The 72,089-nt window shown below is 41.1% G+C and overlaps 2 protein-coding genes across 9 annotated transcripts; one reads left to right on the top strand and one right to left on the bottom strand.

The window, feature by feature from the left end:
• Positions 1 to 731: 731 nt before the first annotated feature.
• Positions 732 to 16,447, bottom strand: LOC122564079 (TATA box-binding protein-associated factor RNA polymerase I subunit D). 4 transcript variants are annotated; one of them, XM_043718582.2, is made up of 6 exons: positions 16,305 to 16,447; positions 13,494 to 14,042; positions 10,507 to 10,900; positions 7,730 to 7,902; positions 4,832 to 4,889; positions 732 to 1,480 (listed from the first exon to the last, which is right to left on the bottom strand). In XM_043718582.2, exons 2-6 carry the CDS (start codon positions 13,790 to 13,792, stop codon positions 1,307 to 1,309), a joined length of 1,098 nt encoding a protein of 365 aa, XP_043574517.2. In that variant the 5' UTR covers positions 13,793 to 14,042; positions 16,305 to 16,447; the 3' UTR covers positions 732 to 1,306. The 4 variants fall into 4 exon arrangements, with proteins under 4 accessions (XP_043574517.2, XP_043574515.2, XP_043574516.2 ...); XM_043718580.2 differs by having other exon boundaries at positions 16,213 to 16,447; XM_043718581.2 differs by lacking the exon at positions 16,305 to 16,447 and adding an exon at positions 16,015 to 16,162.
• Positions 16,448 to 16,552: 105 nt separating this feature from the next.
• bkgd (beta-keto-L-gulonate decarboxylase) lies at positions 16,553 to 43,400 on the top strand. 5 transcript variants are annotated; one of them, XM_087977409.1, is made up of 9 exons: positions 16,599 to 16,802; positions 20,034 to 20,132; positions 21,356 to 21,429; positions 29,950 to 30,051; positions 34,121 to 34,297; positions 37,151 to 37,300; positions 39,093 to 39,206; positions 40,737 to 40,788; positions 40,900 to 40,974. In XM_087977409.1, the coding sequence occupies exons 1-8, from the start codon at positions 16,742 to 16,744 to the stop codon at positions 40,740 to 40,742; spliced, it is 783 nt and encodes a 260-aa protein (XP_087833535.1). In that variant the 5' UTR covers positions 16,599 to 16,741; the 3' UTR covers positions 40,743 to 40,788; positions 40,900 to 40,974. The 5 variants fall into 5 exon arrangements, with proteins under 5 accessions (XP_043574527.2, XP_087833535.1, XP_043574523.2 ...); XM_043718588.2 differs by lacking the exon at positions 40,737 to 40,788 and having other exon boundaries at positions 40,900 to 43,400; XM_043718592.2 differs by lacking the exons at positions 34,121 to 34,297; positions 40,737 to 40,788 and having other exon boundaries at positions 16,553 to 16,802; positions 40,900 to 43,400.
• The last annotated feature ends 28,689 nt before the right edge of the window (positions 43,401 to 72,089 follow it).

Raw genomic sequence — 72,089 nt, forward strand, 5'->3', positions numbered from 1 at the left:
AATGGCCTTACTTCCACTCCTATGTCTTATAGTCTTATGTTAAGAAGATGTTTCCATTGGGAGGAGAGACTAGGACCCAAGGACTCAGCCTTCGAGTAAAGGGAAGACACTTTACAATGGAGATAAAGAGAAACTTCTTCAACCAGAGAGTAGCGAATCTCTGGAATTCACTGCCACAGAAGGCTGTGGAGGCCAGGTCATTGATTTTAAGATGGACACAGGTTTTTGATTGTAAAGAGAATGAAGGGTTACGGGGAGAAAGCGGGAGAATGGAATTGAGACATGTATCAGCCATAATTGAATGGCAGAGTAGACTCAATGGGCTGAATGGCCTAATTTCTGCTCCTGTGTCTTATGTGCATCTACAACAAAAGCCTGCTATTCATCAATGTCTCCCACAATGCTCACACGAAACAACTCCCACAAATCTAATCTTATCTCTAATTTCCAGTGCCAGTTTTAAATTCAATTCAATGTTTGCCAAAATAAATCTCTTATTGAAATGGTTAGTGGTGAAATAATAAAATAATTAAATGCATATTCAATAGATTTGGATTATAAATATTTGATGTTTGCTTGTCAGGTTATTTTTAAAACAATATTTTATGTACTACTACTTCTTAACCAGCCTCCAATTAGCACAGCACATTGAGTTTTTGTTGTGTAAGTATATTTATCACTTTGCAAAAGGTTTGCCCACAGTATTACATTTATATATTTCAGTTGCCCAATTGTCTTTTAACCAGTATATTCTTGACAATGGAATATCCTCAAAATGAATACAAAATGACTTATTTCCAGACATTTTATCCAACTGTAAATTATTGATCTCAGTTATGAACATATACAGACTGCAATGAAAAACCTATCTCGAGCAGGAATATTAACCAACTGCCATTATGACATACAATTGTTAAATTCTCCAGACCAGTAGCTAACCTCTGCATTCCTAAAAATTGGTTAGTGATCATTTATCAATTAAATAGTCATTCCCATTAGCAATTATTCATCTTTCTTTTAGATATCGACAATAATTTTTTATCATTGTTAACATGTTCCATGGGTCACTTTGCATAAAGGAAACACTTCTTGCAGAGATGCTGTTGCCAAGGACTGGATGCGCTGATTCACATTCTCCATTCTCTCCCATACTTTTGAGTGTTCACTGGTCTTGGGATTCTTCAGAAAATAAAGATGTCTGTGTTTTCGCATTTTCCAGTTCATCAGATGATATATTAGTTCTTTGTAGATTTCAACAATGGAATATCTATTGTTGTTGTTACTGCCAATTGTTCTGCCACAATTTTCAGATAGAGGAAGATTTTGTGTTATTTTGTTGGCCTGTTACTGATTTATTTTTCTCAACGGCTTTACTTTTGCCATTAGGTAAACATTTGTCTTTATTTTTGCCCTTGGAGTTATTTTTCCTTCGGCTCTTCTTATATTTTCCAATCTTTTCCATTATAAAACAGCTGTTATCCTACAAATAAAATAAACATTGTGAACAAAGAATGCATTAGCTTAAATACAGTCTATGAACAACATTAGCCTTGATGTATTAGAATGGAAATAGAGAGACTGAGGGAAAGTAAGATATAGACAACAATTTCATACCAGTGGATCAGGAATCTAAATAGGCTATGAACCTTTCACTAGATTTCAGAATATTACAATAATCAAGTCTTAAGGTGCCAAAATTGCCAAAATGTTATGTGCATGATGCAGGTATATTTAAATGTTTAATAACTGAAAAAGGCATTTTATTTCAAGCTTTTCATCTTGCAATCATTAGAACTATTCACAAGAGTACTAATTCAGGGGGAATTATATTTATACTGCATGAGAAGAGAGTGCGGATAGGTTGGCAAATGGATTCAGTTTGGTTGTTGCTTTGCCATGGAGAATACACCAATTAATGATGATTCTCAGGTAACAGCCAGGCTTTGTTTAAGTTTTAAACCAAGCAGATCGGCTCTGATTGGTGAGAGTATTAGGCAATAACTGGAGCATTCTCCATAGCAAAATCTCTACTAGAGTCAATATACCAATAAATCAACACTTCCCTCTTATGCAGATAAACATTGGTTTTCCCCTTCAATTGTTAATCCTGTGAGATTTCCTGAGGAGGACAAGATGAAAAGGCTTGACAACATGTGTATTTCTCTTCAGAAATACTCACGTTCTGCAGTAACAAAGCAACCATTCAAATATTTCTGAACCATCTAACATTAAATATTACCAAACTCTGAATATTCCGTGAAATAAAATCAAGGTTTTGCCTGTTCAAATCATGATTCATGGGTAAATTTTACACCTATGATGTGTTGCCAGTGGAAAAAAATGTAATAACATTGAGTTAACATTTTCAATGTGGCAAAATACATCTTTGGTTAAATTTTAGTTAAAAACTGAATTATACATCCATTGATTGGTATGTTTTATGGATGGGATAACAAACCTGAACATTGTTATTGTTTAAGTTTTGAGCATTATGTTTTAACATACAGTTTAAGACAAATGATTTAGAAGGTTTTGTGGGTGACAGTCTCTTTCGCTCTCTTAGGAAAGCATTGAAAATAATTTTAAGCTGGGGGCGACACTGTGGCTCAGTGGTTAGCACTGTTGCCTCACAGGACCAGGGACTCGGGTTCGATTCCAGCTTCGGATGGAGCTGTATGGAGTTTGTACATTCTCCGTGGGTTTCCTCCGGGTGCTCTGGTTTCCTCCCACAATCCAAAGATGTGCAGCTTAGGTGAATTGGCCATGTTAAATTGCCCATAAAGTTCAGGGATGTGTAGGCTAGGTGTATTTGTCAGGGGTAAATGTAGCATATAGGGTAGGGGAATGGGTCTGGGTGGGTTACTCTTCAGAGGGTCAGTGCGGATGTGTTGGGCCAAATGGCCTGTTTCCACACTGTAGGGATTCTGCTCTGTTCTATTCTACTGAAAAGGAACTATTTGACTAAGAATCAGCCACTTCTTTATTCACTGATGGTATATGGGCATAGCTGACTGGGCCAGCATTTATTGCCCATTCCTAACTACTCTTTAAAAGGTAGTGAGGATCTGCATACTCCTGTACAGTGTGGGTATTTTCAGCAAAATAAATTAATATGATTGTGAGTCAACAAGAATAGGAAAAGAAAACATAAGATATTAGGCAGAATTCTGCCCCACCCGTCTGTGTGGTGCTAGCAATGGCAAGAAAATACACAGAAAAATCAGAATCTCAACATCAACATCAACATTTTTTCTGACTTGCCCTTCAAGCCTTTAAATGGTAACTTCAGAACCTCATGCTCAGCAGTGACTCTGTTACTTCCACAGATTTGAATCTCATTAAAGCACCCACTTGCCTTATTTTAAGCAACTTCCCAAATTCTCCCCTTACTCCCTGACAAACTGAGCAGTACAACTTCTTGACATAAATTATAGTGGGTATTTTACAGCTACAGTTGCATTTCATCAAATGCTTGTCCCAGCGATCATTCAGCAGCTTCTTCACAACCACGTCGCTACATACTTCATGGCCATCATTCTCCTCAGGGGGGTCGGTTTGTGAAGCTGTGTCATGCCAACAGCATGAGTTCAATCTCCACACCATCTGAGGTTACCATTAAAGACTCTCTCTCTCAATCTCTCCCCTCGTGTCTGAGGTTTGGTAGCCCTCAGGTTAAATCACCACCAGTCGTCTCTCTCTAATGAGAGAGCATCCCTAAGGTCTGGTAAGACAATGGTGACTTGACTTGACTCTCTTCAACTCTTTATCCATGCACATCGGCAGCAGCCTGTTTACATAACTGAGCCTGCTCTCAGACTAACACCAGTGATATGCATAAGGAGAAACACATATATCTACTCAGGATACATCTTGTACCTCATGGCTTACTTTCATAGCACTCCCTTTGTGCTAACTTGTAAGCTACCAGGCTCTGTCTACAATTGCTTAATAGTTACTGACTTACAGGCTACCACAGTCTGTTTCATCATATTGCTTCCTGAGCCCATAGAGTCTTCAGTGCTCAGCTACAGGTTGCACACCTTCTGTGGTCTGCATTGCTTTTCAGTGCGGAGGGAAAGGCAGGCAGTTTGTCGTGATAAGGAGCACTGAACAGTCAAGGGGAAGGATGTATGGCCATGTAGCACTGTGCCCTGTCAACGTCACACCTGCAGCACAGGCAGAAAGCAAACTGCATGTGCTTCGAGTAAATGACCAAGTCTTAAAGTCAAAGAGGAGGAGTCCATGGTAAGATGAAGGGGGACTCTGGTCAGTGCCATTAGTCAGTCAAGGAGCACATCACAGTCACATTCAGAGTGTTGCCCTCAATCTGTCAGGCACTTGGCTCACTCGAAGTCTGGGGAACCGTCCTTGTAGACTGGGAACTGGGCTACAGTCAGTACTGCAGATCAAGCGCAACCAGTCCTGGGATACCAGGTAGGTTAGTTGGGGTGCTGTGGAGACATCAGTTCACAAGGACGGGCTGAACTTTCCTGTAGTGAGATGAAAAGAGGGATTGAGTGCAATGGAAGTGGATGGAAGAGCAGTTAAAAGTCTTACAAATACATTCACTGGAGGGTATATTTGATACTTCCATCTTATTTTAAACAATGAATAAATTTTCTTTAATAAATTTAAGTACTTCTTTTTAAGGTAGGCATTGAAACTAAGTTATAGGTAAATATACTTTGTAATTCAATGTAATTAATTTATAAACCTTGGTTTGAGTATACCATTAGTTATTACTTTACTTGATTCATAAATATAAAATACCATTCACTATTAAAACTTAATACTGCAGAGACTACATATCCAATATAAATAATTTAGTTACCACAACTTTTACACCGAATGTGTTTTCGTTATTGAAGTCTTCAATGCAGGTTTCATCACTATAACATTAAAAACATTATTGTCACAGTGGTTTATATTAAAGTACATGTTAAATAAAAGAATAACTTAAAACGCTGCTTTAAGTATTACCACGTTATTGATAGGTGCGAACAATGGAATGTTGCATAAAAAGGTGGTTTAAAAGTAAATCTCCAAGTCAGGCTGAGGCACTGTCACAGTCCTCTCCAAGTAATCAGATTTGATGACCATGAAAGGAATCTAATTCTTATTTTAATTACTGAACAAAAATGAATTAAATGGTTTTAAAGATGTCCAAAATATTGTCCTGTGATAGGGAGCGAACAGTACAAACTGAAAGCAGCTTCAGATTTATCATGTAGTTTGGTTCCCTGGAAATACTCCAATGGACCCGAGCAAATACTGATATATGCAACCATCTGTCTTAGTTTTTGAAAATAAACAGTGTCAGCTACACAAAATACAAATGTTGTCATTGCACAGCATTTTTAAAAAGTATGTATATATAAATAATGAAGATCAAACTTGTTAAGTCAAAGCTAAGGTCAGATAAAAGATGTAGAGAGCTAGTGAATTTCAGCATAGAATCACCCTGAGCAGGTAAACTGGAATCTTCACATAAAACGTGGAAATTCAATGGGTGAGATTCACATCATAAGCAGGAGTAGCCATTCAGTCACTTTAAACCGATCTGCCATTCAATAAGATCATGAAATTGGTACGGGGGGATACCAGCAGAATGACTTTATTCTTAAACTAGAAGAGCATGTTTTCATTGTCTATTATGTAGGAAAATAAATCACATCATTCATCCTCATGGATGCAAACCATTACAATTAATTCGACTTATCATTAATTGGTATTGTCAGCCAACAGTGTCAGGATTTATCAGAAACTACAGCTCCTGGATAAAGTAATTTAAAATTGATACAATATCAAAAATGCAGATTAGAGAATAGGGATTAAAGAATGAGGGGAAACAGGAGTTGAGAATAAATTATGTACTACGCGGAAGTGGGTACTGCAAATGCTGGAGATTAGAGTCAACATTAGAGTAGAGTAATGCTGGAAAAGCACAGCAGGTCAGGCAGTATCCGAGTAGCAGGAAAATCGATGATTTGGGCAAAAGCCCTTTATTAGGAATCATCCGGACGAAGGGCTTTTGCCTGAAATGTCAATTTACCCGTTCCTCGGATACTGCCTGACCTGCTGTGCTTTTCCAGCATTACTCTAATCTTGACAGATTAAATACATCTACTTGTTACATTACTCACTGAATGTTACATTAATAGTGAATCCATTCCTAAACTGAAAAATAAATAAATGTTTTAGGCCCCCCCCCATCCCACAAAAGGAATCGCTCTTATAAACATGGCGCTTAATAAACTATTATTTGCATGCTTTTCAATTGTTCTGATATTGACATAAGTAATAAATACATTAACAATCTTAGATGAAATTCTTTTGTCCATTATTTGACAAATTATAAACACATTTTTATTTTGTTAATGTGCATTTATATACTTTATTCAGCCAAGTTGGTGGTTATCAACCTAAAACTATTCACGACCAGTATTACTGTTCTAATTGACAGGGTTTCTTTTAGTAGAGGGATTAGCCTTTACTTCTCCCACCCCTTATAGCTTTGCTGGTGTCTGAGTCGGTGGATGGATACACAAGTTGCTCCAATCTTTTATTTAGTTGCAGGTGGGGAAGTAGATCAGATCCACTTTCTCTATCATTCTCCAATGATTTACTTATTATTTGCTGTTAATGGAGTCTTACATTGAAGGGGAGACTGAATTTACACCCACCACTGCTTTGGTGTTCTAATAAGTTGTGGTAATAATTCAGGAGTCTTCTCAGGCAATGTACTCCACTTCTGCCCACTGACCACTGGCTTGCACTCTCCATTGTGAGGGAACTTAGTTTCAGGCACCTCTCAATAAAGTAACCAGTTTACAGTTAAATCTCTCACTGTTCAACATAATTAAAAATCACACAACACCAGGTTAGAGTCCAACAGGTTTATTTGGAAGCACTCGGTGTTCAACAAGTAAGTTCGAACATGTAGAGCCCTTAGTATCTCACCCATGAGACCATTTCTCATTTCTATAATTAGATGGCCAGTGTCAGTGAGCTATTCAACTGAGGAGGCATCATAGATGGGCCCGATCTAGTCCTCATCTGATAGCTGTATGTGTATTTCCAAACAAAAATCACTAAATAGTGGTCAGGAGTGGAAACTGTGGGTCATTTTAATTTTTCTGGTCCAGGAATGTTGAGAAAAATTCTATTGTTTCAATCACCTCCGGGGCTAAGACCAGTTAGTCTGGCCGATATTAAGGAACCTCCTGCCCTGAATGATTCAATCTACACCGAGCAGCGACCAAACTAGACCCTTGAAATAATTACGACAGGCCAAAAGTACAACTGCTGATCCTTTAGATTAGATTACTTACAGTGTGGAAACAGGCCCTTCGGCCCAACAAGTCCACACCGCCCCACCGAAGCGCAACCCACCCATACCCCTACATTTACCCCTTACCTAACACTACGGGCAATTTAGCATGGCTAATTCACCTGACGTGCACATCTTTTGGACTGTGGGAGGAAACCGGAGCACCTGGAGGAAAACCACGCAGACACGGGGAGAACGTGCAAACTCCACACAGTCAGTCACCTGAGGCGGGAATTGAACCCGGGTCTCTGGCGCTGTGAGGCAGCAATGCTAACCACTGTGCCACCATGCCGATCCTCTAGAAGAACTGCAGATCACAGGCTAGTATTAATACAGTACATATGTACACATAGGTAAGGAAGCTAGGGGAACCTTTGCACTTCAGAAGTATAGGTTTACCTGCTTTCTTGTATCGGTGAAATTGGTCTTTTCTCATCCAAGTACTTGCATTGCCTTAGTGGGCCACGGTCTCTGTCTGGACAGTCCACGTTTATTTTTTCTAAGGATTTTACGAGGTGCTTGTGACATTTTAACTCCTTCATATAAGTAAATAATCCACACAAAGCTGCCTGCTGTAAATCAAGAAAATTTAAATGTTAGTTAAGGACTCTGTTTACTTGCTTTTAAATTGGTCTGTGATATTGGTATTTGTGATAAAAATGTTAACAACAATATGTGAAAGTCTTTTCCGTTAGCTAGCAAAATATAACCACTTATTTTTAGCTTGGTCATGCCCTTTTATAAATAGTCAAAATCATTTCATGCTAATGAATGAAGTTGCAGAGAGCTTGCAAGTACATAGGCTGCAGTAGGTAGAATACAGTATATATCAGAGCATATGTTGCGAAGATGGTAGAAATAGGTGGCACAAACCTATGAAGAAATTTTGAGACAACTTTAAGATTAATGAACTTTAAAATTTGCACACCGTAAGATGGAAATGACCAATTTAGGTAAATTGCATTTTGGTAAAACAAACAAGAGCAGGACTTATACAATTAAAAGTAGGGCCTTGGGTAGTGTTGCAGTGTTGTGGGGAGGGGAAGAAAGAAATAAGGGGCTGCATAGTGGCTGAGTGGTTAGCACTGCTGCCTCACAATGCCAGGGACCTGGGGTTGATTCCACCATCAGCCGACTGTCTGCGTCAAGTTTGCACATTCTCCTCATGCCTGTGTGGTTGGGTTTCCTCTGGGTGCTCTGGCTTCTTGCCACAGTCCAAAGATGTGCAAGTTTGATGGACTGGCTATACTAAATTGCCCATAGTGATCAGGGATGTGCAGACTAGGTAAATTAATGGGTTATTCGAAATGCAGGATTACAGGGAGAGGGTAAGGTCGGTGGGGAGGGAAAGAGGGGTGTGCGGTGGGTGGTTCTGGTTGGGATGCTCTTTCAATGGGCCGAATGGTCTACCTCCACACTGCAGGGATTCTATTATTCTTCATAAGGTGAATGACAGGTGTCTTTTCTCTAGGGTGGGGGATTTCAAGACAAGGAGGCACATTTTTAAGGTAAGAGGAGAAAGATTGGAAAAAAGATATGAAGGCCAACTTTTCTTTTCTTCCCCCCACAGAGTGTGGCTCGTGTGAGGAATGAACTACCAGAGGAAGTGGTGAATGCTGGTACAGTTACTATTTTTAAAATACATTTGGATAAGTATATGAATAAGACAGATTTGGAAAGACACAGACCAAGCGTACGCAGGCAGGACTAGTTTAATTTGGGATTATGGTCAGCATGGACTGGTTAGACTGAAGGGCTGTATGGCTTCTATGACTCTAAGTGATAGAGTAGTAGTGGTAGCGTAGTCACGATTACAATGTGTGAAGTGTGGCATCTAATTTGCACACCACAAACAGAAATATGAGAATGGCCAGATAAACTGTTTCAGTGTTGGTGAATGAAAGATAAATACTGACGAAGGTACAGGGATGACTCCCTTGCTCTTCAATGAAATAGTGCCAGAAGATGTTTTACATTTATTGATGAGGACAGATGGTGTTTCCATTTAATATTTCACCCAAAAGATGACAGCCATGCTTGCTGTGCTCAAGGCTAGAGTGGGACTTGAACCAGAACCTTGTGACTGGGAGGCATGAATGCTGCCAAATGAGCCACAACTGCCATTGCAAACACGTTAATAAGAACAGAAATGACAGGAACAGAAAAATCAGGGCAGTGGGAAAAAAAACTTAATTTTCTCAGTAACTCTGGTAGGATTGATTGAATCTGGTGTGATTACCAAGCCCATGAAAAAGCAATCTCGGCCACTGAAGGATAATAAAGATTACTTCCTGGGGCCAGAACAAGAAGGTGAGGATTTGAAGTAAGCAGATCACAGAACGGATGTAAATTTGACTGATATTAAATAAATCTATGCATGTAATGAAAATGTGTTGTGGAAATGTGTGAAAAGCACTAAACAATACAAATAAGATACAGCCCCCTCACCTCCATCACCTCAAGGTAAGAAGAAAATAGCCCATTAGTAATGCATTCAGTAAAAACAAAATCAAATACTTTAAGAAACTTGGCTAGTCCCTAAAGATAGAACTTTTCAGGCCTTCTATTTTAACCCTTCCCGTGCAGCATCCCTGCATCACAAATAACTAAACGAATGGACAAAATATCATTCTCAAACTTGAAGCGACAGAATAACTGGAAACCCATTCTTTCCTCTGTTAATGGATTTATTATTACAGGTAAACTACTACTGATGCATGATGATGGCACAAGTCAGGCTGGAGTGGAATACCATAACAGCAGATCTCCAGCAGGAGTAATTGCAAGCCACAACAGTTTTATTTACAATTACCTAGTTTAATAAATTTTGTGTCCCTGTAGGTTGCAAAGTAGAATTTTCATTGTAGCTATGGCAACTGCTAATTTTGTCATTCTTTATCTAGGCAATCACCAGAATAACTCACATTTCCTGAAAACCCTTTTAAAACAAGGATTTTGGCCAAGCAAAGAAATAAAAGACTGGCCAATAGCCAGTTTCCATTGGGATCATACAACAAAAGTAATCACGAAATGCTTTAGAAGAAAAATAACAAAAATAAAAGATGTGCAAATAGTTTGAATTGAATAATGATTTGAAAAATATCATGGAGAATATATTTCATAGAATGTTTGACTATAACCATTATCATATAAGGCACAATGGACCTCATATTTACCTCATATGCAAAAATCATCTTAAATGGTAAATGCTTTCTTCCATATTCCTTCTGCACAAATGGAAACTGTAATCCTCGTTCCTTCAACCTCCTCATCTTCTCAGCTTTGGTTAAGGATGATCGAGGCCTTCCTACTGGATGCCCAGTCCTCTGATAAACAGATTTCTTTTTGTATTTCTTGCGTCGTCGCCATCTTTTTCCTTCACCAACCGTCACATAATTTGGACGATATGCAATGTCATCTGAGTCAGTTGAGCTGTCGGTATTTTCTGCAGTTTGATCTTGGATGGCTGATCTGGTTGGACATTTTCCGGTGGCCCGTGTTCTCGCCTTTCTGAGCGGTACAACGGGACGCTGTGTTATAAATAAACTGCTCTCTGAATCTGAGCTATCCCTAGAATTAAAAATAAACAATCTGTCAATATTGAACAAAGATTTTAGGTTACAGTGGTGCTGGAAAAGCTCAACAGGTCAGGCAGCATCCGAGGAGCAGGAAAATCGACGTTTTGGGCAAAAGACTGATGAAGGGCTTTTGCCCGAAACGTCGATTTTCCTGCTCCTCGGATGCTGCCTGATCTGCTGAGCTTTTCCTGCACCACTCTCATCTAAACTCTGGTTTCCAGCATCTGCAGTCCTTACTTTTACTTACTGAACAAAGATTATCATGACACCATGCAAATATACATCTCATAACAGCCAATTACAAGGAGGATTTAAGAGTAATCGACTTTAAGAAATCTGACCATTGTCACTTTAAACATTCCACTGGTTTAGCATCAGGTATCCCATTGTGTTAAGGATCGGAGGTTTGTCCCATAAGCAGACCATGCATCCTCTGAACTGAAGTTAACTACTGACACTAAATATTTGGTATTTCACAACCAAAAGGTTGTGCGATAGACTTCTTGTTGCATCTCCCAGCAACTAACATCTTGCAAGTCTTACCTCATATTTCCTGGCTTTATGGAGGGCTGACTGAAAAATGCTCTGGTAGGAAAAGGCAAACCCATAAACTACTTTACATATGCATATTAATACTCCACCATTTTCATAGTTGTGTTTCATTAATCACCTTAGCGCGTTATATTAAAACTACGATAAAGTGTAACTTTTCCACTTTTGTTGGCAAAACGTTCTGACAAGCTAGCAGTTCCCAAGTTAGCTACTTGTGTAGTCCTGTTGCAAGGCATATGTGCCCACCTCAAATCCCTATATCAAGAAAGAAAAATGAACGAAAACATGGTTTTATGTTCTGTCCCTTGACTACGAATGCATGGAATAGTTATATCAAGCCGCTTATTATCTTCCTCATGCAATTTAATTTAAACTTTAGTTAAATGAAGGAAAATTATTCTGACATAAGGACAGGAGGTAGGAATAATGTTAATAATTTTCAATGACTTAAAACAAAAACAACAAGTTTAACAGCTGGACAGTTGGTTGCTCTCTTTTTGAACAGCACATTTAACACCTCTAATGATCCAAATCAAAACAAATTTTGGTCAATGTCGACAGAATTAAATGTTAAAAAGTGCTGTATGAGGTAGCCCTTTGGAATCCAACTCTAAGATATGGAAATCTAAATTAAAACGACTTTGTTAAAAAGGTAAAAATCCAGAAAAACATTAGTTATTCAAGACTGTGACACAAACTTGGGCTCAGAAGGTCACTTATAAACACTTCATGCTGGAATGATTTGAGCACTCAGATTCTGTACAATTCTGAGAAATAATGCAATATTTTAACTTGGATTTTAACCGAATTCACTCTGGATTCTGTTCTCTTCCCGATTAGACACATTCATTTCTTTAACCTCATGAAAGGGTCAGGGTGAATAGCTGATTCTGTCTTAGTTCTAACCGAAGTAGTTAGCTCAGACCAATTGTGTTAAATGTTGGGGTTTTTAAATAAATAATTGAAACAGTAGAATAAAGGGAAACATACTTAGCAGTTCTTCAGAAAAAAGGTATGTTGTATTGATTCAAAGACGAGTGACATTGAGTTCATTCTTGGCAGCTAAGGAAACTAATTATCAGGGAAAACATACACTATTCCCACAAAGCCTATTCTTCCCTCAACTCCAGTCATTGCTCAGTGATTCTTGAGGGAAACAGGTCAAGCTCAGTAATGAAGCTTGTCTAAAATGAATAATGGCTAGCTGAGGGAGATAGTGGAAAACTGCCAGTACATATAATACCATCAAAAGGTGTGGAGGACAAAATTACAGGAAAACATAGCTTTCCTTTAAATTTCAATAACCCTAGAGTGTCAATCATACCTAGGAAAGTGGGCTCCGATAATCCAACCAAATATCTTTATCTGGTACACTGGCACTGTATTTTTCATACCACACACAAATGGAGATATCCTGATCACTCTTGCAAATGATTATGGATGCTGGGTCAGTTGAAATTTGAGACCGAGAACACAGGATTTTGGTAGGAACAGCAAACTTCTATTTGGGAAAGTTTCAAAGTGCTTGAACACCAATTACGCAATTTTGAAATGAGGTATAGGAAAAGTAAAGGTAGGTGAATGGAGTTGACATGCAGATCTGCTATGAGCAAATTAAAATGCCACAATGGCCTGCTTCTAATCTCTCGTGTATAGATTTTTTAAGCTTTAAGGCAGTCCTAATACCCAGAATTGAGAGTGTGGTGCTGGAAAAGTACAGCAGGTCAGGCAGCATCTGAGGAGCAGGAGAACCGACGTTTCAGGCATGAGCCCTTCACCTGCAGTCCTCACTTTCTCCTAGTCCTAATATTCACCATCATAAATTCAGGTTTGGTTTTAACTCTGCATTGTGCATTCTGATCTTTTAGTTTCACTAACATTAGGGATTCACTGAAAAATACATGTGCTCCTCTAACAATGGATCCTGGAAAAATGTTCACAACAAGTAAGAAAACCAAAAAAAACTTAAATTGTTCACTTGTTAAAAATGCATAACTAAGGAGTTTGATTGTTTCTGAATACTTAAAACATACCGCTCTGATAACTCTACCACAGTTCTTTCAATGTCACCAGGAGGAGTAAATGGAGCAGTGTATTCAGGTTGATAATTCAACACATTCTGTTGAGATTCATCTTGAATTGTATCCGGAACATAATCTCCTTCTGAGCTATTTATAGAGATGGGCAAGTCCATTTGCTCAGCAACTATTTTCATTGTCTTCTCGCTAATATCCGGTAACAACTGCTCAATCCCATCATCTTCATCTGAAAATAGCAAAACACTATTTTCACTGTCATCCTTTGAGCCTGTCATATTTGTTTCACCTTCCATTTCTTTTCTCCAATTTTCTTCAGCCTTGCTGTGCAAATCCGATCAAGAAAGTCAGATCATTTTCATTTTTAGAAATGCAATTTGTATAAAAGCTATCTCAATAACAGTGAGAGATAAGGGCAAATGTCCATGTTATACTGCACACCGGCAGTTGATAAGGTGGATATTTTTGTAGATTCCATTTCTCACTGGCATTTCATGGGACGATTGAGTGGTTTTGCAAATTCACTCCCTTCCTGTTGAGCTTGGCCTGGCACAATAAAAAAAAAGAAATTCCAATTACTCCCAGTACAAAACTGTATTTGTTGTGCAAATGCATCATATTTACAAGGTTACACTTAACCAAATGGGTCAGGAGGCCTGGGCTCGAGATCCTCCTGCTCCAAAGGTGGGTCATAACATGTCTGAACAGAACAATTAAAAATATCTGCACTCAACCAGCTATGCTTTACCAATAACCCATGCATTCCAATCCATTTTTGCATCCCAATACATCACTTACTTTTACAGCTTTCTTTGGTAGTTTCATCCAGCAAGTTAAACATCCTATGTCATATGTAGGACTCTGGTTTATTGATGTGCACTCTTACTAAATTAGAAATTAGTTGTCACAATGTTATGCATCTTTTTGATAATAATGCCAGGATGCAATATAGTAACAAGGCAAAGGAGTTGAAGTCTGTAATCTACTTGTTAAAATGACATATTTGAGGAAACTAGTTAATTATCTCAGAGTACAATGGGACTTTGATCAGAATGGACCAATTGGCTGATGAATGATAGATGGAGTTTAATTTCAATAAATGTGAGGTGTTGCATTTTGGGAAGGCAAATCAGCACAGGAGGTTTTGTGGAGTGTTTCTGAACAAAGGGTGCAGGTACATTATTCTTTGAAAGTGGAATCGCAGGTAGACAGGGCAGTGAAGGCGGCATTTGGCATGTTTGCCTTCATTGGTCAGAATACTGAGTACAGGAGTTGGGATGTTATGTTGCAACTGTGCAGGCCATTGATAATCGACGTTTCGGGCATAAGCCCTTCTTCAGGAAGCCCTTCCTGAAGAAGGGCTTATGCCCGAAACGTCGATTCACCTGTTCCCTGGATGCTGCCTGACCTGCTGCGCTTTTCCAGCAACACATTTCCAGCTCTGATCTCCAGCATCTGCAGACCTCACTTTCTCCCCAGGCCATTGATAAGGCCACTTTTAGAAAACTGTGTACAATTCTGGTCCCCCTTCTGCAGGAAAGATGCTAAACTTGAGAGATTGCAGAGAAGATTTACGAGGATGTTGCTGGGACTGAGTTAGACGGGGAGGTCGATTAGGCTAGCACCTTTCCGCCTGGAGCTTCAGAAGCAGAAGGGTGACCTTTTGGAGGTTTACAAAATCATGAGGGGCATGGATAGTGTGAATAGCCAAAGTCTTTCTCCTAGGGTGATGAAGTCCAAAACTAGAGGGCATAGGTTTAAAGCGAAAGGGGAAATATTTAAAAAGGACCAGAGGGGTTTTGTGCAGAAGGTGGTATAGGTATAGAACAAGCTGTGAGAGGAAGCAGTGGAATTACAACATTTAAAAGCATTTGGATGGGTACATGAATAGGAAGGTTTACAGAGACATGGGCTAAATGCTGGCAAATGGGACTAGGTGAGATTGGGATGTCTGGTCGGCTCGGACGAGTTTGACCGAGGTGTCTGTTTCTGGGCTGTATGACTGCAATAATAATCCATCAAATGCTATCACCACAAAGTAACTGCAATAACCATGTGATTTAAGTTATTCGGCCCTCTAATAATCTAAATGCAAAGTTGTCAACATCAAACAACAGAAGTGCGATTTAATGATCTCAAAAGGAGGAAGCACTTTGTTAAAAAGTAAACACAGCTTATGAGTTAGTTAAACTAAGTTAACATTTTCTCAAAATCAAAATTATTGTCACAGGAAATAATGAGGGCCATCTAGCGGACTTATTCCAACACTAGGGCTTTTAATTAATTTTCAAGACCTCCGGCTTCATGTTTAGGACAATCAAACTGCGATCTTTTTGCCTGAAATTAAAAGTCACACCCCCCTCCCCGCAATGCAGGAAGACATTTTAATATTTCCTAACTCCTCTCTGTTCATTATTAACTACTCTGTACACAGGAGGTAGAAGATCAAGTTAAATCCATTTTAATTCCACGGGGAATTATCAATTTGAAACATTTTAGAAAACGTTTTTCTTTTTACCAAAAAAGGATATTAAGACACGTGGAAGTGTTGAAGTAAAAGTGGAGGGTTGTTGGCTATCAGGAGCTGCGACTGACTGTATCTGCTCAGAGCAGCGGGTAGGATTGGCTCCAGAAGCCGGGTCAGACAGGCGCTGATCCCGGGGGCTCTCCCACTGCCTTTACCCCCCCCCCCCCCTCACCCTAAAACCCCACTCACCCCGTTCACCAGCAGCTCCCAGCGAAGGCACGGCCGAAATCTTACCCGGAGGTTCAACCGGATGACGTTCACCACATGCATACAGCACTCACCAGTGTATCATCAAGTGAAGCCAAAACGAGCAGAACATTAAAAATTAAGATTGAACATGCTTTTCATTTTAAAACCAAAGATAAATCACCTCCCCCATTCATTTGTCCCTTTTGTTTTGGGACTGTTGTAACCACTGTTTAAGCAGGAACATTTCCCTAACTCTGTCTGCTCTTGTAACCAAGTAGAACACGTTACAAATTGTAACAAATTGATACAAATATGTTCAGTGCGATCTCCTCTCCAAAGAGTCTATCCCTCCTGCTGAGGGACTACCACCTTCTGGCGATGGGCTCGGAGTGAAGTTTTTTTTTATTGCAGACTGTACAGGATTGGCTCCCAATTTTAACCAGATCCTGGAAAATAAGTAACCACAGTCTGAATAAAACTCACTCCACCATTCGCTGGGAAGCTTCATAGTCGGACAGGATTGAGTGCAATGGCTGCAAGGATTGAGAAGTCTGCTTTTCACGTCCCAACTTTGCAGGAGCTTGGCCAAGGTAAAGCACTAGGATGTTTCACAGCGATTATCCGCACTGTTTGCAATTGGGGTGGGAATCCCATTTACAATGTAGATGGAATATCATCCCGAATGGTGATCGTGGTTCTGAGCGCGTTGCACGGAGCGGTCCAGGGACCATTAAAGCACAAACATCATGCTGTCCTGCTGTTGAGAATAAAATATTTATTCATCGGTTCCCTCTGAGGGGATTGAGGGAATTGGTTTGTTCAACTTCAAATGCAAACGGACTGATCTTGGAGGCGAGATTTAAGCTTGAACATGTGACATTTTTGCAAAACAAGTTTCTAACTCGTGTGAACTGCACTGCCACCGTTTACCGCTGGGACAAGTTAAATGTGATTCCTTATGATAAACTCTTCCTGTAAATAACTGGCTGTGCCAAAACCCGAAGCTATGGAGATCTACAGCATAAAAAAAGGCTTTTCTGACCATCGAGTTTACTCTAGTCTAAACACACCCAACCTACCCCCCTATGTCTCTTTGTTCGGTGACACACCCCAGGGCCCTACCATTAACTGTATACTTCTAATAACTGAAACTGTCCAGTCCAGGCAGTGTCTTGGTAAATCTCCTCCGCATTCAAGTTATCCAATTTAAAGCAAAATGCTGCAATTCTGAAATAAAAAATACAAAGTGTTGAAGAAAGTCAGCAACTCTTTAATGATTTTGGGCTCTTAGTGTTAACTCTGTCAGCATTCAAGATACTGCTAGATCTGTTGAGTTTTTCCAGCACTACTTGTTTCTACTGCTGAAGATACTCAACTGACAAATGTGTTGGAACAGCATCAAGTGTAAGAATGCTAATTTTGATTAAATCCAAAAGTAGTCAGTCTACTGATTAATGAGTGGCTCAACAAATGTATCAAATAATAATTGAGGCCAGGAATGTTTGTGTTTGAACCACTGGTGTATGTTGCGATGGGCCATACACAAGGTAGTCATCATGTTGGCTGGACAGCAGTCAATTCTGTAGTGATGCCCCATGCAGTTAGCCAGCCTGAAAATAAAGAGGATTCTGGATCAGTGGTGCTGGAAGAGCACAGCAATTCAGGCAGCATCCGAGGACAGGCAAAATCGACGTTTCGGGCAAAAGCCCTTCATCAGGAATAAAGGCAGAGAGCCTGAAGCATGGAGAGATAAGCTAGAGGAGGGTGGGGGTGGGAGAGAGTGGCATAGAGTACAATAGGTCAGTGGGGAAGGAGATGAAGGTGATAGGTCAGGGAGGAGAGGGTGGAGTGGATAGGTGGAAAAGGAGCTGGGCAGGTCGGACAAGTCCGGACAGGTCAGGGGATCGAGTTTCTGGAGGTTAGAAGCTAGGATGAGGTGGGGGAAGGGGAAATGAGGAAACTGTTAAAATCCACATTGATGCCCTGGGGTTGAAGTGTTCCGAGGCGGAAGATGAGGCGTTCTTCCTCCAGGCGTCTGTTGGTGAGGGAGCGGCGGTGGAGGAGGCCCAGCACCTCCATATCCTCGGCAGAGTGGGAGGGGGAGTTGAAATGTTGAGCCACTGGGCGATGTGGTTGATTGGTGCGGGTGTCTCGGAGATGTTCCCTAAAGCGCTCTGCTAGGAGGCGTCCAGTCTCCCCAATGTAGAGGAGACCGCATCGGGAGCAACGGATACAATAGATGATATTAGTGGATGTGCAGGTAAAACTTTGATGGATGTGGAAAGCTCCTTTGGGGCCTTGGATGGAGGTGAGGGAGGAGGTGTGGGCACAGGTTTTACAGTTCCTGCGGTGGCAGGGGAAAGTGCCAGGATGGGAGGGTGGGTCGTAGGGGGGCGTGGACCTGACCAGGTAGTCACGGAGGGAACGGTCTTTGCGGAAGGCGGAGAGGGGTGGGGAGGGAAATATATCCCTGGTGGTGGGGTCTGTTTGGAGGTGGCGGAAATGTCGGCGGATGATTTGGTTTATGCGAAGGTTGGTAGGGTGGAAGGTGAGCACCAGGGGCGTTCTGTCCTTGTTGCGGTTGGAGGGGTTGGGTCTGAGGGCGGAGGTGCGGGATGTGGATGAGATGCGTTGGAGGGCATCTTTAACCACGTGGGAAGGGAAATTGCGGTCTCTAAAGAAGGAGGCCATCTGGTGTGTTCTATGGTGGAACCGCTCCTCCTGGGAGCAGATACGGCGGAGGCGGAGGAATTGGGAATACGGGATGGCATTTCTGACAATCAACCACATCGCCCAGTGGCTCAACATTTCAACTCCCCCTCCCACTCTGCCGAGGATATGGAGGTGCTGGGCCTCCTCCACCGCCGCTCCCTCACCAACAGACGCCTGGAGGAAGAACGCCTCATCTTCCGCCTCGGAACACTTCAACCCCAGGGCATCAATGTGGATTTTAACAGTTTCCTCATTTCCCCTTCCCCCACCTCATCCTAGCTTCTAACCTCCAGAAACTCGATCCCCTGACCTGTCCGGACTTGTCCGACCTGCCCAGCTCCTTTTCCACCTATCCACTCCACCCTCTCCTCCCTGACCTATCACCTTCATCTCCTTCCCCACTGACCTATTGTACTCTATGCCACTCCCACCCACTCCCCCCCACTCTCTCCCACCCCCACCCTCCTCTAGCTTATCTCTCCATGCTTCAGGCTCTCTGCCTTTATTCCTGATGAAGGGCTTTTGCCCGAAACGTCGATTTTGCCTGTCCTCGGATGCTGCCTGAATTGCTGTGCTCTTCCAGCACCACTGATCCAGAATCTGGTTTCCAGCATCTGCAGTCATTGTTTTTACCTTGAAAATAAAGAGGAGCAGATTTAGTACTGAGTTGAGAGGAACTTCTTTACCCAAAGGGTTATGGTGGGTAAGTGGGTAATTGGAGCTAACTTCACAAAGAGATCAACCATGATCTTATTGAATGGTGGAGCAGCTCCAGGGCCCATATGGCCTACACTTGCTCCTTATGTTCTTATTCTACACTTTGTCTTAAGACAGACACTTGCTACTCAAGTAAGATACTATGGTCACCTGCCACTTTGGAAACTCCAATCCCCACGGACTCATATTTCCAGCAAGAGGAAAGAATGGGGCTATTTGTCAAGTGAACAAAAAAATTGTGAGGTGATTATTGTATTTGACAAACGTAATGGGTGCTTGACAGGATCAGGCTGACGTTGCTGAGTGCAAAATGACAACATTATTTTCTGCTATACTGCAAATGAATTGGAAAAACAATTTGAGGTAAAATAAGTCTGTTGTTTCCCTTTCAGTGTTGCAGGAAGGACTGAAGAAAAACTTTGCAAATGTTCAAGTGTCAGTGGTGGACTGCCCAGACCTCACACAGGAACCATTCACTTTTGCTGCTGCAGGTTAAGTATAGCTCCAGTTACCAAAGCTTTTTAAAATCGATTATACTTCATACAATCCTTAAGTTTAAATGTAGGATGTACATAGCAAAGTATCAATGAGCCCTTCCCCTTGGTGGGAATGGCCTATTTCTGTTACTTATGCTCTTCTGATGAGATTAAAAAGATACAATTGTGTGTGTTACTTGGATGCTAAATCTAACCTGAAAGAACTCTGTGAAGAATTAAAAATCAAAATACAGAAAAATGGATGCAATAAAACAAACTATTAGGTACAAAATTCTCTATTTTAACAGTTGTCAATCTGTCTATAATGAATGGATGATGAGATTTTGTTGAAATAACAAACAGAAGAGTTCCACCAGAATGAGTTAGCATTTTTTCTAAATTGTGCATGTCTGGTCACCATGACAATCACATATTTATCTTTATTTACAACAGGATACAAAACTGTCAGAGTTACTGCCTATAGAAATGTATTTGTGAAAACAGTGAACACTTAAGTATTTTTCCTAAATCTGTCCTAATTTCCTTCCACATTTAACTTTTGTTCCCAGAACCTGGTTTGTAAAATAGTACAATCTGTGGCTAGTTCCAGATACACTGTTAAAATTAAGGTATGTCTTTGCCAGTCTGCCTTGAAGCCCAGTTGATTAGTCCTGGAATGGACTAGTCTTGCTTGAATTTGATCTAACAAACACTGTCTTTACAGAGGAAGGGATGAGCAGACATTGTCAGCCACGTTTGCAATTTGACTTTTATTCTGCTAGCTGAGAGTGGTTGTTTTAACATGCAATTACTTTATGTCTTTTCTTTAGCTGAAATGGTATTGCATTCTTATGTTTCTCAAATTAATACACTGCTGACTCAGTTAAAAAAGGAACTTTGAATCAATACACTTTGATCTGTTGACTAGTTTGAAAACTGGCTGGCTGTTCCAGTACATGTTAATCATTGCATGTTATGCACGTTACACACATTTTAAACACTATTGCAACTGAAGTGTGGTGCCAGGAAGAATTGGTGTTAATGGCGGAGCAGGAAGTGAAGCTTATTCCAGTGTCACAGACATGGAGAATTGTGAGGGGCAAAACTCACAGAGAAAATCACTTTGTACTTACAATAGTATGTTCCTTCACCAGTTCAGTTCATTTCGGGCTTCCAAACGAAGTATGATAAATTGTGTTTCTCAATGCATTAAATTGTGTGTCTTTTTTTTTTAACAGGGATATGTGGGAAACCTCGAATAGCAGATGTGGGAGGAGTTGATTATCTTCTACCACTTCCGCAAACCGAGAAGGTGAGAAGGCCCCTTTTGATAAGTCTTGTTGGGGTTTGACGTAGAGTCATAGAGTCACTGGTAACTATCATGACCGGTGTGGCCTCTTAGTGGCCATGAACTAAGGATATCTGGAAACTTATGTATAGCTCCTTTAAGTTTGACTGATTTAATTTAGAAATAATCAACACAGACCCAACTGTTGCTAAAAGCTCTTTAAGCAGAAAATTAAAAAACACACAACACCAGGTTATAGTCCAACAGGTTTAATTGGAAGCATTGGCTTTCGGAGCACTGCTCCTTCATCATGTTGAAGGAGCATGATGAAGGAGCAGTGCTCAAAAGCAACTGCTTCCAATTAAACCTGTTGGACTATAACCTGGTATTGTGTGATTTTTAACTTTGTCCACACCAGTCCAACACCAGCATCTCCAAATCATAAGTAGAAAATGATAGTTATTACATAATGTGCAGTTACAAAGATTTAAAGTAAGTGAGGGTCAAATCTACGTATGAGGATGAAACTGAGACAAGTTTCTACTATTATTGCATTCCAAATTATATTTAATGGCAGTGACCAGAGTCTCGCTCAGTGGCTGGAATATTGGTCAGAGCCCCCTGTTGTCTTTTTTTAAAAGACTCTTTTGATTGTGTCGTTCAGGCATTTAACTGGGCCGTGGCAGGATCTTGGCCAGTCAGAGATTAGCAGCTTTGCATTGGTTAGCAGCATCACTGGGGAAGGTGATGGCTGCTGGCAGTAATGCGGCATGGTGGCTCAGTGGTTAGCACTGCTGCCTCACGGCATCAGGAACCTGAGTTCAATTCTAGTCTCGGGTGACTGTCTGTGTGGAGCTTGTCTGTTCTCCCTGTGGGTTTCCTCTGGGTGCTCCAATTTCCTCCCACAATCCAAAGATGTACAGGTTAGGTGGATTAACCATGCTAAATTGCCCATAGTGTCCAGGGATGTATTGGTTAGGAGGATTAGCCATTAGAAATGCAGGGCTATAGGGATGGGGGTGGGTGAGATGTTCTTCAGAGATTTTGGACTCAGTGGACTGAACGGCTTGCTCCCACACGGTAGAGATTCTGTTCTACTTTAATGCACCCATCTAAGGACCCAGTCTCAATTGAGTGATATCTGGGGAGGAAGCAGCTCAGCAGCAAGGAATATGGGCAGGTGGGTGGTGGTGGAGAGGAATGGTGTGAGTTGTGGGATTGAGTTCAAATAATAACCAAAATCAGTGAGTGCTGAAAATCACCTCCTTTATTCAGCAACCACAAGTGGCACAAGTTTGAGGCGGTTGTAGAATCCCGAAATACAGTTCTTACATGAGCCCCTCTACACACCATTCCTACTTATGATTAGATTCCCTACAGTGTGGAAACAGGCCCTTCGGCCCAACCAATCCACACCGACCCTCCAAAGAGTTACCCAGACCCATTTCCCTCTGACTAATGCACCTAATACTACGGGCAGTTTAGCATGGCCAATTCACCTGACCTGCACATCTTTGGATTGTGGGAGGAAACCAGACATATATTAAAATTCCATTACTATGGCGTTACATTTTCTTTTGATCTATAGTATACTAAGATTTGAGGGGCCTCTGTACTGGGAGACTGGAGATGGTTAAAATGTATGCTAAGTGCTGGCTGCTACTTCTGATAGAATTAAGGGTGTCTGTCCGGTCTGCTTGCATAATTAAGAGGTGTTAGTCCTTTTGTCTTTTAAGTTAGTAAATATTAGTAAAAAATATTAGGCCTATATGCTCTAAGTAAGTTAGAAATTGTACCTGCACTTAATAAAAGAATAAAGGATATTAAACTGATTACTGCGGCTGGGTTGTGAGATTTGTTTACGATCTGCTGGTGTAAGTTTCATTTCTTTTGCGTAATTTCACTTAAGCGCTGTTTTGACAATTAGTTTCTTAAAGGGATAACGGCCCAGTTAAAAGGTATTTAACAAGTACACACTAATTGGAGAAACTGGTGTTCTGTAACGCAAAGGACAGCAAGAGGCAAGGCCCAGAAAACAGCCAGACACCGCGCAAATGATTACTGGCTGCAATTATGCGAAAGCATTCATTTGTCACAGGCAACATCTGTGGAGAGTACAAGGGGGATCAAAAAAAAACCACCGATCCGACCCAGAGCAAGATAGCACCACTAAAAACGATAACAAGCGAGACCATCAAAGACAAAGGCAAGCAGGTGGAGAGATGGAGCATTATTCTGAACTCTACTCCAGAGGAAATAGTATCTTGGACAGTGTGCCAGACACTGCCTGTCATGGGGGAACTGGATGCATTGCTGACTGCCGAAGGGGAGCGAGCAGTACTGCAAGACATGAGAGACTGCAACATTGTCATCTTATACAGAACTGCCTCGATTATCCGAACAAGATGGGTGGGGAGTATTTTGTTTGGATAACTGATTTGTTTGTAGACAAAGGAAGGCATATTGAGCTTACATAAAAAAAATTTACAGAGTTTTTATTTCATTCAATCGACAAAATGTGTACAAACACTGGATATTGCTCAAAAATTCATGATATTTTACAAATAAAATCAGTTTTTGTGTAAATAAAATTCATTGAGGTGGAGTTTGGTTATTATTTTTCGAAGAAAATATCCAGTCGCTGTTGCTTGAGGTGCTTGTGTTTTGTTGTTTTTGCCAATGATAACATTTGACGAAGATGCATCAACTTAGCAGCATCGACTTCATCTTGTGCTTCCTACCACTCCATGAAAAGGTGCAAACTGTCGATAGTTTCATTAATGGGGACTGGAGGAGGTGTTGCTATCTGATTTTCCTTATCATCCATAGCATCCGTACTTTCCCGTTGTTCCTCCGTGATTATGTTGATCATCTGATCATTGCTGAGTGACTCTGTTCCAATTTCGTTGTCACAGTTTACCCAAGCATTGACCTCAGCCTCTATGAAATCTCCCAATCCCAGCTGTCTGCGGTTCTCGGTGATTTCAGTGGTTACCCTTTGATCTAGATGGGTGTCCTCTTCATGTCACAGCTACCAACACGGAAGCCATTTTACCAACACTGCATGATTGTCGATGGCTTGATGCGACCCAAGATTCACTGATGATGAACAAAGCATCCTTGACTGTGATGACTTGATAATTTGCAGCAATCCTTTGTCTGCATTATCTTCATCGACGACAGCACACAACATGTTACGGCGATGATATTTCTTCATTATTGTGATGATCCCATTATCGAGCGTTGTAACTTTGAAGTGGTGTTTGGTAGTTAAAAACAAACACTTGACTGCTCTGTCTGGTGTTTGTAATTGACAGCCTTTTGTTACTGTGTGACCCTGCATTGTCAGCAAGCAGAAGGACATGTTGCTCGAGTCCAACACTTGCTAAATGTAATCTGACGGTAGGTACAAATTCTTCCTGAAACCAGGATAGAAAAAATGGATATGTCATCCATACCTTGTTTTGTGACTTGTACTTCACGGGAAACGAGTTCTTGTCACAGTTCTTGAAGCAACATGGATTAGAATAATGCCAATGCAGACAAGCGGTAATTTGAGTGCTGGTGGCATTGACACAAAGGAAAATTGTAGTGCAACCCTTCTGCAATTTATGTCCCAATACTTTGCTTTTCCTCGGTGGACTCAAGTGTTTTGTCTGGCAATGCATGCCAAAGCAATCCACTTTCATCAGCATTGTCAAGTTGTGCAAGTTCACAATTTTCTTCACGGATGATGGATTGCAGTTTCTATCTGAATTCTTACGCAGTACTCTCCAAGAATGCTGTGACGATCTTTGACGCGCTGTAACCAGCCCGACGATATGCTGTGATCGGATTCCTGTTCTGCTTCACTGGCTTGAATTCATTCATGGAAACTGGCAGCTTTTTCTTGTACTATCAGGTCAGATATGGGAATCCTCTTTTCACACTGCTATGAAAACTGAGGGTGGTGGTGGAGGGTTGTTTTTCAGACTGGAGGTCTGTGACCAGTGGAATGCCACAAGGATCGGTGCTGGATCCACTACTTTTCATCATTGACATAAATGATTTAGATGTGAGCTTAAGAGGGATAGTTAAAAAGTTTGCAGATGACATCAAAATTTGAGGCGTAGGGGACAGCGAAGAAGGTTACCTCAGATTACAACGGGATCTTGACCAGATGGGCCAATGGGTTGAGAAGTGGAAGATGGAGTTTAATTTAGATAAATGTGAGGTGCTGCATTTTGGTAAAGCAAATCTTAGCAGGACTTATACACTTAATGGTAAGGTCCTCGGGGTGTTACTGAACAAAGAAACCCTGGAGTGCAGGTTCATAGCTCCTTGAAAGTAGAGTTGCAGGCAGATAAGATAGTGAAGAAGGCGTTTGGTATGCTTTCCTTTATTGGTCAGAGTATTGGGAGGTCATGTTGTGGCTGTACAGGACATTGGTTAGGCCACTTTTGGAATGTTGCGTGCAATTTTTGTCTCCTTCCTATTGGAAAGATGCTGTGAAACTTGAAAGGATTCAGAGAAGATTTACAAGGATGTTGCCAAGGTTGGAGGATTTGAGCTATAGAGAGAGAGAGGTTGAATAGGCTGGAGCTGTTTTCCCTAGAGCGTCGGAGGCTGAGGGGTGACCTTACAGAGGTTTATAAAATTATGAGGGGCATGGATAGGATGGATAGACAAAGTCTTTTCCCTGGGATGGGGGAGTCAAGAACTAGAGGGCATAGGTTTAGGGTGAGAGGGGAAAGATATAAAAGAGACCTAAGGGGCAATGTTTTCACACACAGGGTGGTACGTGTGTGGCATGGGCTGCCAGAGGATGTGGTGGAGGCTGGTACAATTGCAACATTTAAAAGGCATTTGGATGGGTATACGAATAGGAAAGGCTTGGAGGGATATGGGCCGGGTGCTGGCAAGTGGGACTAAATTGGGTTGGGGTATCTGGTCGGCATGGACAAGTTGGACCGAATGGCCTGTTTCCGTGCTGTACATGTCTATGACTTTATGACTGAGATCAGACTAGAGAATTGTAAACAAAAGACGTGATCATCGCACTAGTGTCGGTAACACCTCTTTGATGTAACCTTGATATCTTTTTCGGATAATCCGGAATTCGGATAATTGATGTTCAGGTAATCAAGGTTGTTCTGTATAAGAACAGAGGGGACAGATACAACTATAACAACTACAGGGAAATCTTTTTCTGAGCATCATTGGGAAGGTCTTCACCCGCGTCCTCCTGAACAGACGGCAGAAAATCATCAAAATGGTATGTCCCGAGACTCGGTGTGGTTTCAGGTCAGAACACTCCACAATTGACATGATCTTCTCCTTTTGACAGCTATAAGAGAAATACAGATAGCAAAGACAACCACTGTACATCACCTTCATTGACCTCACGAAGGCCTTCGACCTTGTGAGCAGAGACGCTCTGTTCAAAATCCTTGCCAGGATTGGTTGTCCCCGAGGCTCCTCAGGATAGTTCAGTCATTCCACACAGACATGAAGGGTGTTTTCAGTTTGACGGATCTTCTTCAGAGGCATTCAAAATTTGCAGTGGTGTAAATAAGGGCTGTGAGATTGCCCCCACACTGTTTGGCATCTTCTTCGCGGTAATGCTGAAGCACACCTTTGGAACATCAACTGATGGTATCTACCTCCACACCAGATCAGACGGGAGGCTGTTCAGTCTGTCTCGGCTGAGGGCGAAAACCAAGGTTCATGAAGTACTCATCAGGGACATGTTGTTTTCAGACAATGCGGCATTGGCAACACACTTAGAAGAGCAACTGCAACGCCTCATCGACAGTTTTTCAAGAGCCTGCCAGGACTTCAGGCATCCCGGACATCAAGTGGACTGACCGGGTCACCAATAATGAGGTGCTGGCCCATGCCCAGATACCCAGCCTCTTCACCCTGCTTCAACATTGCCGTCTGCACTGGCTGGGCCATGTACACTGCATTCTGGATTAGTGGTGCTGGAAGAGCACAGCAGTTCAGGCAGCATCCAAGGAGCTTCGAAATCGACGTTTCGGGCAAAAGCCCTTCATCAGGAATAAAAGCATGTACACTGCATGTCAGACGGGAGAATCCCGAAAGATCTGATGTACGGGGAACTGGCAAGAGACCACAAGGGCGGCCCCATCTTCATTTCATAGATGTCTTCAAGAGAGACATGAAGCCACTGAACGTGAACGTGGAGAGGTGGGAGGACATTGCAAGCGGTCGCCCTGGCTGGAGGCTGGAATTACACAGAGGCGTGGAAAGAGAAGAACAGAAGCTGAAGTTTGCTGCTGAAGGAAAGTGCACCCACCAATAAAACAGCACCAAGACAACACCGGAGGACAGCACCTTCAAGTGCAGCCGCTGCAGCTGAGACTGCCATTCCCGTGTGGGCCTGTACAGCTACAACACACATTGCTCAACCAATAAAGATTGAAGCAAGACTCTCCAAGTGCAGATCCATGATCTTGCGAGAAGGTCCAAGGGAGTGTTGCTGAACAAAGAGACCTTGGAGTGCAGGTTCGTAGCTCCTTGAAAGTAGAGTTGCAGGTAGATAGGATAGTGAAGAAGGTGTTTGGTATGCTTTCCTTTATCGGTCAGAGTATTGAGTAAAGGATTTGGGAGGTCATGTTGTGGCTGTACAGGACATTGGTTAGGCCACTGTTTTAATATTGCGTGCAATTCTGGTCTCCTTCCTATCGGAAAGATGTTGTGAAACTTGAACAGGTTCAGAAAAGATTTATGAAGATGTTGCCAGGCTTGGAGGATTTGAGCTGTAGGGAGAGGCTGAACAGGCTGGGGCTGTTTTCCCTGGAGCCTCGGAGGCTGAGGGTGACCTTTATAGAGGTTTATAAAATTATGAGGGGCATGAATAGGATAAATAGACAAAGTCTTTTCCCTGGGGTGGGGGAGTCCAGAACTAGAGGGCATAGGTTTAGGGTGAGAGGGGAAAGATATAAAACAAACCTAAGGGGCAACTTTTTCACGCAGAGGGTGGTACGTGTATGGAATGAGCTGCCAGAGGAAGTGGTGGAGGCTGGTACAATTACAACATTTAAAAGGCATCTGGTTGGGTATATGAATAGGAAGGGTTTGTTGGGATATGGGCCGGATGCTGGCAGGTGGGACTAGATTGAGTTGAGATATCTGGTCGGCATGGACAAGTTGGACCGAAGGTTCCGTGCTGTACATCTCTATGACTCTATGACTATGACTACCAGATGCCACCTAATCTATTCAGGCCTATGGACTTGTTTTGTGGAGACCTGAAACGTGCAGGTCAGGTGAATTGGCTATGGTAAATTGCCCGTAGAGTTAGGTGCAGGGGTAAATGTAGGGGAATGGGTCTGGGTGGGCGCGCTTCGGTGGGTTGGTGTGGACTTGTTGGGCCGAAGGGCCTGTTTCCACACTGTAAGTAATCTAATCTAATCTAATCTAATCTAATCTGATGGGGTTGGTATTGTTCTGTACACAACACTTACTCAGAGGTAGCAAGGGCTGATAAGGTGTGAAAATGCAGTAACGAGATTGAACGAGTTGTTTTGATTAGAAAGGATTGTTTTGAATTTGGTGTATCTTATGACAGTAAAATATTCGACAGAACCGTGGTTTTATGAATGAATGAATGAAACCGTGTTACAGTAGGGAGTTATGAATGAATGAAACGGGAACACAGTGTTCGCTTGTGAGTGGGTTAGTAAAGGAATCATGAATGAATAAACATGAAGCATTTGTGAGTGGGGTTCATGAAGGAACCTAAAATACAATACCTCACATGGCTTCCACTGGAGCCCACCCTATCTGCCCCTCCCTGATACTTGACCCCTTTATCAGGGAGATACCCAGTCCACTTTTCCACATGCCCGCCCTCTGTTAACTCCATTTTCTCTGCACAGATGCTGCCAGATCTGCTGCATTTCTCCAGCACTTTCTGCTTTTGTTTCAGTCCCCAACATCTGCAGTTTGTTTTATTTTTGCCTTCATATAACACTTTTTAACACAGCAATATGCATCAAACGGCAACAGTGGTAAATTTTAAATTGGCCTCCATGTACTCAATGTTAACTAGATAGTTCAGTCCAGTTACACTCTGTGCTGGCTTTTGAAATTTGTCAGTTTTCGGAAAGAAAAATCAGAATACATTAATTTGATTCATGTCGTTGTCCAGTGAATAGGGGATACAGGAAAACCAAATGAATTGATTGTAAATCACTTTGGGCTAATAGCCTTGTCACTGCAGATATTAATTAACTTTTTACGCATTAGATTCAATAATTCTTTCATTTCTCCCCCCCCGCCCCCCCCCCATATTTCCATATATCAATTTAACTAGTTCAAACTAAGAGGAGATCAATAAAAACAATTCCAATTTCAAATAAAGCCAGTTTTTATATTGCTGAATTTGAGATAATATTCTTGAGATGATCTTAAAGAAACATGAAGCATTGTTTCATATGGAATAATGTTCCTGATATTATGTTCCTTCTGTCAGCAAATATACATCAAGAGGTTTGTTTTAACACAAAGGGACATGTATATTTTTATTTCCCGTTACAGATCTATAATCTCAATGTCATTGCTAACCAAGTGGAATTGCCTGGTGGTTTCATCCTTGGAGCTGGAGCAGCATCATTTAAAGCTATGGGTGTGAATGCAGAGGTACAAATTATAAATGTCTCTTATCAGAAGGGTAACCATTTATTGTGATCTTATAAGTTAGGTGACAATTGCAAATACTTCAATATAATTTAGTTCCATATTATGTTTGAAAATGACACACCGAAGTTCAAAACAAAAATCAAAAACTTAAAGAAAGGCAGTTAGATAGGTGCAAGGGTAGAAGCTAAAATAAACTGTGGGAAACATTCAACATTTTGAACAAAAATATGTTCCATGAGAAAAAGCTAAATAGGAACAAAGAAATAAAACTAAAGGAAACCAGTGCGATGTCATGCAAAACATGAATCTGCTTACAGAAGGCCGACATGATAATGCATGGAAGATTGGCTAATGGACACAAAGCAGAGAGTGGGGATAAATTGGACGTTTTCAAATTGGCAGGCTATAACTAATGGAGGGTTGCAAAAATCAGTCTCAATTATTTGGGTGAGGAGACTGAGAGTAGGTGGGAATGTAAGCTTTGAAAAGGACCTGAAGACACTGCAACAAGATATAGACAGGTTAAGTGAGTGGCAAGTAAGGTGTTGAGTAGAATTTACTGCAAGGAAGTGTGAGGTCATTCACTGTAGTAAAAAGAATAAAAACTTATTTTTTAAGACTCTAAGGTAAAAAAGCTGTATTAGGCCATTCGACCCATCAGGTCTGCTCTGCCATTCGATCATGGCTGATATGTTTCTCAACCCCATTCTCCTGCCTTCTCCTGTGACCTCTTAAGAACTACTCAAGAACCTATCTACCTCTGTCTCAAATACCTTCAATGACTTGGCTTCCACAGTGAGACTGAGGCAGTGACTTTCACACTTTAATTACCCTCAGACTGAAGAAGTCTCTCCTCATCTCAGTTCTAAAGGGTAGTTCCTTCACACTTGACGATGTGTCCTCAGGTGATAGTCTTTCTACTAGTGGAAACATCATCTCCATGTCCAACCTATCCAGGTCTCTCAGTATTCTGTGAGTTTCAGTGAGATTTGCCTGTCATTCTAAACCCCATCGAATATAGACCCAGAGTCCTCGACCTTTCCTTATACGACAAGTCCTTCATCCCCAGGATCATTCTTGTGAACCTGCTCTGGATCCTCTCCAAAATAAGCATGGCCTTCCTTAAATATGGGGCCCAAAATTATCACAGTATTCCATATGAGGTCTCACAAGAGCTATATACAGCTTCAGCGGGACATCTCTGCTCTTGTATACTCACCCTCTTGAAATGTTAAATGTTAATTGCCAGCCGAACCAGTATGTTAACTTTAAGAGAATCATGAACCAGGACCTCTAAGTTCCTTTGTGCTTCAGATGTCTGAAGCCATACCCTGTTTAGAAAATAGTCTACACCTCAATCTTTCACATGTATTCCATCTACCACTTTGCCCACTCTCGTAGCCTGTCCAAGTCCTTCTGCAGCTCCTTGCCTTCTCAACACTATCTGTCCCTTCACTTATCTTTGTGCCTTCTGCAAATGTAGCATAGTAATGATGCCCTTAGTTCTTCCATCCACTTTGTTTGTGTATTACATGAATAGTTGTCCTGACACTGAACCCTGCAGAACTCCACTAGTCGCTGGTTGACATCCTAACAAAGACCTCTTTATCCTCACTCTCTGTTTTCTGCCAGTCGGCCAATCCCCTATCCATGCCGGTACCTTGCTCCTAACACCCATGAGCTCTTATTTAGCAGCCTCCTGTGTCGTTCCTTTTCAAAGGTATTCTTGATATCCAAATCGATGACTTCCTCTGGCTCTCCTTTGTCTAACTTGCTCACTACCACATCAAAGAATTAAGTAGCATAAATCTTTTAAATGTTGACATTTGAAGAGATTTACATACTGATACAGGGAATATGAAAGGTTATGATGCTTGCCTTTTTGCGAAGGGAGTCCCCTTAAGAATAAGATTGCTCTGCAATTGTGGTCTAAGGTGTGTGATTTATATTTACTAATACAATTTATTTTAGAGTTTGGATTTTTAATTAATGGCATGATGGTTTTGGTCTATGGTTGTGAAGGAGTTTAATGATTAAATTGTCATGCTTTCCGGAGTCATTTTTTTTTCGAAACATATGACATAGACATTTCTTGTGTAATAATGTGAATTATTTCATATTGGAAGAGTTTAATGAGGGGATGGAGTAGATAGTGAGGAGCATTAGTTTGCTTTCTGTTTAGAAGGATCAGGACTTTTTCGTTTAGCTTAGGGGAACCAGCTATAACTTTGAAAGCTTTTGTTATTCAGTTAATTGAGATCCTGGTGGAAGTTAGATGCATGAATCAGTTTCTCCTGAATGAAGGAGATGTTTTAGAACTGTTAGGAAATAGGTTACCTCAGTGTAAAGCTTTTCATTTAAAAGTTCCAGACCAAAAGTGTTTGGTTAAAATCCATGATCTCCATAAGCTGCTTGACAGTGCAGCACATGCAGAGCAGCACACTAATACTGCTGCACATGGTCCTCAGTGTTCCGTGTAGCGGAAATAATATATATTACAGGGAACATTGGTTGATGTGTGGAGAGGTTATTCAAAGTTGACAAATTCTAAGCTCATTTACATGACTAATCAAAGAAGAAGCTAATGAATTGTCAAGACTAGGAAATGAAAGAAACAGTTAACTCAAACATACAGATGTAATAGAAAACCAATTTCTAATGTTTCAGTACTGCAAAGTGATGATGCTGGGATAGATGGCATTATATCTTTAGTGTGTGTTTTAAAATAGTCATATGTAAATGGTTTTTTTATTCTACATTTTCTTTTGCATAATAAAATTCTACCTTATTGTTAAAACCTGATTTGCAGCATTATGTGCTTGTGTTTCCTTGAACGATCTCCTTGTGAAATAAAATAAAAGATCTGCCAAGCTAGATTTCAGTCTTGGATCTGACTTGCCTGGTAAAAACATCTACTGGGAGCATAACACAAATGTAGAGGACCTTACAGAGACCATATATGTGGTGTTTTGTTTCTGTTTTAAGAAAGAATATCCTTGCTTTGGAGATGGTATAGTCAAGATTTGATAGATTGATGCCTGAGATGAGAGGGTTGTCCTCAGAGGTGGAGTAAATTGGCCTTGTACTCTCTGGGGTTTAGAGAAATGAGACATGATCTCAGTGAGAAATGAATGATTATGAAGGGGCTTCACAGAGTAGAAACTAAGTGGTTAGTTCTTCTGGCTGGGTAACCTAGTATATGGGGGCACAATCTCTGGGCTTGATCATCTCTCACTGAAATGAGGAGTGATTTCTTTATTTACAACATTGTGAATCTTTAGAATTTGTTATCCCAGAGGAGTTGGATGCACCATTATTGAACATACTCAAGATTGGGATAGATTTTAATCTCTCAAAGAATCAAGCTATATGGGTAGTGTGCAGGACAGCGGAGTTGAGGAAGATCAGTCATGATCTTATTAAATGGCAGAGCAGGCTCAAGGAGCCGTATAACCTACTCCTATTTCTTCTGTTCTTAAAAAGATAAAGCATGACACACAATTCAGTTTAGGCTTCAAATTATTTTAGAAATTTAGTTAGATGTAATTTTACTGTAATTTGGCAGATAATTATTCTACCTGGTGTGGTGCTGAACCTTAAATAACAAGCAGGTCCCAATTTGTTCCTGCAGTTAGTTATTCTGAGCTGAGCAGCTCTCATCTTTTAATGAACGTTGTCTGCTCACATTTCCAATTTGTGTGACCAACCAAATTTAATTTGAAGTATTGCAAAAAAAAAATCCAATTTGGGAATTGTTAAAACTTGTAGATAATTATAATGTAGTCAGCGTCATATAAGAGGAGACTAGTATATTTTGAGCATCAATTGAAGACTCAGAGACACATTTGAGGACTTGAGACATATTTATAATAATGGGGAGGGAAGTGGGTCCGATAATTGGCTTCTGCTGAATGCAAATGATTTGAAAAAAAAACATATTTGCATTGTGGGTGTTTCAATTAATGCAGTTTATTTAAAACTTAATGCATTTGGACTGCCATTTGATAAATCTCCTGATGCGAATCCTAAGATAATCTGCTCACTGATTTTGTGGTTTGTTTTCCTTTAGCTTATGCCTAATGTCTCGACCAAAGGGGATGGTAAACCTGAAGTGAATCACAGTTATAGTGCCAAAATAGACCCTGCTACGGGTGGATGTGTTCTTGAGAAATATGGAGAAACGTACAAGACCTGTGATTGTGCACTGCTAGCAAACTTGTTCATTAGTGAAGGGAAACCAGGAAAGGTGAATAGAATCCACTTGATATTTTCCGAATAAATGCTGCTAATTGTATTGTAAGCTTTTTACCAGTCTGATTATGCCTTTTACGCTGTAAAGATATTTTGTTAAATATTTGTCAAATTTGGATTCAGCTCTTCCAAATGGAAGTGAAGATCCCCAGTGTTACCACTTATTGATCCAGATGATGATTTTGTAGGAAGAGGAATACGACAATATATTTATACAATGCCCGTTAATATGAGGAAGAGTCCCAAGGCTCTTCATAGATTGGTGCTAAGTCAGAACGGTGATTTGGGAAAGGTGAACAAAACCTCATTCAAAGAAAAAGGTGTGTAGATGGGGAATCCCAAATTTATATATATTATATATATAATCAAAGCAGCTGAGTGCTCTGCCACCAATGGATGGGTAAAGGGATGAGAGATGATATATGGTAGGTAGCAGTCAGTGGAACAGTTTAGTTGGAAGGGATGTATGTCCGGCAGAGATTGCAAAAGCAAATTGTCAGGTACAGCCAAATTAGATTCAGACAGAAATACTAAGCTTTCAAATGTAATGTATTAGGAGACCAGAATTCAATATAATCCAATATGTGATGGGCCAGTGGCACTAGGTGAGGATCAGATTGCGGGGTGCAGAGATTTTGATAAGTTGGAAATAATACAAGATAGGAAAGTAGAAAGAGCGTCATCAATAGGAGAGCTGAAAGAACTCTTCAAGTTTGGCATCCCATCACCAGCCACCTTTTATTTACAAATACACAGTATTTGCACTACCTCTCACTGAGTCAGGTGTTCAGGGGCTTAATATCCCCGATGTTCACCCTTTTCTGTCAGCCAAGGCTCCCTGATCGGACCAGATTAACAGCCCTAATCAGGAAGCTCATTCTATGAATTCTAGCTAGCTGACCTTGTTTCAATCTCTACAGTAGCTCTGGTTTTCTGGTGGAAATAGAAGTTAGCCTTGATAATACAGTTAGGATGAGGGATAAAAAGCTCAGCTTGGAGTCCAAAACCATGGCCAGGTAATACATAGTGCTAATTAATCCAAACAAGTGGCTAAGTAATAGGATGCAGTTAGTGATATAGGCCATTCTGCTATAAAGCGTGTTTGATTAACGTGAATTCACTGTAACACGATTGACGGATTGGGAACGCTGTTTCTAAATCGCAAACTTTTAAAAACGTGTGTTGGCTGTAATGCGATTACATTGCCAACATGTTAAGCGCTGTTTCTAAAGCGTGATTTTTCTGTAATGCGGGGCTGGAAAAGAATGCAACCATTACGTTATAGAAGAACTGACTGTACAGGAATGCATAGTGGCAGAGATTTAGAACAATGCTTTTATTTTTTAGCTGAAGAACATGGTAGTGAAAACAACAACTTTCTTTGCTACTTAAATATAGCATTTATACAGTGCCTTATCATAAAATTTGTAATGGAATAAGTTAATATTTAGAGTTGTTTTTTGGAAACTTTCCATTTACTAAGAGGGCGCAAAAGTGGTTACGGTTTATGTAGAAATATAGTATATATGTGCCCAGTAGAACTAGTACTTCTGGATATGTTAGCAGCTTTTATAGCTTTCCTGTGATCTGATAAATAACCATAATCAAGCTTTATAGGTTCACAATGTAACCTACCAAATTGTGCACACTTTCGCTCCTGACATCTGGTCAGTGGAATTGGAGCAATCAGAGTTGTCCTCTGCCATATCTCCCACCATGTGATCTGTGAAGGTAAATGCAGAATGCGTTCTGAAGAAGGGTCATTGGACCCGAAATATTACCTCTGCTTTCTCTTTCCACAGATGCTGCCAGACCCGCTGAGAATGTCCAGCAATTTCTGATCTTGTTTCAGGTTTACAGCATCCACAGATCTTTCGTTTTTTTTGTTTAGTATAAATGCATTTGATTTGCAGGTTGTCTGGGAGTTAGGACATAAGGTTGAAGTGATTATTTTGTGGAAGGTCTGAGGATCCCGACAGTTGGCATGGAATAGCCTGTCTGAAAGAGCATCACTCCTATATTAGCCACAGCCTTCTTGCTATTGAAATGTTGTGTCTGTGGAAATAGAATGTTACCTCAATGAGATTACTTTTTATCACAAGGATCACTGATTATCTAATTTTTGCCACAGAATTTTCCATTACCTCTCCAGCTTTGTGTATTGTACTGGACAATTAATAGCGAACGCATTGTAATTTCTATATAATAGATAACAGGAAATACTGAAATACTCAGCAGGACTGGAGGCATTCTTGAGAGAACATTAACCTCTCACGTCCAAGAGGTATTGACAAGGATGGAGCTGCTGTTGGTTGGTGTGCTGACCTCTAGTCATCACCAATACTCTGACCATTCCCTCCACCTTTCCAGTCTATGATTCCACCACCAAGCATCGGGCAGTTGTTTATAAAGAAGTCACGTGATAAAAGATCAAAGATCTCTAATATTAAACTATTTCCACACATACTGTCAGATCCGCTGATGATTTCCATTGTCTGTTTTTGTTTTAGGTTTACGTTTTCCATGGTATTTGAATTTTTGAACAGTATTTTCAAATATATTTCAATTCTGATACCATATTTTGCATCACATCTATAAATCTAGTTATTTTTTCTTTGCCTTTATGGTGGTCGATTTGGTATATCAACAAATTCTGACTGTTTTGGATGAAATTATGCTATCTGATATGTTAAAAAATAGATTTATGTATTTGAGGCTAATATTGCATGGTGCAATTTCAGTGCTAGTATCTAAAATATATTCCTGGATTCATTATAAAATGTGTCTACTGATTCTTCTGATGATTTTTGACTTGTGTTGTAAACAAATGAATATTGTCATAAACCAGGTTATTGAAGTAAGAAGCAGCAGAAGAACTGGACAGAGTAACTTTGTGAGCTGTATGAGGGAAACTCTTGAACAGCACTATGGAGATAAGTCTGTAGGAATGGGAGGGACATTCCTCATTCAAACAGGCAAAGCTAAACTTCATGTTATGGTGAGTCCCACATAGTTTTTTACATAGCACTGCGAACGCGTATAAGGTGGAGAAGTGTGTGGTTAGATATGAATATAGCAGTGACATTGAAATTATGGCTTCCTTTTCAAAATGTTAGCTTGGTGTGTGAACTTTTAATGGAAAATTGGGCGCAAGCTGCTCGTAGAAGGAACATCTACCCTTGAAGGTATACTGAAAAATATTTGTGAGTTCCTAGATAACCCTAGAGTTCATCATACCTCTTTCAACATACCTCTTTCATGTTGCTCTGGTTAATTGGAAAATTATACCCTCTAAAAGAAAGGTTAATGTTGATACTCCTTTATTTTAGAGGTGAGTCTTTCAGCTCTTGGATTTTTGATTAAGTCATGATTCATTTGCATTATTTTTCTTAGCAGAGATGTTTCCCACTCATACACAGCATTAATGTATTGTTCATATTTATTGATCAGTCTGACACACAAAACAGGTTTAGCAATTTCTGACTGCATGATAAACAGATATCCAGTTTACAGATACCTTGGCTGAATAAGGAATACAAATTCTTTCTCCTTATGGACACAGCTTTACTCACTGAATTGAGAGAGATTCAGTGCAGGTTGGTAGAGCTGGTATGCTGGGATACAGCTAGAGTTTGCTGTCTATGTTAATGTAACTTACCGGAACTGCTTTAGGCTGGCTGTCCAGCTTTGATCACACTTCCTGTTGGAGCAGTACTGTACCTGCAGCTGAGTAACTGGGTTACCCCTCCAGTATCCTGGTTCATTACTACCAGTATCTACAGTCACGTGCACTTGGCCTGCTTCTGATCTGAAATTACTGCATCAGTTGCAGGAGTTGATATCCATCAGCACGTGTCTCATCTTAGAACCACCTTGGCGCCAAAGATGAGCTGAGGTCTCTCCAGATTCCACTACACATGGGTCTCACTCAGTTATCAGACAGCCAGTGTTTACATCTGGGTCCAAAGGTAGAATGGGTGTCTGATAGTAATTTCTTTTCATTTTTGGTTGATCCACACATGTTTCCTATTCCAGAGAAAAGGAAGGTATAATTTCAGCTGCCTTAACATCAGTGAGTTGCTATTTCAGAGAGTAAATGAGAAAGCTGCTCATTGTTAATAACTTTGAATGCGTGAAGTATAAATTTCCAGTTCTTTGCCTGCCCATTTCTCAAACAGGGCCTTTTGTGCTCATAGCGTGACATGTATTGGACTAGTGGAGAATGTGCTGAGTTCTCATCAGGGTACCTTCAGGATGTATAGAATTATATCTTTTCAGGTGCCCATTCAGCAGATGTCTGTGACCTTGCCAATAAGACTTTTTCAAGTGCTACCAAGCTGCTGTGAAGATGTAGGTTACACATTTCTGAGAAAAACTAAATCTGTCACTTGTGAACTGGTGGCTTCAGTAAAGATTGACCTCTTTCTGGCCAGCAAGCCCTATTCCCCCAGGGTGGGGTGTGTCATGTTTAAGAAGGATCACCAATAATCATTGTTCTCAAATCTCAGATTGGAATAGTTACCAAGGCCTCAGAGAGACCCCACGATGTGTCCTGAATTCCCCCTGAACATAGGCTTGCTAAAATTGGGAGATATCCTTATGGTGTAGAAGTGCTGTGTCTAAATCTTAAACAAATAGAGAGAGGAGCTTTGAGGGAAAATATTTTGTTTTCTTAATGAGTGGAAACTGTACTATTAAAGTCAGACACCTTTTTTCATTTTAGGTGACCTCTATTGCCATCATTGGTGTTTCTTTGATTATGAAGTTGTTCAGTTTCATTCTTTTTCTAGCCGGAGTTTTCTCCCTGTCCTCTAAACAGCAACGAGGCTGTAAACAATTGGCTGAAGTTCTTTGACATGAGTGCTCCTCTCATCTCCCAGTCAGTGTTTGTATCCCGTGATCTGGTAAGTATTAAAATCAGGGCCAACGTTTTTGGGAGCTTTTTAAGAGTAAAGATTAAATTGGATATTGAGCAACAACTTACATTTGTATCGGATGGATATTTTTTGAGGTTATTTTACTTTAAAGGTTTTTTTTTTGTTTAACTTAATGTGTCCTTCAATAAATGAATAGTGAGCCTTCTACTCTTAGCTATGGGACAGCCCTCTTTGCCAGGATGTGTTGGTGCATGTCTGGAGACGGTGGGCAGTTTGTTAAATTGAATGTTTGCTGCAGCGAATCTTCCTTCTGTTGAAAAGAGAATCTTTAACACCCAGTGACACAGATGGGCCCATTATGCTTCTCCCAAGGTATTTTTGGAAGTCTGTCAAGGTTGACAATGATTTCCGATGTTTAATGGAGATTGTTCCCTTTTGGAGTTCACATTGAGTTTGGTTAGGGGGATATTTGACAGGGTATATTTTTATTAAATGTACAGTCAACAGAAAGCCATGAATCTGAGAGGCGATTACTCTCACAAGCACCCTTTCCAATCAGTATGTACAGCACATAAGGTATGGCCAACGTTCTCAGTAAAATCAGGGAGATATTTCTTCACAGAAATCAACCTGCCAAGAACTCCTTGCAAAATTTTGAATTTATATTGAACTGTTTTTTGCAGCAGGGGATGTTGATTTCAGTGAGATGATGCTCTGGAGTTTGACACTGCCCTTCATAATAATATGAAGTAATTAGAATAGATGCAAAGTTTGCCATCAAAATGGCACTTGTACGTGTGCAGATAGGCTTGATGACATAATTTACCAGCGACAGATGTCCCTAAGCCAGAATTAATCTGTGCATGTGCAGTTGATGTCATGACACCCCCATTTGTAATTTTTAAAAAAATAATTGATAAGATGAGCCAATATTTATTGCACATCCTGGTTTGCCCTTGAGAGGTGGTGGTGAGCTGCCTTCTTGAACATCTGCTGTGGGTAGACCCACTCGGCTGTCAGGGAGGGAGTTCTAGGATGTTGACCCAGCGACAATGAAATAACACCAACATACTTCCAAGTCTGAATGGTGGTAACGTCACACTAGCCCAGCACGTACAGATGGCCCTGAGGCCAAAGTTCCAGGAGTAGTGGTACAGGCCAGGGGACGTTTTCCCCTGTTTCACTGAAAACTTCAGGACTATCCTCCTGCAGCTACATGAATCACTGGAGCACCACCAGGTGAAGTTCCTGAGCCTCTTGCTCCACCTAGAGGTGACACCCCTAACAACACACAGCGTGATAATGTCCTTGTTTTTCGTGAACTGCACTTACACAACCTTAAATGCTTAAATTTGTTTTTACATACACATGTTTGAATATATTTTGATCTTTCAACTTGCGGTCCATTTAGAGAGTGCATTAATCCATAAGTTTTCTGGCACCCTTCAATTTTTTGAGTGTATATTTTTAGAGATTAAAAACCTCAACTATCAAATCAGTGTTATATTAATTCATTACTGTTTCAATACATGTTGCTGTTTTCCTTTTACTTCTTAGGGTTGATAAAAATGAGAACATGTTGCCATTTCTCTCATTGTATTAAATCAAGGTGATTTGCAAAATTGTACTGTTGATTTTTCAATTTCCTGGAATGACAAGAATGACCTACCAACATGTTTACTGGGGTAAATTAATTTACTGACCTATTTTCTTTCACAAGGGATTTGACCTTCGATTGGAGCACACCCATTGTTTCAGCCATCATGGAGAAGGTGGACACTATCACTACGATACTACCCCAGACAATGTGGAATACCTGGGCTACTTTGTGCCAGCAGAATACCTTTACCGCATTGACCGTCCTGAGAAGACTCTCAAAATAGGACGGGATTAGTTACACATAATCACAGGTATTTGTGAAATTCCTGGATCCCTTTAAGGACTGTTAAAAACAGGACTTCACCATGCACCATAGAGACATCAAAATTCAATGGTTGATAGACAGCAATGAAATCAATCTCATTGACCTTTGGTTGTATTGTGGTGGCCAAAGTTTGAAACAGTTACATTATGAATTTGAGAGAGGGACTCTCCACCACAGAGAGACAATTCAAATACAAAAGCCTTGTAGCGTACTGGGAACCCCTTACTTTACAAGATCTCTTGTCTATCTAAATCATCAATTCATCTAAGAGATTGCAGACCTGCTAAGGAAGAGGCAGAAATAATTCCAGTTGAAAGTGTATTTTTGCTTTCTTCTCTATGTAATCTCTGTACATGTGTACGAGCTGGCACATTTTAGACCTATGGGGCACATGTGTGATAATAAATCATTTTTATTTTTAAATTTACAAAAGCTTGCTGCTGATGTCATTACACTGGGTCTACTCTCTTTAAAAGTAAGAAGTTAAAAATCACACAACACCAGGTTATAGTCCAACAGGTTTATTTGGAAGCACTGGCTTTCGGAGCGCTGCTCCTTCATCAGGTGGTTGCCTCAGGGCATCCTTGCTTGCAGCGTACGAGATAGACAGTGTTGGCTGAGTCACATGAGTACCTGCCATGTACATGGTGGGAGGTGTCCCCACATGTAATGGTGGTAATCCGCCGTGACGGTTGTATGGTGTTATTCTGAAAGTCAGGCAGTTTGCTACGAACAACGATCTGTTTGTCATTTGGTGGTTGTTTAAAAGCAAGTAGTGGAGGTGTGGGGAAGGTCTTGGCAAGATGCTCATCCTCATTGATAATGTGTTGCAGGCTGTGAAGAACATGGTGTAGTTTTTTGGCTTCTGCAGACCCTCTCTCACACGCTCACACATACACTACTGCACTCACACGTGCACCCTCTCACAGACGTATACCCCTTTACATCCACACTCACACACATACACACTCTCTCAGAGACACTCATAACCCTCCCCCCACCAACACACACACATGCACACATACACATCTAAGTTTGTGGGATGAATTTGTACTTGCAGAATTACATTTTACTTTGATCAAAAACTGCATGAATCTATGTAAGATTCCGTAAATCCCTTTTTTAGATTAGAATCAGTCTGACCATTGGGGCACTGACAGTCTCACACAGGGCATCTCACACCTTCAATGCATTATCTGGGCCGACGTGACACCATGTCACTTGAGAATGTTACTTTTAAATGTTCTACGATTTACATATGAAAGAACTGAAACCAACATGGTCATTCTAAAAGATGAGAGACTTAACAAACAATCCAGGTCTTTTTCAATATGTAATTTCAGTTACATCACTCTGTAAACTTTTGCTATAAATTCTGTGTCTTATGATCTTATACTCCACAACCACCTGATGAAGGAGCAGCGCACTGAAAGCGAGTGCTTCCAAATAAACCTGTTGGACTATAACCTGGCGTTGTGTGATTTTTAACTTTGTACACCCCAGTCCAACACCGGCATCTCCAAATCATGAAAGTAGGAAGACTGACTTACATCACCTTAAAAATACGTTGATCATGGAGAACAATAGCAAATGTAAATTCCGTTTGTGACAGTAACAGCTTCTAATTCCTTCAGTCATGCAATGAATACTGAAACATGAGTGCTGTCATTAGGATTTCACTAAAGTGTAATGATGAGTGTATTAAATTTCTCTACTATGTCAAATTGAATTGTGAAAATCAGTCAACAGTATAATTGCAGCATTTATCCTCTCTTAACTAGATTGTACTTGGAGAGAGTATTTTGAAATGTGTGGAAATTAGGTGAAATACAAGTGGTTTCAGGTCTATCGTCGATGTTGAAGAACTTGCATGAGTGAAGTATTTTTTTCTTTTAATCGTTTATTTGTGTTAAGCTTGATAATCGTTTTCTAATTTGTATTGTATAGTCTTCAGAATTGTATAGACAATTATTTTTGATTGTTTAGAATGAATGTGGGTTATCATTTCAAGTGTAAATTTGAGCTCATTTTATATGTATAGGTCAACATTAAGATCTAAAATTATTATTCAACTGTATAATGCTGTAGAATATCAAATGTTCATTAATGGAAGATTGCAATAATGAAGATCAACGATTTGGATTCTTTCGAGCAACTCACTTTTTAACATGTTACGTCTTCCAGTTAATTTGAAGAAGTGTTGGAAACTATGTTTTTTAAAGTCCAAAGATCTTAACTGAAGAAAACATTTATTACTGATTGTGTTAAAAATAGATAATAAAGTATCTTAGCTTCTATTTAACTTTCAAACAATGGTAAATAATTAGTTAACAGTATCAAATTGCAGGGAAGTAGTTATGTGGTGGTAATTGCGTTTGATGATTAATCCAATTAACTGGAGCAATTCTCTGGATACATAGGCTAGATTTATATCCAGATTTGAATTGTGGTTCACAAAAAACTAATTATGATTGTCACAAAAACCTGATTCACTCACATCCTTTAGGGAAGGAAATCTACTGTCCTTATTTGGTCTGGCCTATAAGTGACTTTAGATATTGTGGTTCACTTTTAACCACCCTCTGAAATAGCCTAGCAAGCCATTCAGTTCAGGGACAGTCAGGGATGGGTATTATGTGCTGGCCTTGCCCACACTGCATGAAGCAATTAAATATTTTTAAAAAACATTTAATTTCTTATAATCGTGACCGCAGTTTGGAAACTGGACTATAGTTGATTACATTTTGGTGGAGATTACTGGCACAATTAAGGAATTGACAGTAGACTTTGCAAACTTGAAATGATGTCCCAGATTTTTGAAATGCTGGGTAATGGATTTCCAGTAAGATGTACTGGAAAATGTATATGAATTGTTTAAAGTAATGCAAAGGTACGATATAAAAGAAATAGAAGAGGAATGACAGTAAAATCACACCAGAAGATACAAATCTAATAAGTACACAATTTAAATTCCTATTGTGGTTAAAAAAAAACTACACACATTGAGCTTAATCATGATTTTAAAAAAGTGTTTTCGGTTTTTCCATGTTCTCAACATGTGTAGTATTTGATGAGGGGAGATCAGTAGATGTAAGCATTCATATAAAAGCGCAATACTGTAGATGCTGGAAATCTGAAATAAAACAGAAAATGGTGGCGAAACTCAACAGGTCTGACAGCATCTGAGTAGAGAGAAACAGAGTTAATATTTCAAGTCCAACCTTCAACTGTTAATGTTAACCTTTCTCTCTCCACAGACACTGCCAGACCTGCTGAGTTTCTCCAGCATTCTCTGTCTTTGTTAATACCAGATGTAAGCATTTCAATAAACTTGAGTTTGCTTTGAATTTGACAGAATTATTTCTGTTGTTGCTGTTTCTTTGTGAGAAAGCTAGGTTTTCTCCATCCAAGGAAAAACATACCATGAATGAGAAGACCACTTAAGGTTGCACCAACTTTTGTTTTGCTTTTCCATTGATCAGTATACATCACCGTGACTTTTTAAAAACATTTACTCATGGGATGCAAGAATCACTGGCCAGGCCAACATTTATTGTTCTTCCCTCATTATCCAGAGAGCAGTTAATAGGCGAGAACATTGCTGTAGGTCTGGATTCAATACTGGCCAGATGGGGTAAGGATGGCAGAGTTCCTTGCCTGAAGAACATGAGTAGCATATCAGTTAGTAGGGTTTTTATGACACTTGGCTGTGGTTACATGGTCACAATTGGGCCAGCTTTTAATCCCAGACTTTTATTGAATTGAATTGCAATGGTGGGATTCTAACCCATTTGCCCAGATCATTAACCTGGCTTGGTGGTTCTGATGAAGAGTCACCCAACACAAAACATCAACTCTGCTTTCTGTCCATAGGTGCTGTCAGACATGGAAAAGCGCAGCATATGCCCGAAACGTCGATTCTCCTGCTCCTTGGATGCTACCTCACCTGCTGCGCTTTTAATACAACAGCAGTGAAGGGAGAGTTCAAAAGGAGATGCAGGCATGGCAGTGATGTCACTGGATTGGTAATCCAACACTGAAATCATACAAAGAACTGTGGATGCTGGTGATCTGAAACAAAAGCAGAAATTACTGGAGGCAGCATCCCAAGGAGCAGGAGAATCGACGTTTCGGGCATATGCTGCGCTTTTCCAGGAACACATTTTTAAGCTCTGATCTTCAGCATCTGCAGTCCTCACTTTCTCCTCCGTGCTGTCAGACCTGCTGAGTTTCTCCAGTAATTTCTGCTTTTGTTTCAGATCACCAGCATCCACAGTTCTTTGTATGATTTCAGTGTTGGATTACCAATCCAGTGACATCACTGCCATGCCTGCATCTCCTTTTGAACTCTCCCTTCACTGCTGTTGTATTAAAATCCTGGATCTCTATTCCTGACAGCACTGTGGATGTACATACATTCCAAGAACTATGGTGGTTCAAGAGGGCAGTTCATCTCCACCTTCTCAAGCCTGGATTAGTACAATTCAAATTTGAATGTATCTTTAGTCCTGGAAAGATTAATTTCAAACTCTTCATAATTTTGGAAATGAAACTTAATGAATAAAAATTGCTTTTCAAATTTTATCCATTTATAAATGGACATTTTAGTTAGGATTGTCAGCCCATTTTAAAAAATACAATCGATTTTTTAAATGGTTTGTGCTAATACTTTGAGTATTTACTAAATCTCTCCTTTCTGCCATAATACTGTGGCTTTAAATATTATTCAGCATAGAGTGAAAAGGAATAAAGTGTAAAAAAGGCAACTTATTTACTTTTGCCTGTTTGCAAAAATTAAGCCAACCATTCCTATTGGCACGCATGTTAATAATAGCCTTTTGAGTAAAATAACAACACTGATTTAACACAGAATCAATTCCTTAAGGACTGAAGGTGTACAGAGAATGGGAGCATAAATCTTGCTAAGAGAAAAAAGATCAAAACTAGTTTACTTTTATCAAGCAAAATATTTCCTGTTTTGTATAGCACGCTGAAATTGTCAAATTACTAAGACTCCATGTTATTGAAAACCACACAGAGGCAGACTTGTAATTTATTGTTGTCAACAGTTGCCACTGTTACACTGGTTAACTGTTCCTATTCTCCATTGGGATTCCCTGGTGTGAGGGCGATCCACCTTTACTGAGTATTAGTGCACCACATGTATAAACAGAAAATGCTGACAAGCCAATAAATGCTTGACACAGAATGGGTGAACAGGTCTCTGTGTGAATTAGGAATCAGCAGAGTTCTGGATGAACTCAAGTTTATAGAGGGGAGAGGATAGAAAGGTGAACACTAAAGCATTTGACTTGTCAAGTTAATAGAGCCAACAGAAAGGCGGATGAAGATTTCAGTAGCCAATGAGCTGGGACAGGTAACACAGCAGAGGTGCAATGCAACAGTTTCGATGTCGGACTGAATGTGGGATGAGAATTTGATCTCAGGTTTGATGCTGGATGCCAAGGTGGTGAGTATCTGATTCAGATTTGGACGAATGCACATGTTTAGGGAATGAAATTGGGAGGTGGTCTAAAGACAATGATTACAGCATTTGCAGTATTTAATTAGAGGAAATATCAGCTTATTCCAAGCTCGATATAGAGCATGTAGCTTGATCGATCGGATTCAGTTAAGCTGTAGGGAGGGCATCAACTACAGAAGAGTTTGAAGTTATCTTTTCTGATGTTGTTGCAGGAGGCATATCACAGGTGGTGGAAGAAATGCCCATAGCATTACTTTTCTTTCATCGAAGGACTCTGTCCAAGAGGGGAATGCCTACCATTCATTCAACTTTGCAAGCAAGGGATCTATGCATAAAACTCGAAGTCAAGATGGCATGGCAGGCTTTAGAACTGTAAAGAACTCTATACCATTAAATACTGGTACAATTGCAGGAAAAATCAGAAGAAATCAGTTTGCAACTAGCCTGAAATATTTGGTCATTCTTGATGCTGAAACAATGTTGATCTGGGTGTGGTTGAGAGATAGGAGCTGGAGTGTCACACTCCAAAGTTGCAGGATTGGCATCAAATCAGAATTGCATGCTGATCGGCATCATGCTGTGCTTACTCTGGGAGATGCACTCTGCATCTGTTAATAATCTCACCAGGATGGCATGACTTAAAGCAGATGTGCATGCATCATCGAAGACCTCGATATTGCATAGCGTCACAAAATGGGCATTAGGCAGGGAATTATGCAACCATAGTGTTCAGAATTGTAGAGAGTAATACTGTTTCAGGTGACCCTTTATGCTTAAGGGCGACACGGTGGCACAGTGGTTAGCACTGCTGCCTCACAGCGCTAGAGACCCGGGTTCAATTCCCACCTCAGGCGACCGACTGTGTGGAGTTTGCATGTTCTCCCCATGTCTGTGTGGGTTTCCTCCGGGTGCTCCTGTTTCCTCCCACAGTCCAAAGATGTGCAGGTAAGGTGAATTGGCCATGCTAAATTGTCCGTAGTGTTAGGTAAGGGGTAAATGTAGGGGTATGGGTGGGTTGCGCTTCGGCGGGTCGGTGTGGACTTGTTGGGCCAAAGGGCCTGTTTCCATACTGTAATGTAATGTAAAAAGTCTTTGATATTTTACAGTTAGTTATGCAGAATGTAAATTTGAAAGCAAAAGTTTTGAATTAAATATATGATCCTTTCCATTCAGTATTAATTAGCATGGAATAATGCAAGTCAAATTTTATGTGAAATTGTAAATCTGACCGACGGGCTTATACAATTGATGTTGCAATGGTCCTGTGATAATTGCATTAACATCAAACAAATATCATTTGAAATCCATACATAGCTTATAAAAATGCAAAACATTTAGTTGCATGACAAAATCTGACCTGATGGTAAGTGAGCAGGTGTTTAGAGAATCTGATACTATTGTAGCAGTTTTATGAGCTTAAATAGCAACAATGCAGCATTTAAAGGACACCAAATTGGTAGGCTTTTGCCTTTGAGATTTTGAAAAATTTAATTACTAACTGCTTCTCAAAACTTGTAAGATGGTCTAAAGTTTAAACTCTAGTCCATGCATACCTGATGAGGAGTTATCACATGGAATAATTCTCAATATATCGTTGGATTGCAAATTACAAATAATATATACAAAAGTAAATTGTAATACCAAGAAACTTGTAACATAAGAAAACATTTAAATGATGTCCTGTTTGGAGTTTTAAATAAACTTTAAAAGAAACAAAGACACATACAAGTATTAGTGCAGGTGTTCAAAAGCTTGGTCTGAGTGAGGGTTTAGGGAGCATCTTAAAGGAGAGGCAGAGAGTTATAAAGACTTAAGGAGGAAATTTCAGTGCAAAGAGACTGAGGCTGCTAAAGACAATGGCGATGTGGTTAAAAGCAAGGATGAACAAGGAGCAAGAATTGTTTGAACTCTGATATCTCAGAGGACAGTCTGCATGAGGTTATACACATACAGGGAAGTGAGGGAACAGAGGAATTTTAAAAAAGACAGACAAATATTTTAAAATCAAGGCATTTTAGAGTTAATAAAATTTATATCAAGTGAAGATTTAATTGATTTGAAGTGGCAGTTATCTACTCCAGTATCTTTGTCTCCCATTCCTATTTTGTTCTTCATATAATTCAACAAAGTTGATCAAGCATAACCTTTTAAATACAGCGTTGACTATATTTTCTGTTTTCTAGTCTTTTTCTCCATAATAACTTCCAGTAAAATTGTCATCATCTTTTCAACCACTGACATTAAGCTCACTATACAGTTCTCTGAATTTGATCTGTCTCCCTTTGTAAATGGAGGAATGATACGAGCCGTACTATGTACTATATCATTTTGTAATGAACTTTTTATAAATTTATGATAATATCTCAGCTATCTTTTTTATAGTTCTAGCATGCGTGATTGTAATCCTAATGACAATCACGCCTATTAAAAGTTAGTATAAAATACTAATTCACTTATAAAATTGCCAACTTTTTTAATATTAATAACATTCTATACAGAACCTTGTCTTGGGAAGAACCATAAAGAAAAGAGAAGAAAATGTTGAATGGTTTTAGATTAGATTAGATTCCCCACAGTGGGGAAACAGGCCCTTCGGCCCAACCAGTCCACACCGACCCTCCACAGAGTAACCCACCCAGTCCCATTTCCCTCTGACTAATTCACCTATCACTACAGGCAATTTAGCATGGCCAATTCACCTGACCTGCACATCTTTGGAGGAAACCCACACTGGTGGAGGAGAAGGAATTTATACAGTGAAGAAGAATTTTTGTATTAGTTTTTATTCTGTTTATAAGGTTCTATTTTGGCCACTAGGTACGTATCTGACAGAGGCCAGCAGCAAACGAGCAGCACTCGACCTATCTCCTACATATAGTCATAGAGTCATAAAGCTGTACAGCACGGAAAGAGACTCTTCGGTCTAATTTGTCCATGCCGACCAGATATCCTAAAGTAATCCAGACACATTTGCCAACATTTGGCCCATATCCCGCTAAACCCTTCCTAATCATGTATCCATCTTTATGCCTTTTAAATGTTGTAATTGTACCAACCTCCACTACTTCCTCTGGCAGCTCATTCCATACACATACCTTTCAACCTCTGTGTGCAAAGGATGCCCCTTAGGTCCCTCTTATATCTTTCCCCCTCACCTGAAACCTGTAACGTCAAGTTTTGAAGTCCCCTATCCTGAGGAAAACTTCTTGAATGTTCACTCTATCCATACCCCTCATGATTTTAGAAAATATTATAAGTCATCCCTCAGCCTCCGATGCTCCAGGGAAAACAGTCCCAGCCTATTTGGCCTCTCCCTATAGTTCAAACCCTCCAAACCTGGCAACATCCTTGTATATCTTTTCTGAATCCTTTCAAGTTTACGGCATCTTTCCTATAGCAGGGAGACCAGTTTCTGCCCTTACTCCTTCCCCCCTTCCCTCCACCAACAATGGTCCTCACACCCCATTCCTCACTTACCACTCCACCAGCTTCCACACCCAACGGATTGTAAGCTGCATTACCGTCACCTCCAAAGAGATGCCAAGACCAGACACATACTCCCCTCCCCTCCCTTGTCAATATTCTATAGGGGCAACCAGGTCTATTCCTCCTCAATTCCCAACATCTCCTCACAGCCTTGCAGCACCTTCCCATGTAATTGCAGAATGTGTAACACCTGCCTATTTACCTCCTCCAACCTCACTATCCAAGGCACCAGGTACACCTTCCAGGTGAAGCAGCAATTTACCTGCACTTCTCTCAATCTAGTCTATAGTGTTCGCTGTTCATAATGTGGCCTAGGGAGATGAAACTTAAGCTTGCTGACTGTTTTGCAGAAAGCATATGTTCTGTCTGCAAAAATAACCCTGAGCTTCCAGTTGCCTGCCACTTCAACAGAGCACCTTGTCCCCACGCTAATGTCTCTGCAGCGTTCCAATGAGCCTCAAGACAAGCTCAAAGAACATCTCATTTTCTGCTTGTGGGCCCTGTAGCCTTTAGGACTCAACATCGAGTTAGGTTTAGAGCCTAATTCCATGTCTTTTACCCACCCACACATGGTCCTGTTAAGACATGGGTTGCTTTCAACACAGTCACTCATTTCAAGCACTCCTAGGCCCGTTAATCACATTGTATGAGTTGCACCTATTTTCTGCTCCTGTTAGCTCCTATTGTCACTTATTCAGCATTGGTTGAGTCCCGGCCTGCTACCCATTAATTTATCTACCCCCTTTTATCTTTCTCTCTCTCTGGACTCTGTCTCTACCTAACACTCACCTCTCCCAATTCCTATTTCCATCCTCCATCTGACAAGGCACTGTCCACCCCATCACCTCCCCTTCCCCCACTTCCCCCGCCTCCCAATTTCAGCTTCACCATAAATAATAGTTTTTCCTAGCTCCTAACAGTTTACCAAAGAGTCTCCGGATTTGAAACGCTAAGTCTACTTTCTTCCCACAGATGCTGCCCAGATCAGCTGAGTTTCTCCAGCAATTTCTGATTTTGTTTCAGATCTCCAGCATCCATAGTTCTTTGTTTTATTATAACAATATAAAGTACCTTTCTTTAACAATTGCATAGGAGAAATTGAGGACTGCAGATGCTGGAGATCAGAGTCGGGAGTGTGATGCTGGAAAAGTACAGCTGGTGAGGCAGCATCCGAGGAGCAGGAGAATCAACGTTTCGGGCAGAAGCCCTTCATCAGGAATGAGGCTTGTGGGTCAGAGCTGAGAGATAAATGGGAGGAGGGTGGGGTTGGGGGGAAGGTAGCTGAGAAAGCAATAGGTGGGTGAAGGAGAAGGTGATCGGTCAGAGGGCGGAATGATGGACAGGTCCGGAGGGCGGTGCCGAGTTGGAGGCTTGGGACTGGGATGATGTGGGGGAGGGGAAGTGAGAAACCTGTTGAAATCCACATTTACCCCCTGTGGTTGCAGGGTCCCAAAGTGGAATGTGAGGCGTTCTTCCTCCAGGCATCAAATGGTAACGGTTTGGCGGTGGAGGAGTCCCAGGACCTACATGTCCTAGATGGAGTGGGAGCGGGAGTTGAATTGTTCAGCCACGGGGCAGTGGGGTTGGTGGGTCCGGGTGTCCCACAGATTTTCTCTGAAATGATCTGCAAAGAGTCATCCTGTCTCCCCAATGTAGAGGAGACCACACCGGGTGCAACGGATGCAGTAAATGACATTGGTAGAGTGCAGGTAAATTTGTGACGGATGTGAAAGGGTCCCTTGGGCCCTTAGATGGAGGTGAGGGGAATGGTATGGGTGCAGGTTTTGCACTTCCTGCAGTGGCAGGGAAAGGTGCCAGGAGTGGGATGTGGACTGGGAGGGGGGTGCATGGACCTGATGAGGCAGTCACGGAGGGAATGGTCATTCCGAAACGCTGATAGGGGTGGGGAGGGAAATATATCTTTGGTAGCGGGGTCTGTTTGGAAGTGGTGGAAGTGGCAGAGGATGATGCAATGTATGTAGAGGTTGGTGGGGTTTGAAGGTTTGTTCCACGGGAGTTCTGTCCTTGTTGCATTGAGAGGGGTGGGGTTTAGGGTGGTGGTGCGGGAAGTGGAGGGCATCATCAACCACGTGGGTTGCGATCATGGAAGAAGGAGGCCATCTGTGCCTTTTTGAGGTGGAATTGGTCATCTTGGGAACAGATGCGGTGGAGGCAGAGGAATTGGAAATAAGAGATGGTGTTTTTACAGAAAGTAGGGTGGGAGGAGGTGAGTCTAGTTAGCAGTGAGCGTGGAGTAGAAATTGACAATTAGATTAGATTACCTACAGTGTGGAAATAGGCCCTTCAGCCCAATAAGTCCACACCGACCCTCCGAAGAGTAACCCATTCCCTTACATCTACCCCTGACTAACATACCTAACATTATGGGCAATTTAGCATGGCTAATTCACCTAACCTGCACATCTTTGGATTGTGGGAGGAAACCAGAGCATCCGGAGGAAACCCACGCAGACACGGGGAGAATGTGCAAACTCCACACAGACAGTCGCGCAAGGCAGGAATTGAATCCGGGTCCCTGGTGCTGTGAGGCAGCAGTGCCAACCACTGTGCCACCATGACACAGTAAATCAATCAATGTATTCTGTGTTTTACAAAGTAGTTCTTTCAACTTCAAATGCATGTAATTGTTTTCCTTATTTTTTCTGAACCTACGCTAGCTAGTTTCTTGTAATTTTAATTATACATTTGGCAGGAATCACGCTGGCTGTCTTGAGCAATGGCAGTACACCCAGAATGAGACTTTCAGTTACCAGGTCAGATACTATCGTTTGCAAGTATAATGAGTTAACAAAAGTAATCAGCAATAATGAGAAGGCTCTGTTTGAGACCAAGCTAACCACAGTTGATGAAGTAATAGCATAATTAATTTCTGTCTTTTTTGTGAGTTTCAGAGTCATGTTGTTTTTCAAATTATTCAATGACCTTTCTCTGGCATCCTGATAAAGTAACAATTATGACCAAAATGGAAAAGGCAGCTGACCACCAGTTTGTAGCTTATAGCCAATGCTCCTTTGGTCAGCTATTAACCGCACCAACCCCCAGTTCACCATCAAACCCACTGACAAAGGAGGGTCGGTGGTAGTCTGGAGAATGGACCTTTATGTCACAGAGGCCGAAGCCAACTCTCTGACACCACATCCCACCTCCCCCTTGCCCACAACCCCACTGCGACACATCAGGCCAAAATTACTCACACTGCGCGTGCCCTCATTGTCTCTCCTTCCACAGTCTCCAAACTGATAGTCCCCCAACACAGTACTGCCCGGTTCTACCTGCTCCCCAAGATTCACAAGCCCAACTACCCTGGCCGACCCATTGTGTCGGCATGGTCCTGCCCCAACAAACTCATCTCGTCCTACCTCGACCCCATCCTCTCCCCTTTGCTTCAGGCACATCCCACCTACAACCACGACACCAACCATGCCCTCCATCTCTTCAGCAACTTCCAGTTCCCCGGTCCACAGTGCTTTATCTTCACTATGAATGTGCAGTCCTTATACACATCCACACCACACAAAGATAGCCCACAGGCCCTTCGCTTGTTCTTCTCCAACAGACCCATGCCGTCCCCCTCGACCAATACCCTCTTCCACCTCACTGACCCAGTGCTCACCCTTAATAACTTTTCCTCCAACTCCTCCCATTTCCTCCGAATCCAGGGAGTGGCCATGGGCACTCAGATGGGCCCCAGCTACGCCTGCCTCTTTGTCAGCCACGTCGAACAGTCCCTCTTCAGTACCTACACAGGTACTGTGCCCCAACTCTATGTTGTTGACTGCATCGGTGCAGCATCCTGCACCCAGGCTGAACAGGAGCAGTTCATCGACTTCACCCACAACTTCCACCCCGCCGTCAAATTCACTTGGTCCATCTCAGACACCTCCCTCCCCCTTTCTTGACCCTTCCATTTCCATCTCCGGTGACAGTTTACTACAAACCCATAAACTCTCATAACTACCTGGACTACACCTCCTCACACCCGGGATCCTGCAAGAACTCCTTCCCGTTCTCCCAATTCCTCCACCTCTGCTGCATCTGCTCGGATGAGGAGACATTCCACTCCCAAGCATCCCAGATGTTTACCTCTTTCAAACAACATGCTTTTCCTCTCTCTGACAGCACTCCACTGCACTGTCTCCCTTCCCTGTTCCACTGCTCTGAACCCTGCCTCCCAAAGCAATAAAGACTAAGTCCCCATTGTCCTCACCTACCACCCCACCAGTCTCCGTAACCAATGCATCATCCTTAAACACTTTCCCCAACTCCAACTAGATCCTACCACCAAGGACATCTTCCCCTCCCCACCCCTCTCTGCCTTCTGCAAGGACTGTTCCCTATAACAGTCCTTGGTTTGCACCACTCTCCCCACCAACCACCCCCACCCCGAGCCCCTACGTCCCTTCCCCTGCAACCAGAAAAGATGCAAAACCTACTGGCACTCCACCCCCCCCTCACCTACATCCAGGGCCACAAACAGTCCTTCCAGGTGAGACAGAGGTTCACCTGTCTCTCTTCCAACCTAGTTTACTACAACCTAGTTTGCTTCCGATGTGGTCTCCTCAATATCGGGGAGACCAAATGTAAACTTAGGGAACGTTTCGATGAGCATCACAGCCAGGCCCACAGGGGCTGAGCTGACCTCCCAGTCACTGCCCATTTTAATTCCCCTTCCCACTCCCGTTCTGACATGACCATCCTTGGTCTCCATTGTCACAACGAGACCAACTGCAAATTGGGAGGAATGCCACCTCGTCTTCCACCTGGGCAGTCTACAGCACGGAAGACTCAGCATTGTATTCTCCAATTTCAAATAACCTCTCCTTCCATCCCCCGACTGCCTTCCCACCCCCTCCCCTCCATTCCCTTCAACTCCTCCCTGCCACCAATCGGATTCATGCCTCCCATTGACCAACCAGGTCATACTCTCTGTCTGTCTTCACATACCCCCACTTCACCACCCTGCCCCTGCGACCCCTTTTACCTACAACTCCCCTTATACCCACCCCCAGTCCTGAAGAAAGGTTACACCCGAAACGTCAACTTCTCCACCTCCTGATGCTGCCTGGCTTGCTGTGTTCTTCCAGCCTCCTGCCTGTTTACTACAGCTATTAAACAAGAAGAGGAGTGCACCTACAGTTGCTTTTCTTTTGATCTTTGCTCCTCCATGTGGGAAAAAAACCTGACAAGTAGAACCATAGAAATGATACAGCACAAAAGGGTCCATTCGGCCCATCTTGTCAATGCTGACACACTCCCACTGCTTCCCTACTATGCAAGTGAGGGCTTCTGGTATGACTAGCATCTGTCCATTTCCTGTTACTAGGATTAGTGTGGCTGTGGCACAATGCTGATTGACTCTTTTACCCACTGTTTTGAATATGTTGAATGTTCAAATGTTTATTGTTACGATCTCCGAAGAGACAGATAACCTTTACAGAGAAAAATTCATACTTGATGTTAACAGCTGAAAGAATAACATAAAGATTTTATGTTTTACTGTATGAAATAACAAAAAGCATTGACTGAACATTTTTTTTCTCAATGCTACTTATACTATATTGAAATGACTGGTTCCTCTTTCCTTATCTCACATTGCACTCTGCATGGAATTACAGTCCTTATCACGAACAGTTCAGTGGCAGTTCCAACGGGTTCATTTCTCTTTACTTGCTGAGCAGGGTGCCCTCCAATCCCAGGGCTAACTTGCTGTGAGGGTTACACTGTAGAATTTCTTCCTTTAGCTCTAAGCTAGGCATATCTTAAGGTTCCCTTAAATCCTTATAACTCCATCTTCAGTCTGAGCATATTCATTCATTAATCATTCAGTGTGGTAGGTAATAGAGTCAGCATTTTTTCTATTAAACGGGTGGTGCAGTTGGGGATGGGTATTAAGTGCTGGCTAGCTAGCTGTGCTCACGTTTCATGAATGAATACTGACAGTGAAGTACGTGCACTGCATTTCTGCTAAATTGATTTCTCAGGTCTTTATCTAACGTTAGTATAAGTCTCTATCTGAGAGCTGTTCACATAGTAAGAATTCTAACTTCCTCAAGTATCCATAAAGTTGGAAAACTAAAGGTTGTAATTTTGTTCATATAACTGAGCAAATGATTGAGTTGCTGCTGGCAAACCTGCAAAATGTTTTTAGGCAATATTTACCTTCATGTAATTGAAGAGATCCATATCTAACAGCCCAAAGTTCCTTTTGCAGTCGGATAAAAACCTTTGAAATGGATTAACAGTCCCCCACCCTTCGGCTCTGTCCCATGTTAGAGAATAGTCTCCAGCTGAGAGCCTAACAAGAGAAATTGATTCCTGGTCTCAGGCGTTGCTGGTTTTGAAGTGTGCTGGAATGGCATAGAATGACTTTTCTTCAGATTTTCCATCCTTTTGTATTTGAAATGGATCTTCCCTTAAAGCCATAGCCAACATAGTGAACATACTGTACAAGGAACATGGACACATAATACTTTCCTACCACTGTTTTATGCATTGGGCTGGAAAGAAGATTGCATCTGAAAATGAATGTGTGTTCACTTGGATGCTGGGATCACACTAATTTGGAGCTGAACCCCTCCTCATTTTTGTCAGATGAATAGGTAGCAATCCCAATACCGATTACAAGTTATGCTTCTGTTCTTAGGTGGAAAACTGGAAATTGGGCATCTCCGACCCCTCTTAAACACAGCCAGTGATTTTGAAAGGGGCGGTGCGTTGTGGCTGCATTAAGGGAGGAAACAGTTGTGGACAAAGAGAGGTGGTAAGCCTCAGAGACAATCTCTCCCACAAAGATCCCCCCAGTGCTGCTTTGGTTTAATCAGTGTGACAGGAGGAAGAAGATTCTGTTCCCCACTGCACCACCTCCAGCATTACTACTCAGCTTAGATTGGCTGTGGGCTTTACCTATTTAGATGCAGTGATTGTCCACAGTGCCCAGTTCTCAGTAGTAGGCCGATTATATTGAATGTCGCTCCCATTATGTGCAATACTGCAAATATCCAGTTTGTCATAGTAGGACAAAGTTAAAAGTCACACAACGCCAGGTTACAGTTCAACAGTATCCTACCCCACTAGCTACCTGACGAAGGAGCAGTGCTCTGAAAGCTAGTGCTTCCAAATAAACCTGATGGACTATTACATGGTGTTGTGTGATTTTTAACTTTGTCCACCCCAGTCCAACGCCGGCACCTCCTCGACATGCCAGAGTAGGAGCGATACAGTCGTACAGCACAGAAACATATCCTTTGGTCCAACTTGTCCATGCTGGCCAAGTTTCCCAAACTAAACTAGTCCCACTTGCTTATGTTAGGCTCAGATCCCTCCAAACCTTTCCTATTCATGTACCTATCCAAACATTTTTAAAAATGTTGTAACTGTACCTAGATCTACCACTTCCTTTGGCAGTTCATTCCACGCACGAACCACCTTCTGCGTGAAAGAGTTGCCTTCAGGTCCCTTTTAAATCTTTCTCCTTCCACCTTAAAATTATGCCGTCTAATTTTGAACTCACCCACCTGAGGGAGAAAGACGTTTGCTGTTTGCCTTATCGATGCCCCTCATAATTTTATAAGGTCACCTCTCAACCTCTTATGCTCCAGTGAAAAGATGTCCCACCTATTCAGTCTTTCCTTACAACTCGAACCCTCAATTCCTGGCAACCTCCTGGTAAATCTCTTTTGACCCCTCTCCAATTTAATAATATGTGAACAAGTTCTGAAAGGAGATTAAGTAGAATACATTAAAGTGGACATCAGCCTGACTGAGGTGGCTCAGAACTGCCCAGCTGGCTCTAGTCCAAACTGCCAATTGATTCCATTCCAGCTATGAACAATATAGTTGCCACGTCTTGCCATTTCCCTCTGTTTGTGCATAATCTTTTCCATTCTAGTCATACAAAGCAGACAGCTGTTAGCATTTTCAAGAACAGACAGTGTCAATCCAGTTTCCAATCTACAACAGTCCTTGTGTGAATTTACAACAAAGCAGCAGGCAAGGTGTCAACTTCATGTGCCACAACACGAAAATGTTACACTGTTAGGCATGGCGCAGTTGGCACCCTTGCTTCTGAGATCGAAGATTGTAGATTCAAGACTCGCCCCAGAGATACAAGCACATTTGTCAATCACCTTAAAACAGCATCCTTTTTCCTCAATTCTTTTTCCAATGGGAAAGTTTCTACTTATTTACTCTTTAAAGAATTCATGATTTAGAACATTTCCAACAAATCTCCTCTCAAACTGACCTTCGCCAAGGAAACCATCTTGACTTCATCCACCTGTCAAAGTAATCAGTTCTCACAAATTTTCTTCCCACACTCTCTAAAGTCTTCACCCCTTTTCTGAAGTGTGGACCCCAGAACTGGACACAAAACTCCAGCTGAGGCTAAATTAGTTTTTTGTAAACATTCCTCATAACTTTCTGAGGAAAGATCGCCCGACCCAAAACATGAACCCTGATTTCTCTTCATAAATGCTGCCAGACCTGCTGAGCTTTTCCAGCAGTTCCTGTTTTTGTTTCATCATAAGTTTTTTGCTTTAGTAGTCTATGCATTAATGAATAAAACTCAGACTAGGTGTGCCTTTTTAACCACTTTATCAAACTAACCTACCACCTTTAATTCTGCTGGAAGAGCACAGCAATTCAGGCAGCATCCGAGGACAGGCAAAATCGACGTTTCAGGCAAAAGCCCTTCATCGCTTTTTATTCCTGATGAAGGGCTTTTGCCCGAAACGTCGATTTTGCCTGTCCTCGGATGCTGCCTGAATTGCTGTGCTCTTCCAGCACCACTGATCCAGAATCTGGTTTCCAGCATCTGCAGTCATTGTTTTTACCTACCACCTTTAATGGCTTATGAATGCATGCCCCCAGATCCCTCTGTTGACTACACCCTTTAGAAATATACTGTTTAGTTTGTATCACCTCTCCTCATTCTTATTAGCAAATGGGTTACTTCACACCTTGTTGCGTTAATTTTCATCTGCCAGAGGTTTGCCCATGACACTTACCTTCGCTTTCTTTAAAGCCATTACGATCCTCCGCAAAGTTCACCACATCTCTATATTGTGTGTCACCTGTAAGTTTTGACATCATGTTCTGCACACCTAAGTTTCATCCATTAATATATATTAAGGAAAACAGTGGTCTTGGTCTCAATGCCAAGGGAACCCCTCTAATTATCTTCCTCCAGTTCAAAAACTGCTGGCTATTGATCATGTTTGTTTCCTGACATTAAGCCAACTTCTTATCTGTGCTGTCTTTTACCCCACAAGCTTCACCTTTGCTGTCAAGCCTTTTATGAATCTTTTTATCGAACGCCTTTCTGAAGTCCATAAACACACCACAAACTGCATTACCTTCATCAGTTGTCTTTGTACCTTATCAAAACACTCCAATAAGTTAGTTGAATACCTTTTGCTTTTGACAAACCCATGCTAGTTTTCCTTAATTAATCCACCCCATTGAAGTGACTGTTAATTTATCCTGTGCAATGTTTATCCAAAGGTTTCTCGACCATTGAGGTTAAACTGACTAGTCTGTAGTTCCCTTTCATCATACTTTGACCAAATATATATTACTTGTAATTCTACAGTTTTCTGGCACCACCCTTGTATCTAAAGTGGATCAGTTGCTTATGGCTTCCATAGTTTACATCCTTGCTTCTGTCAGTATCTTTGGATGCATCAAATCCATTCTTAGTGACTTATCAAATTAAAGTAGAGCCAGCCTTTCTCATTGAGTCATAGAGATGTACAGCACAGAAACAGACCTTTCGTCCAACCCGTCCATGCCGACCAGATATCCCAACCCAATCTAGTTCCACCTGCCAGCACCTGGCCCATATTCCTCCAAAGCCTTCCTATTCATATACCTATCCAAATGCCTTTTAAATGTTGCAATTGTACCAGCCTCCACCACTTCCTCTGGCAGCTCATTCCATACACCACCCTCTTCGTGAAAAAGTTGCCCCTTAGGTCTCTTTTACATCTTTCCCCTCTAGTTCTGGACTCCCCCATGTGTCCTCTTTATGAATTCTTAACAATCTCCCTAAAATAGCATCAATACAAAGGTTTTCTAATGATTATTACATTACTGTTTGTGAAACCTTACTGTTTACTATTGGTGACTGTTATTAATACACAAGTTACCCAGAAAAATTAGGGAATTGAGTTATAGGCAATAAGTTGTGAACCTCCATAATTCACATGTTTATTTACATCTCTTTGCTGTTTGTTTCATATATAAAAAAAGCTCACTGTTAGAGATAAGGACACTACCCCTTGGCTAGAAGAACCCTTTGGTTAGGGAAGATAAACTGTTAGTTCCACTGTTCACTAAGATCTTGGATGTCTTACTGTCCTCATCACATCATTATAAACTCGCATGTCCAGTGATAATGGCATCTTTTTTTTCAAAAGCTGAATGGCAAAAGATTTGAGCTGTTCTGCTTCAGCACAGTCCACCCCCATGCTTAAGTTACAACAGGACGATCAAAAGGATATATGAATCCATTAAAACGATACTGGCAAGGAGATAATAAATTTAAAATTTGGGCATTCTCATTATAACAGAGAAGTTCAAATAGATTGAGAGGCTTGGTATCAGCAAAAGAATGAAGAGAGAACTTGGAGGTTTGGGAAATGGAATGTTTCACCACCACTAGCTTCTTAAACACAGATCAGAACATAATTTAAAATGGATAGGAAGTTATTAAAACTATGTGGAGATAAATGGTTAACAGCAGTTGATATGTTATGTGAGTTCAAGTGTACAGCCATCACCAGATCAGATACAATGGGATCAAATACTCTCCGTCTGTGCCATACTTACATCATTTCGTGGTTTGCAATATATTCAACATGATCCCCCCTTTATAAAAAATATTTTAAATTGTTTTGTTGTTTTAATAAAAACAATATGACAAGGATACAATATCCAAAGTTTGGGAGAAGATTTGTAGCTCGGGATACAATATGGATCAGATGAACCTCTCAGTCATTGGCTGATATTAATGACAAGGTTAAACCAGAGTGGGAGTACAGGGTTAAATTCTACTCAATTTCTACAGGGTAGAGGAAGTCAAAATTTACTTAATATTACTTGGTGGGTAACTTATGGATGGTGTTGGGCCACGTATCTGCAGCTGTAGGTGGGAAACACCACAGGTTTGGAAAATTCTGCCAAAGAAGTTTTGCCAAGTTTTTACAGTACATCTTGTAGATGGTACACATTGCTAACTATGTATACTGGGAATGGAGTGGTTGTAAAAAGTAGTAGGTAGGATGTCTTGCGCAGGGATGAACTTTTTAGGTGTTGTTGGAGTGGCATACTGACATGCAACTGGAGGGCATTTTATCACACTCTTGGCACGTGGTGTGCTGATGATGGAAAAACTGGCAGCGTGAGGAGGTGACTTACGAGCCACTGAATTCCCAGCCTCTGACCTGCTATTGTAGCCACGTGTTGAAATGGTTGTTCCAGTTAAGCTTCTGGTAAGTGATGACTGCCCCCAGGATGTTTATGGTGAGGTATTCAGCAACAGCAATGCTGATAAGTTTAAAGAAAGGTGGTTAGACTCTTTCTTGTTGCAGATGGTCCTTGCCTGGAACTTGTGGCACAGATGCTACTTGCAAGACATGACTTATATCACTTGGATACCTCTGTTTTGTTTACCACAGCTCTTGGTGTGGTTATTGTAGGGATTCATTTGCGAAATGAGCCATTTCAGGAGAAGGATTCATTTATAAAGCATAGCAGATATCCGGTTCATGACACTCTGTCACTCCTCATTGTAATCTGTTTTCTAAATTGGCTGATTGGGATCATCAGGCTTATTAGGAAAATATTGCAGTCCCTGCAGTAAAGAAATTATGTATCATGACTTTATCAAAATGGCCATCAGAGGTCAGTCTTACTTCATGGAATAAATTCTGCTCTGCTCTTTAAAGTATTTGCAATATGTGTAATCTCTAAGAAGTGGAGATAATCTTTAAATCCTCAAAACTGACCATGCTTAACCTAGTGGAGATATGTTCTGGCCTCTGAATTAGCTTTGCTTCTGCTTAGTCTTTAACCACTTTTAGAAACAATGGAAGGTAAACCTTCCATTGATTAAGTCATAATTCTAACTTACTCAGAGTGCGAATTCCACAACTTTGACAGTCAGAGGTAAATCAAATCTAGACAATTAAGTTATAGTTGTATTAGCACATCCCTCTTGGGTAATTTCACATTTATTAATTTTAATTCATGGACTGCCCATGGTTTTAAAGTCACATTAATTAGCCCTAGAAACCCAGGTTCTGATCCTATTTGTGAATTCTTAGCTGGCAGCAAGTTCCAGACCAGAACCCAGATAATATTGTTACAATTCAGTTTTTAGAAAGTTACTTCTGGCTTGTGCCCTCCAATTTCTGCAGCGTGACGATAGGGGGTAAGTGTAAAAAGCAAAAGTAGCAAATGTCTCAACTGTCTTTGTAGTGAGTTGGTAATTGCTGTCTTAATACCCAGTTTATTATTGAGCTGAGCTAGATCTGTGTCCTTTCAAATTGACAAACTCTATTTGTTGTTTGGGAAACTTGGCTCAAGTCAAGAAGTTAAATTAATTGGCATTGTAATGTGCTTGTTTTTCTTAAAAAAATGTTTTCTCAAGATGTGGGCCTAGCTGGCAGACAGTATTAATTGCAGTCCCTTGGTGTATTCTGATGGCATTTATAGGTGACCATGTGATTGCAGCACGGGAGGTCACATGTAGGTCACCATAGTGCCTACATTTTCGTCATTGACTTGGGAATGCAGAGTTACGAGAATTCTCGCTTCTGTGAACGTAACTTTGAAGAATGTCTGACCTCATTGTCACATTGTCAGTCTGGGTTGTGGGCTACATTAGACATTGGGGCAGATGACATCACAAGCAGTGAGGACGATGCCAGATGTGGAGGTGGGTTGGGTGGAAGGCCCACCTCTGGGCTCCAGCATTGTGACCAAAACTTCCAAAGAAATAATAAACAATGAAACATTCTTCCAGCCCCCAACCCTATAGCCCCACTCCTCAAATATTACTTAACGTTTATGTCTTCCCAAGTTAATTGGAGAATTTTTCTTGCTTTCTCTTTCTTTAATTGCAACCTGATGTTTAAGTAGCTTTTTCTGCTTCAGGGCACTGGCTTCTGAAGCTAGTGTTACTCTCTTAGTAAAGGGAGAGAGAAAAATTTATATTTTTTCCTCGCTTAGTGTGAAACTCTGTTTTGGCAAAGCACTCCTCCAGTCTTAGTAACAGAGAAGAGTGAGTAACTGTTGTATGCGTTAGCCAGAATTGGGAAGTGGGACTGGTTGTGAAGTGTTATTACAAAAGTACAAAGCTGAGGATCCCAGAAACCTGAAATAAAAACAGAAAGTCCTGGAATGCTCAGCAAGTCATGGGCACCATTTGATAAAAGACACAGACCTGAAACATTACCTCTCTTTGTCTCTCCACTTTCTTGCTGTGTATGCTCAGAAACTTAGAAAATAGGAGCAAAAGTAGGCCATCCAAGGCTTTGAGCCTGCTCTGTTATTCAACACAATCATGGCTGACCATCCACCTCAGTACTCTGTTCCACTTTCTCCCCGTACTCTTTGATCCCTATAGCCCTATGAGCTGTGTGGTTTTCTGATTGGAGCTCTGTAACCAGTGATGTTCCGCAGGGATCTGTGCTGGGACCAGTGTTGTTTATAATATATGGAAATGATTTGGAGGAGAATGTAGGTGGCCTGATTAGTAAGTTTGTGGATGACACAAGGGTTGGGGGAGCTGCGGATAGTAAAGAGGATTGCCCAGACGATACAGCAGGATGTAGATAGGCTGGAGATGTGGGCAGAGAAATAGCAGAAGGAGTTTAATCTGGACAGATGTGAGGTGATGCATTTTAGAAAGTCTAGTGGAAGAGCGAAGTCGACTGTATATGGTATAACCATTAGAAGCATTAATATTCAGAGAGATCCAAAGTTCCCTGAAAGTAGCAATACAAGTGGATAAGGTGGTCAGGACAGCACATGGCATGCTTGCCTTTGTCAGTCAGGGCACAGAGTATAAAAATTGGTGAGTCATGTTGCAGCTGGATAGAACCGTGGGCAGCATGGTGGCTCAGTGGTTAGCACTGTTGTCCCATAGCACCAGGATCTCAGGTTTGATTCCAACCTCGGATGACTGTCTGTGTGGAGTTTGCACATTCTCCCTGTGTCTGCGTGAGTTTGCTCCGGTTTCCTCCTACAGTCCAAAGGTGTGCAGGCCAGGTGAATTGGCCATGCTAAATTGCCCATAGTGTTAGGTACATTAGTCAGAGGGAAATGGGTCTGGGTGGGCTACTCTTCAGAGGGTCGGTGTGGAGTGGTTGGGCTGAAGGGCCTGTTTCCACACTGTAGGGAATCTAACCTAATCTAAAGTGTAGCTAGGCCACATTTGCAGTATTGTGTACAGAGCTTAAAAATATGTTGCTGGAAAAGTGCAGCAGGTCAGACAGCATCAAAGGAGCAGGAGAATCGACGTTTCAGGCATAAGTCCTTCTTCAGGAATCAGCTCATTCCTGAAGAAGGGCTTATGCCCGAAACGTCGATTTTCCTGCTCCTTTGATGCTGCCTGACCTGCTGCGCTTTTCCAGCAACACATTTTTAAGTTTTGATCTCCAGCATCTGCAGTCCTTACTTTCTCCTAGTATTGTGTACAGTTCTGGTTGCCACGCTACCTGAAGGATGTGGAGGCTTTGGAGAGGGGACAGAAAAGATTGAGAAGTTAATGGAAAAAAACTTAGTTTGTTTTCAGTTGAACTTTGGAGAATAATGGGCAACCTTATAGAAGTTGACAAAATTATGCAAGGCATGGATAATTGGAGTTTTTTTTGAGGACAGAAATGTCAATTAGTAGGGAACATAGGTTTAAGGTAAAAGGTGAAGAGTTTAAAGGAGGTGTGAGAGGCAAGTTTTATATACAGAGGAGGACAAGTGCCTGGAATGTGCTGCCGGAAGAGTTAGTAGAAGCAGCTATAATAGCAGCATTTAAGAGGCATCTTAACAGATACGTGAATAGGCACAGAATAGAGGGATATGGACCACGTAGAGGCAAAAGTTTTCTAGTTCAGAAAGGTGTCATGTGTCAGTGCAGTCTTGGTGGACAGAAGGGCCTGTTCCTGTGCTGTACTATTCTTTGATCTTTGCTCTTTGTGACTCCCTGATCACCAGAACATTCTTCCTGCATTTACCATGTTTATTCCTGTTAGATTGTATTGCTTTCTATGAGATACACCCTCATTCTTCTAAATTAAATTGAATATAATTCTAACCAACCCAGTCTCTCTTCATATGTCAGTCCTGCCATCCCACAAATTAGTTTGTTGCACTCCCTCCATAGCCAGAACATCCTTCCTCAGATATGGAACCCAGAACTACACACAGTACTCCAGGTGTGGTCTCACCAGGGGCCTGAGCAATTGTAACGAGACATCCTACTCCTGGACTCAAATTCACTCACTATTTTCTGCACTTTTTGTTCGTTATCTTAAATATTGTGCATTTGGGACATTATTTTCACCACCTTTGTGGAATATTTAGCCCAGTATTCGCAAGAATATTGTTGGTAATTTGTTTTTACCTTTTTCTTTCACTTTGTGCAATGGCATGTTCTTATTCATTTAACATGACAATGATTTACATGCAGAATAACTCTGCTTGCAAAGCATTCAAATAAATGAATAATATCAAAAAAGTGTAGGTATGCATAAATCATGTCCAGACACAAGCTGTAATCCAATGCGAGTCAACTAGGATTTTCCTGTCATATGCTGAATGAAAAGTGCCTTACAGAATCTTTGATGCTTTTTTGTGACCTTTAATTCAATTCGTTTTATAAATCCAACACATTAAATATGCTTGAAATTAACAGCAGTGGCATTATAAATTTGACTTCCATACTTTATCGACTGACATTTGCGTTCTCTTTGGATTTGTAACTATATTAAACTACAAATATAAGCTCATAAATCTATAATGATTTTGCTCATACTGTTATAAGAACTGTAGATTCACTTTATCACTTGGCTATGCATCTTGACTCTAATGGGAAGCACAAATTCACACAAACATATGCCTTGAAAGGTATTTTTTTCAAATAACATAGTTGCATGTGAACAACTTGTTTTGCGATTTTGTGTTAACTAAACATATTCAACTAGCCTCCTGATACTTGCTATGCAGAAGCTATGAGGAGGTAAATATAGAGTGAGCAATTCTGCGCTAAGATCATATTCTGACTCAGTTACAGTGGTTAGCACTGCTGCCTCACAGGGGTAACTGTAGGGGAATGAGTCGCTCTTCGGAGGGTCGGTGTGGACTTGTTGGGCTGAAGCGCCTGTTTCCACACTGTAAGTAATCTAATCTAATTCAGTATCATGACAAGCTTGCCATTCCCAGTCCTCTTGTATATGACCCTAGCATGGGTCATATATAACGTGGCAGCAGTGTGTCCCATTTGCAAGATGCACTGCAGAAATTCCTTCAGACTTCTTTGACAGCATCTTCCAAATCTGCAAACTCTATACCACCTAGAAGGACAAGGGAGCAGTGTGTTTCAAGTCACACACCATCCTGACTTGAAATATATCACTGTTCCTTCACTGTTGCTGGATCAAAATCCTGGAAGTTCTGATCTCATAGTACAGTGAGTATACCTACACCACATGGACCTCAACAGTCCAAGAGGGCAGCTCACCAACTGACATCTTCTCAAGGATAACTAGGAATAGGTAATAAATGCTGGCCTGAGCCTATAATGCCCACATTCCAAAATGGATAAAATATACAATTGAGGACATTTTAACTCTTCATGATCATTTGAAAAGCTGAAGGTGAAGTTGTAAATGGAACACTGTTCCATTTCCCTCATTTAACAGGAAAGTATGTAAATCAAGTAAATGGTGCTAATTTCAACAGCATACTCATTAATAAATGTGACTTGAGATTCCCCAGCATACATGGGATCCTAATTTGCATTTTAACTCCGTCTTGAACAGTGTTCTGACTGTAACTAAACCACTAAGTGGAGCATACACAGAAATGCTGGAGAAACTCAGCAGGTCTTGCAGCGTCCCTGTGGAGAGAGGGAGAGAGATACAGAGTGAGTGTTTCCAGGTGTAAACAGTGTAAGGAATGCACTGTCACACCCATGCCCACCACCCTTCCCATGACCACTTTCTGCCCCAAGAATCTGCAGAAGCTGCATCACTCTGTTCAGCCAACTACAGTCACCCTTAGAATGGTAGAGAGTCATCCTCGTCCGCGAGGGACTGCCAATGATGATGATGATGAATGTTTCCAGTCCATTATAACTCTTCTTCACTAATTAGAACTGATGGGCATCCAAGGAGACAGTCCTGCATAAATTAGCTGGAGGTGAACATGGCGTTTTGACCAGGTCAGTTACATTTCATAAGCATTTTAAACGTGCCCTTCAGTTTTGATATTGTAAAGGTTTGCCTTGTAGTTGGAGGAGCTAGTATATGTCACAAACCACAAGAGAAATGAGTTGGATGAAAGAGGATTTTCAAAGAAAAGTCCCTGACAGCTGCTAACAAGCTTAAATCTACTAACTTATGAAAGACACAAACCATAAGGCAGCACAAATGGTGACTTTGGATATACTTGAAAGGAAATTGAATCAATTCCTAATTCAGCAATAAGGAGTTATTGGTATTGGTTTGAAAAAGATAGCAAGTTGTCAGATTGGTTTGTGAGAATTGATCTAGGCAAGGTATCAAATTGGACAGCTGTTCTGTTGAGATTTCAAAGAGAAAGAAAATACTTTTAAAAAATTTTAAAAAGAAATTTGTCTGGGAATCTGTTTCTTTTCAGATGGCCGTTTTTAGGGGATCTGATTTTATTATTGAACAGAATTTAAGGGGAACAGAATCTTCTAATTTAAAATATTTCACCCATATTATTTTCCATTCAGTGTAAGCATTTTCAGATATCGAATTTCTTTGTTCTGCAGCGTTGAGGCAGTTTGAATAAAGTGGCAAACAGAGTTGTTTGCTTCTTATATATGTGACTTCATGTAGTGAGTTAATACACTGCTTTGGTTCCACAAGCTGTTTAAAGTGAAAATAGGCAAAGTGCAAGGATATGAACAGTCCTAATTACCCACAATCCTTCAACGTGATAAATGTGGAATCACGGAGAACATTTCGAAGCAGTCTGAATGCTGACATGAAAGATGAACAACTGAATGTCATTGCTGTGGGATATTGCTGTTGAAATTTGCAAGAAGCTCTTTGCCTGCAAAGAATAGGGATCAAACTTGATGGTACAGCAACTGATTACCATTCTTTGTACTCTTGGTAATTTTGGAACCTGACAAACGTCTGTGACATTTTAAGCTGTTAGCAATGAAATATTTTCAACTGGTAACAAGGCCTCAACTTTCACTTGCTACCCCTGTGAACGACCATTGACTGGTTTGGTACATAGTATAAAAATGTGACTCTGGAAAAGCACAGCAGGTCAGGCAACATCCGAAGAGCAGGAGAGTCAATGTTTTGGGCATAAGCCCTTCATCAGGATGAAACGGCAACTCTTCCATTCCTTGGATGCTGCCTGACCTACGGCGCTTTTCCAGTACCACACGTTTCAACTCTGATCTCCAGCATCTGCGGTCCTCTCTTTCTCCTGGTTTCTTACATATTACAGCAATGGTACTGAAGAATTCATCCCTATACTACAAGATGTAAACAGACTTCAGGAGATAGCAAAACTACATGCAACAGGCTTTTTAGAAAGTAGGTGCTCAGGATAGATCCCCTGTGATGTGCCCTGGATTAGTGAACTTGGTGAATTAATATTGAAGAATTCAGGAGTGAGGACGTACATACATAATGCACGAGAAAGTCATTATTCCATCAAGAAATGTCTTTCCTTCTTTGGGTTTAGAAGTGCTAATAGAGTCCCAAAGGCATTTTCCTCCCACTACTATGCTTGCTGCAAGCCAAGTGGTAGCTGGAAGCAGCAATAACACTTAAGCTAGTAATAAAAATGCAGCTAAAGTAATATACTGTGTAAATAGAAAACCTGCAAACTAAAACTTGAAAAAGTTGATGCTGACCTTATAAGATGTCCAAACACATAGGGCAGTCACCCATATTTTGCTGTACCCAATTCAAGTCAGTAGTTCCTGTAGTATTGCTGGAGGAAAAGTGTTGCAAATATTACTAGATTTGGTGCAGGACCTATTTAAATTTGTGGCTTTTCAGGTATTTTGTGCCATGTTGCATAATAAATGTCCATATTTTTTCTGTACAAAATGCCATCTACTGAAGTGGCCCTTTAAGTTTTTAATTCATGTCTGTTGTATGTGGGTCTGAAAAGTTTAATACTGAAGAGTGCCTTAAACACTACCTGCAATACTGATACCATATGTACTTGTTGGCAGAACAGCTTAAGACTTAGAAGAGTAAAACCAAACATACAGGTCTTCCTCTTAGTCTCAGTGGCAATGTCTATCATAGCAATGTATCCTGTAACATGCATAAGTTACTTCTTGTTCAATAATAGAGCCTCCTGATTAGACCAGGCAGTAGTTTTTAGATTAGATCCCCTACAGTGTGGAAACAGGCCCTTCAGCCCAACAAGTCCACACCGACCCTCTGAAGAGTAACCCGCCCAGTCCCATTTCCCTTTGACTAATGTGCCTAACACTATGGGCAATTTAGAATGGCCAATTCACCTGACCTGCACATCTTTGGACAGTGGGAGGAAACCGGAGCACCCGGAGGAAATCCATGCAGACACGGGGAGAATGTGCAAACTCTACACAGACAGTCGCCCGAGGCCAGAATTGAGCCTGGAACCCTGGCACTGTGAGGCAGCAGTGCTAACCACTGAGCCAGCGTGCGTTTTCCTCTACTACACTAGACCAAGCAAGTTCTATAGATTCCCACGTTTAAAGAGAATGATAGTGGCAAACTAAACACATAGTGAACTGCAGACTTGGTTAAGCCACACATACAGCAATGTCAGATGAAGTTCTATCTTGAGCCTTATAAAACCAGCTCTGGTGTTAATTAGGTGCTTGCTTTCCTTACGTGGTATCGGGATTTAAATTTGAGCTCCTTTTCAAATAGAATAAAACATAAATGGTATAAAGTAAATTATTGGAAACCTACTTAGTTTGCTCACCTCCATCATCAAGATGAACATCAGTGCAGTTAGACATGACTATAGCCTGGTCATTGTTCTTGTGGCCATGAGGAATAGAAAGCAGTACCAGTGAAAACAAGCAACAATAATCAGAACCATAGTTTCCAGTTGCATGGCAAATAGAAAGCTGTTATTTAGTGAACTGGTTTTGATGAAGTAATATATCATAACAACCAAACTCAAGCACTGGACAAAACCAGATAAGCAGAACCAAAGGTTAAATTAAAAAGTGCAGTAAATACACCAGCCTCTGAGGAGAGGAAAAGAAGTTTAATAGACTGCATTGAAAGGAGATGATGGGGGTCTTGTCTACTGGGTGGACAACTAGCGAGAGCCCTACGTTCCATCCTTTCAGAAAGGCCCATTGAATTATGTTGCCATCAGGCACTTACTGGATAGCCTTGCCATATCAATGTATTGGCCTTGTCAGAGAGTCATACTGGGTGGAAACATACTTTTAAATGTGGCAAGAAACAAATAGCAACCATGCTGCCAGCACAAGGTATCAGAATACTGCAACACTCACATAATTGCAGAAGCTGCTTGGTCATTTGGGGGATGCTTGCCTCTCACATTCATCTTGCCATATGCTCGATTTAGATTTGATGCGAGGGAAGGTTAACACATATAAGAGGCATCATATGTAGGCAGCAGTTGGATGATTAGAGCTGTGAAGCTTGACTCCCCTTTGAGAATAGAACATTAGAATTATGAAAGTTGCAGCAATTCAAGTAAAGTGGCTTTCCTCCAGTACAAGGCTCCAATATCCTTTGCTTTCATTCCTTGTTCCAAGAAAGTGTGACACAGTAAAAGCACAGGGCACTCTCTATTGTTGTTCCTTTTCAATGGAGAAATGCATTGTATATGATGGATGCCACCCTGAAATCGAACACACCTTTTCTCTTTTTGACTTCAGCCTGTGCTCCTATTGCTGCCCCATCCCTCTGTTACTTCCTTGCTCCCATTTTGTGTCTGTATGCATTAATCTCCCAGCAAACTGTTCTCATGCCCCTTAATTACATCGACTTCATGTTCTGCACCAAGCTCTTTCTCTGTCTCTCCCTTCAGTACTCTGTTATTTATCTCACGTGCATTCTGCTAACTTCCTGTGGTATCATTTCAAGATTGACTTTGAGTTTAGTCTTATTGCATAAGTTTATTCATGCACCTAAAACTGCTTTCATTGACAACAAACATTGCCTGGCTAAGTTTCAACAGTGAATTATCTCCTTTATTCTCTTAGGTTTTACTTGTTTCAAGTATTATTCTACGACTAAATGAAATTGGCTTCTATCCTCCCAAATTCAAGTAATACGGCCCTGTTCTTTGGCAGCTGCTTTTCAGCCTATTGTCCCCCTTTCTGGCTTACTTGCTGCACATTAATCTAATTAAAATTAGGAACTCCTTTTTTATTCACTCATGGGGCATGGACATTGTTGGCTGGGCCAACATTCTTTACCTTAGTTGCTCTTGAGAAGGTGATGAGCTTGAGGAATTTGGAGGAATTGTAAACCATAAGACCATGAGGTATAGGAGCAGAATCAGGCCATATTGTCCATTGAGACTGCTCTTCCATTTGTACTGGGCTGATACATTTCTCAACCCTATTCTCTTCTTTTTTTCCCCGTAATCCTTGATTCCCTTACTAACCAAGAAACTATCTATCTCTTTCTTAAATACATTTAATAACTTGGTCTTCACAGTCTTGTGCAACAATGAGTTTCACAGATTCACCACCCTCCGTCTCTCCTACCAGTGGAAACATCTTCTCCACACT

The sequence above is a fragment of the Chiloscyllium plagiosum genome, unplaced genomic scaffold (genome assembly GCF_037043375.1).
Source record: "Chiloscyllium plagiosum isolate Xiang-an unplaced genomic scaffold, Cpla_swu_hap1 HiC_scaffold_31, whole genome shotgun sequence".
Classification (NCBI taxonomy): Eukaryota; Metazoa; Chordata; class Chondrichthyes; order Orectolobiformes; family Hemiscylliidae; genus Chiloscyllium; species Chiloscyllium plagiosum.

Bases quoted from the DNA above. Each gene is read 5' to 3' on its own strand.
- LOC122564079 (XM_043718582.2), bottom strand. From the start codon at position 13,792: ATGGAAGGTGAAACAAATATGACAGGCTCAAAGGATGACAGTGAAAAT. The intron at 10,901-13,493 runs GTATGTTTTAAG...TTTTAATTCTAG, and splicing joins GTGGTAGAGTTATCAGAGCG to GGATAGCTCAGATTCAGAGA. The intron at 1,481-4,831 runs GTAACTAAATTA...TTTTATTTGTAG, and splicing joins CATTCGGTGTAAAAGTTGTG to GATAACAGCTGTTTTATAAT.
- bkgd (XM_043718588.2), top strand. From the start codon at position 16,742: ATGGCTGCAAGGATTGAGAAGTCTGCTTTTCACGTCCCAACTTTGCAG. The intron at 16,803-20,033 runs GTAAAGCACTAG...TTTCCCTTTCAG, and splicing joins TTTGCAGGAGCTTGGCCAAG to TGTTGCAGGAAGGACTGAAG. The intron at 39,207-40,899 runs GTAAGTATTAAA...TTCTTTCACAAG, and splicing joins TGTTTGTATCCCGTGATCTG to GGATTTGACCTTCGATTGGA.